Genomic DNA, 72,089 nt, shown 5'->3' with positions numbered 1-72,089 from the left:
CTTCTTAAAAATAACTTTAGATTTTGAACTAGTTTATGAATCACAAGAAGCTTCAAAAGAGAAGAGTATAGAGAGTTCCTACATACACTTTACCCAGCTTCCCCCCCAAAACATCTAGCATAAGCATAGCATATGCTCAAAACCAAGAAAAATGACATTAATATCATTGACCTAATACTACCAACTTAGATACAGATCTTATTCCATCCATTTGTTTTTATCCATCCTATTTTCATATAACTGCATATTCTAATTGCATTATTATATTATAATAATATAGCATTATCTTAGCATAACAGCATTTATACATTCTATTTAGCATCTTGCTTTTCTACTTTTAACAATATAACTTGGAAATTGTCTCATATCAATACATAAAGCACTTTTTCATTCTTTTTAAAAGACTGTAGGGTGTTACTATGTGGAAAATCAGTTTAACCAGATTTCTCTGGTACGCTTTCAGGTCGTTCTCAATCTTTTTACAATTACCAACTTTTCTATAATGAATAATCAATACATATGTTAACTGCACATGTGTGATTATATCTGTAGGAAGAGTATTCAGAAATAAGATGAGGGGATAAAAGGCTATGTGGATATGTAATTTTGATATTGCCAGATTCGTCTCCAGGAAGATTTATCCATTTACATTCTCTCCAGTTTTGTGGTAGAAAATTCCTCTTTCCTGAAATCCTCACTAAGATAGTTTACTAATCTGATAGAGGAAAAAGTATATCCCAATGTGGATGTGATTTTTACGTTTTAGGTTTAGCATATTTTTATATGTCTAAGGGCCATTTGTATTGTCTTTATTGCCAATGTATTGTATCTTTTCCCGTGTCTGCTAACTAAATGTAGAGAAATCCAGCGGATTCTCGGTAGAGGATTTTGAAGGCCTGAGGGATGCAGGGCCGCGGGTGAAAGGGGTCTGGCTCCTGAATTACCATGTGGAAGGTAACCTACCAACCAAGAACATTCTCAGTAGGCTTCATGTGTCACACTACTGAGATTTGAGAGTATTTGTTCCAGCAGCTAATGTTATGTTACTCAGTCCTGAAAGGATACAGATGTTGGTAACAGCAAGATATGGGGTAGACGTTGTGTTACCATGTGCTTCTATGTGGGTGTCTGATCCAACTGGAGGTTTGGAAGAATATTGAAACATATTTGTAACTCACAAGGTTGGGGAAACCTGGAACTGGAAGCCTGGGGACAATCCTATTGGAGTCCCTGGAGAGTTATTTCAGACTGAACAGCTTAGACCAGGGCACGTACTGCTGGAGCAGGTGAGGAAACATGGGCGAGAACAACCTGTCCATTAGGGGATGTGATTTCCAAAAGAGTGGGGAGATAGATAGTCTCTTGATGGAGGTTTGAAGAAGGAGGCATCTCAGAAATGATGGCAGACTGTGGCCAAGGAATAAGATAGGAACAGGGTGAATCCATGTAGGAGGCCCTGTGAAGAGTTTACATGGGATACTTGTCCTTTTGTCGGTGGGAAAAGTGGTATTTAGCAGACAGTTTATTTTATTTTATTATTTTTTTTAAAAATTAATTTATTTGGCTGCGTTGGGTCTTAGTTGTGGCAGGTGGGATATTTTGATGAGGCACACGGGCTTCTCTCTACTTGTACCATGTGGGCTCCAGAGCGTGTGGGCTCAGCAGCTGCGGCACGTGGGTTCTCTAGCTGTGGCGCGTGGGCTTAGTTGCCCCACAGCATGTGAGATCTTAGTTCCCTGTCCAGGGATTGAACCTGTGTCCCCTGCATTGGAAGGTGGATTATTAACCACTGGACCACTAGGGAAGTTCCAGTAGACAGTTTATTTTAAATAAAGCATTTTATTTATTATCAGCTATTTTAAATTTTTTATGCTCCCCTCTAGTAAATCCTGCTACTTTTTTCTAAGGTAGTATTGAGAAGGGAAGTAATTGATAAGGTCCTAAATGGAAGCTCCATATTTATATGCACTTCCTGGTCCCTGCAAGGGGATTGGGTTGTAGACATAGCAATCACCCACGTTTGGGAGAGAGGGGCTTGGAGTCCATGAATTGTTATCTGTGAACAGCACAAAATAAGCATGGAACCACAATGAGTGAAGGTCAGTGAGAAGACCATGAAATTTAGAGGCACAGTAATCAGGTGATCTCTCAGGAGGGGATGTAATTCAAGTCCCCCCATCCCTTCCTAAATAGATGCATAGAATAAAAGCACAGCTACATCTACACAGAACTGTTAATAGTCATTATCTCTGGCCTATGGGATTGGGAATGGGAAGAATTTAATATTCTCCTTTTGTACACTTCCAAATTGTCTTAATTTTTACAAAAAAATTAATATTTTGATATTAATGAGGTAAAAATGTGGTTTGAAAAGTAAAGGGAAGATAAACTCCTAGAGACAGAAAGTAGAGTGGTGTTGCCAGGGGCTGAGAGGGGAAATAGAGAGTTGCTGTTTGATGGGTATAGAGTTCTGCAAGATGAAAAAGTTCTGGAGATGGATTGGACAACAATGGGAATATACTCAACACGACTCAACTGTACATTTAAAAATGGTTAAGATGGTACATTTTATGTGTATTTTACCACAATTTTAAAGAAAGTAAAGGGATCTTTTAAGATTTCAAGAAGCAGAATTTAATTCGCCATTGGAATGTAGCCAAGATCCAGATAAAAAGCCTTCCAAATATTTAATGACCATGTATGGTCAGGCCCTGAGAAATTATGATCATCTGAAAAATTTAAGCCTTACATTTCTCAGTAAGGGAAAATGAGAGCCGGTGAAAATACCCATGGCCATTTTTCATGATAATGCTTTTGGATATTGACCATAGTTTTAAGATATGGAAGGAAAAAATCTAGAGTTTGTTCTGAACATTATTCTCCCTCAAAATCCTGAAATCGTGAAGTTAGATAAGCTCTGATGTGCAAAACTTCATATCAGTTTATTGTTATGGATACCCTACCAACTAGATTTCTGAGCAAAGATTATATTACCAGGGGTAAAGAAGGTTAAAGGTAATTTCATAATAATATAGATGTCAATTAATCAAAAGAACACAATAATCTTTGATGTTTTTAAGGGTCATGTGCCTATCCCTGTTATTCTAGTTGGAAGCCACCAACAAAGCCACCTCCTTGAAGTGGGGATAGGAGCAGTTCTTGCAAAGCAAGAGACCTAAGTAGAAAAAACAATAGACGTTTATTACAAAGATGTTTGGTTTGACCAGTCCAGGGATGTGGATGAGACATGATACAAAATATTTGACATTAGAATGTTCTGGGAAGTCCAGGGGGTATCTTCAGCAAATCTACACAACACCCTTTCTTTTCTGCACTCAAGGGTGTCCATTATTGGCATTTGTGGAAGAAGTGAAGAAATTTGTGAAGCTGTCAATTTCAATTCTAAAGTTGCCATTTTAATCTGTTTTTTTTTCAGGGACAAGTCAAATTATTTTATGATGGGAGAAGTATGGCTGATAAATGATGCATTTGATATAGCCTTTTAAAAAAACATTTGTTTAACAAAAGACCATATGCTTTCTACTGCTCAAGGAAAGTGACATTTTGCAAAGTAGAGTTCTTGGATCCTTGATTATGTCACATTTCTATTACTCTAAACCTATAGCTTCTAGATGTGGTTTGCATGACATGTTGAAGGGAATAAGTGAGTGTATAGTGAAACAAAAAGCATGAAAATGTTTTTCTTGGGTTCTATTTCCATTTTTATCTGATAACAGCTGCACAGCTTTATTTCTATATTAACTTCTCTGCCTTTAATGTGCTTTCACATACATTGTCTCTTGGTAATTTAATTCAAAAGGTTTTCTCCTGCTCCAGTTTGGAGGAGGCACTGAACTTACACTGTGGGGACTTGGAGGAAGCACCAGTCTTTGCATCCAATGCAATCACAGTCTCGCTGGTGAGAGTACACAGTCCATACACAAAGAGGGTATAATAAGAGATCATTCCCCTCACCATTTTGGGATTCTAGCTTGCAGGAATGTTTTGAAATTCAGCTTCATATTTATTTGAGGGCTTAATGGGTCCCTTGAGAAAAATAATAGAGACATTTGGAACTGAGGGATGGACATGGAAACATTTGCTTTCTTCTGCAAATACTTTCTCACTCTTTCTCTTTTTTATAAATAACCCTCCTTGTTCCAAAATAGACTATTTCCCCTTGAAAAATATTTGTCTGAAAAACTTGATTTGCTAAAGCGAACATTTTATTTAGAAAAAGAATTGCCTAGAAAATTGTTCCTGCCAGTGTAATTTCCATTCTATTTTAAAATTTTTTCTTTCCTTTTTTAAAATGATTTTTAATTGACGTATAATTAATTTACAATGTTGTGTTAGTTTCAGGTGTACAGCAAAGTGATTTAGATATATATTTAGATTTATAAGATATATTATCTATAAGATATATATATCTTTCAGATTCTTTTCCATTATAGGTTATTACAAGGTACTGAGTAAAGTTCCCTGTGCTATACAGTAAGTCCTTGTTGTTTATCTATTTTATATATAGTAGTGTGTATATGTTAATCCCAAACTCCCAATCCATCCCTCCCTCATTCCGCCTTCCCCTTGGCAACCACAAGTCTGTTCTTTATGTCTGAGAGTCTGTTTCTGTTTTGTAGATAAGCTCATTTGTGTCATATTTTAGACACAAGTGATATCGTATGGTATTTGTCTTTCTCTTTCTGACTTAATGTCACTTAGTATGATAACATCTAGGTCCATCCATGTTGCTGCAAATGGCATTATTTCATTCTTTTTTTATGGCTGAGTAATATTCCATTGTATATATGTACCACATCATCTTTATCCATTCCTCTGTTGATGGACATTTAGGTTGCTTCCGTGTCTTGGCTATTGTAAATAGTGCTGCAGTGAACATTGGGGTGCATGTATCTTTTCGAATTAGAGTTTTCTCTGGATATATGCCCAAGAGTGGGATTGCAGGATCATATGGTAGTTCTATTTTTGGTTTTTTAAGGAAGCTCCATACTATTCTCCATAGTGGTTGTACCAATTTACATTCCTACCAACAGTGTAGGAGGGTTCTCTTTCCTCTACACCCTCTCCAGTATTTATTATTTGTAGACTTTTTAATGATGGCCATTCTGACTGGTATGAGGTGATACCTCATTGTAGTTCTGATTTGCATTTCTCTAGTAATTAGCAACATTGAGCATCTTTTCATGTACCTGTCGGCCATCTGTATGTCTTTTTTGGAGAAATGTCTATTTAGGTCTTCTGCCCATTTTTTGATTGGGTTGTTTGTGTTTTGATACTAAGCTGTATGAACTGTTTGTGTATTTTGGAAATTAATCCCTTTTCAGTAGCATAGTTTGCAAATATTTTCTCCCAGTCTGTAGGTCGTCTTTTTGTTTTGTTTATGGTTCCCTTTGCTATGCAAAAGCTTTTAAGTTTAATTAGCTCCCATTCATTTATTTTTGTTTTTTATTTCCATTACTCTAGGAGATGGATTTCAAAAAATATTGCTGCAATTTATGTCAGACTGTTCTGCCTATGTTTTCCTCTAGGAGTCTTAATAGTATATTGTCTTCCATTTAGGTCTTTAATCTATTCTTTCTAAATGACAATAAATTTTTAGCAAAACCTTTTTTTTTTTTTTTTACTTGATCACCTGCTATCTTTGCATTATTATATAACTGTTTCAGGCTTGTATATCTTTCATCCTCTAACTCCAGGGAAGAAGGTGGATTTTAATTTCTTTGAATATCCTTCAGGGCTTAGCACATCACTCTGCATATAATACATATGCAATGAGGATTTGTTTAATTAATGAATAAATTGATGAATTAATGACTGCTAAACCTTAACAATTTTGAAGCTGTCTGTAAACTCTCTTTTCAATTTACAGTGGATTATGTTATAATTTGTTTTATAAGAAAGCAATCTGTAAGTAGGCATCTCCTATTCACATTTAAAAAATACTAATGACAGGGCTTCCCTGGTGGCGCAGTGGTTGAGAGTCCGTCTGCCGATGCAGGGGACGCAGGTTCGTGCCCCGGTCTGGGAGGATCCCACATGCTGCGGAGCGGCTGGGCCCGTGAGCCATGGCCGCTGGGCCTGCGCGTCCGGAGCCTGTGCTCCGCAGTGGGAGAGGCCACAACAGTGAGAGGCCCACGTCCCGCAAAAAAAAAAAAAAAAAAATACTAATGACAAAAAGGTAGGACAAACTTCTTGGAATAGAGAGAGATGCTTCCCAAAGTTAAAAGTGTGAAATGTGAAGACTCTTTGGAAACAAGGGTGGGAAAAAAAGAAAAGGAAGCTTTTTAGAGAAACTGATGATCAGTAGGTATGATGCTTAAATGAGGGTGAGGGAGCAAATTGAGATTCAATTTCCAACGTGTGGGTGGCGGTTTCCCTCATAGCACCAAGGAATTCTCCAGACACCAGCTGGTATCCTACAATGCAACTCAATTCTGACACTATCTACCTGGAGACAGCATCACATCAGGTTTAGGGCTCAGTCCTACAAGACTGCCCCAATGCCCTCCCCCTTTAAGGTTGTTACCTGGACTTCTGACTGATTAGCTATAAATCAGAGGTTCCCATGACTCCCACCTCAGATTTTATTAACTTGCTAGACTGGCTCACAGCACTCAGAAAAACATGTTCATTACTAGATCACTGGTTTATTATAAAAGGATAGATTTCAGGAACAGCCAGATGGAAGAGATGTATAAGATAAGGTATGCATCCAGGTTCCATGCCTTCTCCAGGAACACCCCTCTCCCAGCACCTCCAACCTGGAAGCTCTCCAAACCCTGTTCTCTGGGGTTTTATGAAGGTTTCATTACAGAAGCACAGTTGATTAAATCATTGGTCATTCGTAATTGATTCAACCTCTAGCCCCTCTTCCCTCCTTGGAGGCTGGAGGGTAGGACTGAAAATTCCAACCCTCTAATCACACGGTTGGCTCCAATGGCAACCAGCCCCCATTCTTAGGTGCTTTCCAAAAGTCACCTCTTTCACATAACAAAAGACACCTTTATCACTTTTGACTCTTAGGAAGCTCCAAGTGTTTGGGGAGCTGTGAGCGAGGAACCATGGAGGAAGACCAAATATATATGAGAAATACATTTGTCATGTGAATGACCAAATATATATATTTTTTCTTTTCCCTATACAACAGGGTGCCTTGTTGGCTTGCTAAGAAGTACATTTTATTGGATTCTGCAAATAACAGAAACCTCCATTTGGTAGCTTAAACACGTAAGTTTATTTGTTTCATGTCTGGGGGAGGCTGTGCAGAACTGGGACTGTGGCTGCAACTTGTCTCCAATGGTTCCCATATGAGGAGCATCAAAATCACTTGGGCACTGGCTAAAAGTCAGATTTCTGGGCCCATGTCACAATTTACTGAATCAAAGTTCTAGGTGTGGCCACTGGGAATCTGAATGTTGAACTGGTACCACCTGTTGTTCTGATGGAGGGTGTTGACCTAAAACAAGTAGACTGCCAGTTATTTCTCCAGCAAAAATGCTTTTTGAGGGGGATCACCAAAGAACTGCAATCCAGACCCACAACCATGGCAAGCCCTATGCAAATCCCCACACAGCAAGAAGAGGAGAACTCTTTTAAAGAGGGGGAAAGGAAGTTGGGAGGGCAATAGTAAACAGAGTCTATCGGAGGAATTGAAAATTTGAAGTATAGTGGCTTTTCAGTGGCTGAGTAGTGACAGTCTCTCATTGGCTGAGCTCTTTCCAGGCAAGAAGAGAAAGTCTTTCTACTTCCTGTTGGGCTCTACGCCTGTGGGGTGTAAGAGCTCCCCCTTCTGGCCTCCGGACTCTCTTTTAATTGAGGCTTCTGTTTATGAAATTTTACAAGGGCCTGAGTTGAGAATCTGTACCTTTCTAAATTCCTACCTGCAGGAATTTCTGTCCTGAGATTTCTTCTGCAAGCTTGCTTTGATCTCTAAATGTCTAATGGCAGAGTGTTAAGCCAAGAGTTCAGCATGGAGGAGGAAAAAGGAAAGCAAAAATGTGTTAAAGCTAGTTTCTCAAAGCTATAATCTAAAGACAAGATCCCTGTTCTTTGGCTAGTGACAAGGGAATTTTACCACTGAGGAATACTAAAGAATATTCTATTTGGTGTTGACTCAGCCTATTTCATTAGGACCTATCAAAACGATAAACGATTATAGTTCTTAATAATAACACTCAATATGTTGGACATTGACAACTAAATTTTCAGGAGGGAACTAAAGCAGTAAAAATTTTGCTTGATTTATGGATCTTTTCATTTAAGTAGGAGACACGAAGTAATTTTATGTATGGGGCGTATAAGATGGCAGATAGGAATCTACTTTCCCAGTCTCCATCCCTGTAAAAGTAGTTTTAAGGCTTTTTTCTCCTTGAGCTATAATGTTTCCACCTCCAAATTTCAATGTAAGTTGTTTGTTTATTCCCCCATCATCTATACTCCTTTGTTACTTTCTGTGTACATAGTGCTAGCGAGTGTCAACATTGCTTTGAGACCTGGTACTAACAGGATAATTAGAAGGACTTGCATCTTGAGAGAAAGTGCAATTCCTTTAATTGAGAAATTATACTAATGGACTTTTATCTCATTTTCCTAGTGCAACAGTCCCTAAAACTGGTTGATGATTAGAATGCCCTGGGAGGCTTTTAACATATTTTCCACTGTTGATTAATTAATTTCAATGACAAAAGTAGTATGTGTTTTTGGTTAAAATAACACAAAAAGTACAGAAGGGTAGAAAGTGGAAAGTAAATCCCGTCTCCTCCACTTTGTACTTCCTACAATAATCCCACTGTTAATATATCATTGTGTATTGCCTTTCAAAAACGCTGATACATGTTTACGTATATTTTTTCCCACAAATGTGACTATTCTATACCCACCTTTCTGCAGTTTGCTTTTCCAGGCCACTGTCTCCTGGACACCTTTTTAATGTAGTATATGTAGCTCCACTTCAGTCTTTCAAAAGAATATGTTTTCCATTAAAATGATTCTGATTCATTGAATCAGGGGAGGCCCGGGGATTAGTGCTTTTCAGAGAAGCTCCCCCATTATTTCTGATGTAAACTAATCCATGAACTAGCATTTAGAAACCACTGTCTTAGCTCATGTGGCAAAACATGTTTTAAGATATATCATTTCCATGTTGGGCTGAAACTTTGTTGCATCAGGATTAGAAACTATGTTTACCTTTCCACTGCCTGATAAGAATGAGAAATGCAATATACAACTGCCCCCAAAGAGATTTTTTTAAAAAGACAAACACATTCTCCAATATGCACAAGGAAGAAAAGTTTCCTAGGCAACTGGTGGCAAGTCTGGAAGATAATGAGTGGAATTTATCATAAGAATAAGGAAACGTTTCTACTGAGAGAGTGTCAGAGTGAAGTGGTCTCTAAACAAGGTACTTAACAGATCTGCATGCAGAGCCCAGAATAAACAAGTGATAGCCATAGATAAATAGATGAATCGTGGCAAAGTAGTTAAAATTAAATACTGCCCCTCCCCTTAAAGCTAAAAGTATTTTTCTTCTATCAAAATCATCTTTACCTTGAACTTGGGTCCTGGTGAATTGCCTTAAGTAATTTTTCCTGTCCAGAGATAAAGACTTCATTTTTGAAAAATGCTATCCAAAGCCTTGGGTGGAGGTTTTGAATAGTCTTCTAGGAAACAACTAGAAGTCAAAAAGCCTGCCAAGAAGCTTCTCTGGGGCTCCCTGCATGAGCAGCTTGTCATCCACTAGCAGTGAAATGTGTTTTTCTGTAGGGTGAATCTTGGCTGGTCAAATTCAGACTTGCTAAGAGCACTAATTAAAGTAATGTAAATTGGAGTCCATTTTATCCCTTAGGAAAGATTATGAACGGTGTGGGGGGGCGGAACCTGAGCCTATTGGGTCCATTAAATTCCTTAGTTTAGAGGAAAGGACCTGCCCCTTCAACCAGAACATCTCCCAGTTTGTGACAAGTGCTGGACATGATGAGTTCCCAAGGCCTGAAGATCAAGCTTTATTTTAACCACATCACAGTTTTTAAAATGAAAAAAAAAAAATCAAACAAAACTCAAAAGATTTTTTAAGCTTAAATATTTTTTTGCCAAACATATACAGGAACAATTGGAATAGAAGCTTAGCACTTTCAAAACACACAGAGATTCCAATTTGGATTTTATCAGCCATGGTACTATCCCATTTTGGAAATTACTCCTTTAAACATTCAAACTGGGGCGTCCCTGGTGGTCCAGTGGTTAAGAATCCACCTTCCAATGCAAGGGACGTGGGTTCGATCTCTGGTCGGGCAACTAAGCCTGTGCGCCACAACTACTGAGCACTCAAGCCACAACTAGAGAGCCTGCATGCTGCAGTGACGTGCCGCAACGAAGATCCTGTGTGCTGCAACTAAGACCCGACACAGCTCCCCCCAAAAAACCAAACAAAAAAAAAGAATTCAAACTGCATGAGAATGCATATTGTACCTCTGATAACTATGGAAGAGATGCACATTTTAGTTTGTACTTCTAGATTGGTTTCTGAAGAAGTACTCATCAATTTATGTATTTATTAGTCATTATATAAGTTATATTCCTTTGGTTATAGTTAGAAACCAAGTCAGGTTAACTTTTAAAAAATGGAATGTGTTAAAAGGAAATGACATAGCTTTAGAGAATCAAAGGAGGAATTTGTCACAGATAAATGACTAAAAAATAGCAAAGTAGTTAAAAGGAAATAAATGTTTTTTAAAGCTAAGAGTATTTCCTTCTATCAAAATCGTATTTACCTTGAATTTGGGCCCTGGTGAATTGCCTTAACTATGTTAGTTAACAGCAGGCCTTTGGAAAAAAGTAAACATGGAAGATCTGGAGATTCCACGAACAGGATCTTTGAGGCATTGCCTCAAAGTAGGATGACTCAGCCCCACCTACTTTCCATGCTAGTGGTACTCTGCTCAAGCTTCAGATTCCTGGGGAAGAGCTGGATTGGCCCAGCTTGGATCACAGTCCACTGTGAACCAGTTCTTCTCCTTGGTGAGCGGTCATGGCTCACAGTCCCATCAGGACCACATTGAATGGGAGATGCAGAGCTACCCAAATGGAAGTCTGGTTCTTGTGATAAGGATAAGGGTACGTCAAAACTAGAGCAGCCCAGAGGGATAAATTGGGAGATTGGGATCGACATATACACACTACTATATATAGAATAGATAACTAATAAAGACCTACTGTAGAGCGCAGGGAACTCTACTCAATACTCTGTAATGACCAATGTGGGAAAAGAGTCTAAAAAGAGTGGATACATGTATATGTATAACTGATTCACTTTGATGTACACTAGAAACTAACAACATTGTAAATCAACTATACTGCAATAAAAAAAAAAATAGAGCAGCCCACTACTGTCACCAAGTATATCACTTAAGATGATTTCAGTGGCAAGAAGCAATACCTAACAGTATTGTGGAAAGTAGAGGTTTTACTAATCTCACCACCTTAGAAGAAGTCCAGAGGCCCTAGAAGTTACTCAACAAATACTCATGATGAGTAGACAGAGAGATCTAGAAAGACAGGAGGTATGCCATAAACTGGGGAAGTGAGAACAGTTGGAAGGAACAGTAGGGGGATAGAATCAAACAGTAGAATTTATTTCTACAACTGGGAGAGACATTCTCACTCTGAAAGCCAGAGAAGAAGCAAAAGCTGATGATCTCTGTGGGAAAGAGGAAAGTGATAGAAGTGAGATGTCTTTTTCGGTAGCACAGGGGTGGGGTCTAAGACACAGGAGGGTGACCTACTTGCAGAAAAAGTACATGTGGGAGCTTTCACATGTGGTATGGGGTAGATAACGCCCATCTCAATTTTTGATGTGCATGACTGCATAATATGACTATTCCAGCAGCCCAACCCTGATAACAAGGCAAATGAGAGAGAAAACAAAGTTGCTGATTTTAAACGCCCTTGTTCTACTTTTGCTGCCATAGGCTTTCTCCGATTAGATGTAGTTCATTCCCAGTGATGTTGGTGAAGCACTTCTCAGCACCATTCAGTGAGGGGATCTGGGGGTCAAGTCCCCACTTCTAATGGCAGAGCCTGAATTGGTCTCATGTACGTCCCTGGCCAGCTATGGAGGATAAGAATTTCATTCTGTGCCAATAGGTGGGAATTACTTCCAATTTATTGCCAAGGGGAATTTTGGTCACGGTCTCTAATAACCTGTGAGAGCTCACTGGATGACAAGAGAAACTCTTATTCCAGGACTGGGCCTCATGGGATGGGAGACTCCAAAGGTGTAGTTCTTCCAACGACTTTTCTCTTATTGGATGTACATTTCAAAAGCAAGTGCTCCAAAGACTAAGGAGCAAGAAAGTCAGGAAATGCTGCTTGATTTTCCTGCATGAAATTGCTGTGGATGATCTCTGATCTGGTTGAGTGACTCCTTCTGCAACAAGTTCTCCTTGACTGACTCCATGACTTAGTGAATATTTTCCCAGCATCCACCAGAGAAATAATAGCTCAAGATTATTGAGAGGTTGCCATGTGTTTGGCTAAGCTCTGAAAATGGAAAGTTGAATAGAACCTTGACCTTTGTGGAATTTGTATTTTAGTGTTGGGGGGGGAGGGTGGTGGATAAACAAGACCTAATGACACAATGTGGTAAGGAATGCACCTACGTTATAGAGGGAGGAGGAATGATTTCTTCCTGGGAAGATAGGAGATGTTACCTTTGCTGAGAAGGTAACATTTGATGGGTCTTGAGGATTGAATATGAAAGTGTTAGATGGAGGATGGGAGAGGGAGACATGCCAGGCAGGGGCACCTCTGTGAGCAAAGGCGCTTGGAGTGCTCAGAACACAGTGCTCAGGAAGAGGAGTGGCTGGAAATGGAGCTACAAAGGAGGAAGTGTCAGATGGTACAAAGCTTTTGAATGCCAACTAGAGAGTTTAGCCTTTGTCTTCTTGGCAGTGAGGAACCAAGATGGGATGTAAAGGAGGAGAATGATATGATCAAGTGTGTTGGGACAGAAAGATGCCTTGGCAGCAGTGTGGGAGGTGGCTGCTTTCTCTCCTGAAATGAGCCCTTGTCTTCTCTATCAGGCTGGAACATTCATATTTAAAGGTTCAGCTCAAGTGTCACCCCCTTTAGAGCCTTCTCTGATCTCCTCCATCTGGGGCGCCATGGAATCCCATGCAAATGTGTACCATAGCACCCAAGACAAGCAACCAATGGCACATTTCTTTCCCTGCTAGCCTAAGAGTTGTGAGGACTGGCCTCCTATCCTTGCATCTCTGTGTGGTCATCACCTGCCACAGTCTGCAGCACTTCATAATTGCTCACTAAAAATGTTTATCGTTAAATGAATGAGAATAAGCACCCACTGCCTTTATATTTTCTGAAGCTGGAAATACAAAATACGTATTGTACTATTGATTGAATGCTTACTCTGTGAGATACTTTATGATCTCGCTTAATTCTCCACAAAACTGTTAGCAATAGTGATAATAACATTTTTTTCCTTCTTCTACTGCTACTACTACCACTACTATGACTACTAATACTGAAATCTCTTATGTGGCTCTTGCCCTGTGCCAGATACTGAAGTGATTTACGTATATTAACTCATTTAATTCTCATGGCAACCTACTGATGTAGCTGCTATTATTTTCCCTTTTTTACAAATAAGGAAGCTGAGACAGAGAGTGCCTAGATAACTTACTAGTCAGTGATGAATTAGGATTTGGACCCAGGCTGTCTGGCTCTAAGAGTCTGTGCGCTTTCCGTTGTTATATGATGTCCATACGGTAGGTCTAAAGATGTTAGGGGGTTTTAGGTTATTCAGTTATGAATGTCAGGACAGGGAACTGACCCTATGTCTGTCTGACTTCAAAGTTCTAAGGCTTCAATTTCCTGCCCTGTTTTATCTTAAACATAATATGAATGTTCACCAGGGTTATCATTAAGGCATTCAGAAAACTGAATTTCTGCAGAATTAAACAAAGCATGGTAGGGAGAAGTCTGATTCACGGAGAGGTTAGAAGCAGCCAGTTGTGGGGGAAGAAGGAGAAACTCAAGGTGAGTGGACTGAGTGTCTGTAAGTGACTGGGATTTAGAATCGCTTCAGTCAAGGAAGTTTCTGGCCTGAGCTTCTGTATCCAAGATCACATTTTAAGATCTTCAAGCTAGAAAACATCTGTAATTTAATAAATCTTTTTGGTCATCTGTTGAAGCATTTAAAATCAGAAAATGATGTCCTTATTATCTCCCTGAATCCTGAAAGATTTTCTTTACTAAAGGGGCCTGAATGTGGAAATCACTTTCTCCGGAAATCCCTTTGTGTCCAGACACAGGAGTCCAAATTTCGTGCGCTTTAGCTAATGATTAAATATCCCCCTTTCACCTTCCAGTTCCTTCCCTCTTTTCCAAGCAATTTAATCTTAACCATTCATGTATATTGTTTAGTTAGTCATGGCAACGAGGCTCTTTGATAGGCCAATTAGCAACTAAATTTAGACATGATATTGACAGTCTGGCCCTGTTAGCCAAATTTTTGATATTCTAGCATAAAGGTTTGACTGATCTCCATGGATTGCCAATTCGCTTGGAAATGATCATGTTGTATATAAAGGAAAAAGTTTCCTTAGCATGTTAGACTGTATTGCTTTGGCTTTCAAATACATTGGTAAGGCAAACCTAAGGGGTGACAATGCAGTTTGTTTGGTTTCATTCAAAGTCGTCTGTGAAAAAATAATCCAGAAGGAAGGGACTTCCTTTGGAAGAAAGGGGCTTTTCAGGAGAAATGTGGATTTGAGGATTTCAATATCAAGCTTCCTTTTATTTTCCTGTTTAGAGAAACAAATATGTAACTGTTAAAATCCCATTTTTAAATATTGAACTTCTAGAAATGACAGCCTGTTGTAAGGAAAACTTCATATATATGCATCTAAACTGTCATTCCCAGTTTTCTCTAAGGTTTGGTCGTGTTGTATAATTTAAAATACGTGATCTTAAATGTAATTCAAGTAAAAGTTTATTTACAAGTTTAACATTGTTTGTCAATGTTACTGCATGTTTTCTTAAGCCATTGAAGATTATTCAACCATGTTTCAAATCTTCAAAAATAGCATGTAAAAAGTAATTCATAAACAGGGCTTCCCTGGTGGCGCAGTGGTTGAGAGTCCGCCTGCCGATGTAGGGGACACGGGTTCGTGCCCTGGTCTGGGAAGATCCCACACGCGGCAGAGCGGCTGGGCCCGTGAGCCATGGCCGCTGGGCCTCCGCGTCCGGAGCCTGTGCTCCACAATGCGAGAAGCCACAACAGTGAGAGGCCCGCATACAGCAAAAAAAAATAAAAAAAATTTAAAAATTCATAAACAAAAAACATTTCAGGCAAATTACTTCCTGTTCTTGGTTTGAATTCTAGCTTGATCTCTCTTTAATTCATCAGGGCAAACTCATCCACTCTACACAGGCTAATAGTTGTCTTTCACATCTTGAATGTTTAGCTGCCCAAGGAAAATGCTCACAGCTCCCTGTAGGAAATGAGGACATGCTTCAGAGAAAAGGATGTGACATTATTTGTTTTACACGTTTACATGTGCATTAAACTTTCATCATGGTGCTAATTAGACCCCAAGAAGCAGGTTTGCCACTTGCCCGCTGCAACACTTTCCCAGCTTCTCTTCATTATTATAAATAGCTACTGACTCCCAATACAACTTTTTATTCTCAGTCTCACTCGGACCTATTTAGTCTGTAAATTCATGGGCGCACAAAACGATATACAAGCTTTGATAATGTAAAAATACTATGGAATAACCCCAAATTTAAACTGCGATAACATCTCCATTTATATGAAATACTCAGAATAGACAAATCCACAGAGATGGAAAGCAGATGAGTGGTTGCCAGGGGCTGGGAATAGAGGTGGGAGATGGGGAGTGAACACTTAACGGGTGCAAGGTTTCCTTTTGAGATAATGAAAATGGTTGGACGTAGATAGTGGTGATGGCTGCAAAACATTATGAGGATTAAATGCCATGAATTGTATAGTTGAAAATGCTTTATTTATGTTATGTGTACTGTAGGTCAATTTAAAAAATGTAATAACTTCAAACTGTGAGGGCTGGCAATGACGCTTGGTGAGGAAAATGGGTGATTTACAAGGAGATGGAAACCACACTATTTTTGGTCTCTGCCCCAGTCCCTTCCTTTAAAAATGGCCAAGTAATTAGACGTTAGCCCAGAGAAAAAGAAGTAGATACATCGTGTGAGCTCTAAGATGGGGTCCCCCCAGAGGCTTGATGGCAGGACATTGGACCACAATTCCTGGGGTGCTTTCTTGCTCTGAAATCCCAGGACATTTGCCCAGCACATTTTCCTCTCCACTCTTGGGGCCCCGCCTGTTCCTTGGTTCTAAGCCCCAAGTCTTGGAGTCCTGAGGTTGTCATAGCTGATGAAACACATAGCCAAGAAGCTCTAAGAGCCTAGCTCCATCCTACCCTCAGATGTCACCTTAAAAGTCACCATCACCATGTAAGGAGCTCCTCCACTTGTGTATTTGATCTCAGCCTGTTGCAAGGAATCTCTTCATTGTACTTACCTCAGCGGATGATTTGGGGGCATCTATCTGTGGGGTTTTGTTGTTGTTTTGTTTTATTTTTGTTTTTTGTCTGTCGGCTTCTCTAGGTCAGCCCTACAGTGGCATGGATAGATGCTCACATATATTCCTGCATCCCTACTGGTCTAAGCACTGAGCGTAGTGCTGGAGAAACTATGATGAAGCCAAACCAAGCCCGATCTCTGTGCTAATGAATAGATAGCCTCATAGGAGACACAGAGTTTAAGCTAAGAGCCACACAGAAACCTAAACCTGCAACTGTGACAAGTGCTTTGAGGACAAAGAGGCTCTGTAATAGGGAGACTTAACCCTTTCAGGGAGGTGAGACCAGGCTTCTCTGAAGAAGTAACACTTGAGTAAAGTTTGAAGGCTAACCAGGAATTAATTAGGCAAAGAGGAGAGAAAAAGAGCATTCCAGGCAAAAGGAACAGCTAGTGCAAACCCGTAGTGGTGGGAGGGACACGAAGAGAAACCCAAGAAGGGGGTAAGAGGAGCATAGAAGGAGGAGAGGGGGATGGAGATCAGACCAAGACTGGCCTTGGAGGCCAAGTCTAGGACTTTTGTTTTTTATCATAAGAGTAATGGGCAGCTATTGAAGATTCTAAGACGGGAAAGGGGTGATTTGATCGGATTTACATTCTGAAAAGGCACTCTGGTTTTGTTTTGTTTTTTTCTTTTTTAGGCCACGCCACGGGGCATGCAGAGATTTTAGTTCCCTGACCAGGGAAGGAACCCATGCCCCCTGCATTGGAAGGGTGGAGTCTTAACCACTGGACCACCAGAGAAGTCCCTTGAAAAGGCTCTCTTTAGTGCAAGGAATGAAAAGGGAAGGGGAGCCCACCTTGGTGCCTGACTAAGGTCTTCTCTTCCCGGCCCTCGGTCCTACTCCCTGCAGCCTGGGCAGAGTGATTTGGGTGAAGTGAGCCTGGCCAATCAAATTGCCACACCCTCTTGTCCTCAATGACTCTTTCACGGATGAGCATGTGATATAAAATGGCTCAGTCAGAGTGACAATTGGGAATTGAGCAGGAATTACCAGAAAAGATGCATGAATTTTCTCTTTGGCCTTGAACTTGAGCACACATGAGGATCTCATGCAGCTGTCTTGGCCACCATGATGTGGAGAGTCTGATCCTACCAGGGGCCACTGAGTAGGACCTGAGAATGGGACCAAGCTGAGAGATGGTGTGAAACTGAGTCCTGGTGACTTTTTGTATCTTGTCAAAGCACAGCTGAAGTAGTCTTTGCTTATGTACTTTTCAGTTCCATGAGGCAATGCTTTCCTGGTTTGCTTTTGTCAAATTTCACCCAAAGGGTGAGAGGGCTGATGGGCAGTAGGGACATGTGGAAGCAGTCTTCATCTGGGCATGCTATGTGATGCATTAGGACTGTGGAAGAGATGGGAATTTCTGTTTCAACTACTCCAGCTAAGGAGCGTGGACACCAGAGGAGGAGTGAGAGGGAAATGGACACTGGCCTGGGAAGATGTATTTCTCAATACTTGGTTATCTAGTTAGGATGAGATGTGTAAATTTACCCTTCTCTATGTTGAAAAAATTACGGTGTAGGTGCTGCTGTCTCTTGGTTTCCTGGTAAAGTTCATTTTGGAAGCTCGGGTTGGCTCTTGGCTGATCTGAGGGAGAAAGGGAGGGAATCGGGGAACCAGAGAGGTCAGAATGCCCTGGAAGCTGGGAGGCCTATGGTGTGGCAGCCACTGAGGCCAAACTTCAGCTCCAGGGAGATGTGCCTGTGGCCGGTCACCAGGGAAAGACATGACTGTCCTCTTCTACCCATGATGGGGGCTCCTGCTAAGTACCTGCCAACATTGCCTCTACAGCCAGGAACTCTGAGTTCTAACTGATGTTCTAGGTTTTCAGAGCCAAAGCCGCCTGCCAAATCTGATGGTTATTTGAGATTCAAAAGTTCACACCCCTCAATCTCTTGTCTACCAAAGGAAGAATAATATCTGCAAGGGAAGAGAACCGTCAGAGGGTTGTCAGTGGTCCAGTGTATCTTTAAGGATAAAAGAGGCAGGACATTATAGTCTGGAGATGGAGGGTGTGGGGCATCAAGTTTCTGCTCTGCTATCTAACAGAGCAATGGTGAATAGACCTCTTTGCTGAGTTTCCTCACTCTCAGATGAGAGCATCGGAATCAACGTTCTTAAGTCAAACACTGTACATGTTATAGTAGATAAATGGCTTTTAAAACTACTCAGAAAATGAGCCCTCTCTCAGGTTCGGGGGAAATCACCTACTAAGTCACGATGGGAGGCAGAGCTCCCCTTTCCCTCTCTCGATGGAAGGGAGACAACTTCTCTTTCTCTCTGACCTTACATAGCATTTCACTTTGGATTTTTCCTCCTGGGGCTTTGAATCTTGCCGCAGAGTGGCACGTAGTTAAGTGAGGGTGGGGTGGGGTTTGTGATAGCAGCAGTGGTGGATAGAGACAGAGGCAAATATAGTGCCACTGGTGGCAGGTATAGTGGCACTTGTGGACAAGCACAGCGCACCGTGGCTGCAGTGTCCCCATTGCTCAGTCTCCCTTGCCTTCTGACTGCTTCCCAGGTCTGTTCCCAATCTTCCTATTAAGTCTGTGAACCACCCAACAGAATCTACTCCTTAGGATTTTAATTTAATCCCCTTGAGGATTAAATGAGCTAATTCATGCAATGTAGTTATCATTGTGCCTGACCCACAGTCAGTGTTCAAAAATTCATTATTGTTTTCAGAACAATGATGTAAGTTCTCTGGAAAAACCAGTCCTAGATGAATAACGGCATTTGGGCTAAAAACGTTTTTACAGTGAATGATTCTCTTTCTCTCTCCCTCACCTCTGTCCATTTACACTCACACAAAGACATTTTACCTGCTCTCATAGTGCACTAAAGGAAATAAAAAATGGAAGACACATCTCTGTCCTCAAGGAACTAACGGTTTAATCAGAGAGATGTGAGATACCTATATTCAATGTTGTCTGTTAAAAAATGTCACTTATGGGCTGAATAAGCAGCACATGCCATATGAAAATGTTTTGAAAATGTCCAAATATTAAACATGGAGAATGAAAAGGGAAGTCCCAGTATATTTCAAACCATCATTTTCATAGTGATAATGCTTTCCAAGACAAATTAAAATCAGTAGTAAAAATATTAATGCATTTTAAAAAGAAATTCATTTGGAAACAAAAACGTTCTCAATGATTCATGGATTAATAGGTAATGGAAGTTACAAAATACAACTGAACAGTGGTGAAAATATGAACTATCAAAACTTTTGGGATGCAGCATAAGCAATATTTGGAAGAACTATTTAAATGAGTTTGGTGATAACTCAAGAAGTTGCACAAATAACAAAGTAAACTCAGAGATTAGAAAGAAGAAAATAATTAAGGCTGGAAATAAATGAAAGCAAAACAAAAAAAGAGATGGTAAAAAAATTAAACGTGGACTCTGAAGCTCCAATAAAATGGACAAATCTATAGCAAGACTAATCAAGAAAGAAAAGAAAGTGCAAATAAACACTGTGGGACAGCAAAAGAGAGCACACCCATGGATATAAAAGAGATCAAAATCCAAGAAAAATACTGTGGTCAATTTTATGCTCATACATTTGAACATGTATATTGTACCAAACACAGGTTTCATTGCTCTATCTGTGTTATGATACGTTATGAAATGCTATGCTCTGTTTTGATATGATATGGTATGTTATGATATACCTACTGGTGTATTATGATAATCTTAACATCTCAGCGGCTTAAACACAGCAGAAGTGTCTTTCTTGCTCATGCTGCAGGTCCCGTGGGGGTTTGGGTGGGAACCTGCCAGATGCAGCGACTTAGGGTTCCAGGCTGTTGGAGGATGAAACTCCTCCACATGCGCCTCTAGGGTCCTCACAGCTGGAGAATCTAGCACTTGCAATCCAGATTCATGCGCGGCACGTGCGACAGGCTTGGAGATGTGCTGCTCAGATTTCCCTTCAAGAGAGAACCAGCTGTGAGGGGTGAAGCTGGCTGACAGTCCCCAGCTATTGGCATCTTCGGGATCTGCTGCTGTAGTCAAGCTGAGGTCAAGATCTCTCTAGGCAGCTTGCAGCCTGGCTGGGATACTAGGGCCTGGCCATCTCTGCCCAGCATGGAACCACCCTTACAGGCAATCTGCACTTGAAGTTCTGCTGCCTTGGCTAAGACTTTCTCAAAGCTGCACCACAGTCTGAGCTTCTTCCTACACAGTCCTCCTTATAGACCTCCCTTCTTAGTCTCCCTGTGGGTGACAGACCTGCAATGCAGCCTGAAAGACTTTCCCTGCCTCCTTCTGATCCCTCCTCCCTGTATCTTTCAGGTGTTTCCTGTAATAAATCTCTTACTCTGCTAACTCCTAACTCCCAGGAGACCAGAACTCACGGAGCCTCTAAGTCACATTTTACTTTTACTCATATTTCATTGGCTAAATCTAATAACATGTCTGTGCCCATCTTCAAGGGGGGGTGGGACACCTAATCCAGAAGACAACTAGATATTGGGGCACATTTGTAATATCTATCACAACTACTGATTTAAGCAGCTATTAATTATTCTTCCTTTTATTTTTTTGGCCAGCAGAGCCCCAATTTTGTTCAGGTGTCTATCCTGCACTTCCTGTCATGACCGGGGCCAACTGTAACTTACCAGAGCCAATTATAAGTGTCCTATTTACCTTCCCAGTGGCTGGATCAGGAAGGGGCATGTGATCTGATCCTGGCCAATGAAATGGGAGAGGAAGTTCTCTGGGTGCCTCCTGGCTTTAGAAAGGAATATGAAGGGGGGAAATCTCCCTCTTTGTTGCTGAGTATTGTCATGTGTGGTTGAGCTACTCAGAGCTGAGACAGCTGTCTTGCAACCTGTCAACAGGGAAAAATAGAAAAACAAAAATAAAACTCAGGTTGTCCAACATTTTGTGGAGAGTCCTTTACAGAAGACAAACTGTGAAAACTGAGACTGACTGAGCTCCATGTTCTCCTGCACCTTGTTTACTCTTTCTTGTCGGATCCTTTTCAGTCACATGCCTTTTCTCTCTCTTTCACACCACATCAGTTCTTGTTTGAAGAATGAAAACAACAGCTAAATGGTGTGATTTAAAACTGGCACAGAGAGAGAAGCTAAAATTGCCCAGTCAGGAAATGAGGCATGCATTAATGATTTTCTTTTGATTCATTGTTTTTCGAAAACATCCAAATGCAGTTAGCCATTGTCCATGAAATAAAATAAGTTCTTAAAAAGGAAAAAGGAGACACTAGACTTATTCTTTCACTCCATGTTAGGGAGAGGACTGACTAACATGGGGCACTTACTGTATGCCTGACATTTTATTAGGAACTTATCATCAAATGATTTTGCATTACCCTTCGAATAAAATCTTAACTTCTTCCAAAGCCCATCCTACCCAGTGCAATTTGGCCTACTTCTTCAGTGAACCCCCTCCATTTCTGCCTTAGCTTAGCCATCCTGGCCTTTTTTTCATTTATGAAACATACCCAGCTTGTTCCTGCCTCAGGACTCTTGCACGTCACATTCCTTCTACCTGGAATGCTCTTTCTTTGGTCTTCACATGTCTAATTTCTTCTCATCAATCAGACCTCAGCTAAAATAGCCCTTCCTCAGAGGGGCCTTCCTTGACCATCCAACCTAACACAGACCTCCCTCTTAGGAACCTATTCCAGTATGCTGCTTTATTTTTTTTTCCCATTGCACTTATAGTATCTGAAATTATTGTTTTTTGATTTTGATCTGTCTCCTTGCATTAGATTTTTCCTCTATGCCTTGTTCACTGCTGTATGTCAAGCATTTAGAAGAGTGGCTGGCACAAATGAGACACACAATAGTGTTTGTCCAAAGAATAGGCAGATAGCACACTCTATAACCTTATAAGGCAGAATACGTATGATTTACAAGGGCCAATGTCCTCCAGTCAAAGAATTCCAACATCCTGGTAGTTGAACAAGTTGGGTTTATTGCTCATCATAGTGACAGAGAATGCACACCATGGGGAACCATGAAGCATCTCAGTAACAGAGTGTTAGAAAAGGACTTAAAAGATCTGGGTTCAAGTTAGGTGATTTTGGTTGGGATTTAAGGCAGCAGCACTTTTATTTCTGGATTGGATGTTGTCGGGAAGCATGGACAGTTCTATGACAGGATATCCTTAATGAATCTCACTTACAAGGCAGGAAGACTGGAATAGTGCTAAAATTATAACTGGTAAAAAAAAAAAGTAGCAATCATTTGTATTAGTCAGGATTGGGTGGTGTTTTTTGGTTTGCCAGTGACTTTGTTTTTGTCATATTCAGACAAGATAACTGAGTGGTCTTACTTTTGGTCTACCTCCTCAGAGTTATTGAGCCACCATCTCTGATATTGGTGTTCTGTGCAATTATCTTTAATAGGAGAACATGAAGACCTAGCTGTGAATGTCAGACCATTTTCTGGATGTCAGGGTCTGTTTTTCTCTTTCTTATGAGTGTTCTAGGGCTCCAGTGTCATACAGTGAAGAAATAAGCAAGAGTGTTTCTTTTGGCTGTTTGATAATTCCCCTCTTTCTCCCTCACCAATTCTGTATTTGTAAGGGGGTAGCCACTGAACCAAGATGGTGGAGGCCAAGGTAGAGAAGCAGCGCTTCTAAGACGGCATACAACTCAAAAATGCCCTATTTGCCCAAGAGTTAATTACCATCTCAGCATGAGCCCAGCTATACCTAATTTTCAAACGGAGCATGGTGTATCTTTTGTATCCTGAATGATAGGACTACCCACTCCTCACCATTGTCTCAAAGATCATGTTCAACCATCCACCAGGGCCTTGGTTCTAGTTCAAGGTTTCATCTAAACACAGCTGTATGCCTTTAGGAAAGTCTTTGTACCAGTATCCCAGCATCCCCTGGGTTCCCTGTATTCCTCTGTTAGCATCCCTGCTATATTGTAATTAATTTGTTTATAATCTGTCTGCCTGGTTAGACTCTCTCCCACATGTTAGTATCCCTGGAACTTAATTTTAACAAAGGTCTTGGCCCAGGCTATATTCTCTATAAATATTAAATGGATTTAAAATGGAGATTTAATTCCTGGCTTGAATTCATCTCACACAACATCTATTGAGTCTGTCTGATGAGCCAGGAGGACATTTTGATAAACCAGACAGTCCTTACTTTCAGGGAAATAGTGCTCATTTCTAATAGGTTTAAAAAAAAAAAAGAGCCGGCATTTATTTAGGGTCAAGCACTGTGTTAGACTTATTGCATGTATCAGAATTATTATTGCCATTTTACAGGTAAAACAACTGATAAGTTGTGAGTTAAGTAATTTTGCTGAATAACACAGCTATTAAGTGGCAGAGCAGGGATTTTAACTCAGACAGTCTGACTCCAGTAATACGTGCCCAACTATTAGGTTGAAAGATGCCACATAAATTCACAGTTCTGTCATTAAATCAGAGTTCAGGTTGATCTCGGGTGGACTTGGCCTGCAGTGGCTTGAAACAGGATCTCAGTTCCCTGGTCACAGATTGAAGCCAAGCCATGGCAGTGAGAGCCCCAAATCCTAGCCACTAGACCATGAGGGCCAGTGGCTAGTGACAAGGCCCTGGATCGTCTGCTTTGGAGAAAGGAATTTCAACCAAGAGATGGAAAGTAGTGAAACAAGTAAAGCATTTATTAGGAGGAAAAAAGTACATGTGCATAGACACACATGGGTGGGCTCAGAGAAAGTGTAGTTGACTATGGTCTAGTGCCCTCTCCCTTCTCTGACCTCTGAGGAAACTTTTTGCTGTGTGTAGTTTAGGAGGTCTCCTCGACCTCAAGAATGAGAAATAGACCAGAGGGCAGACAGCAGAAACAAGAAGAATTACAATCCTGCAGCCTGTGGAACAAAAACCACATTCACAGAAAGATAGACAAGATGAAAAGACAGAGGGCTATGTACCAGATGAAGGAACAAGATAAAACCCCAGAAAAACAACTAAATGAAGTGGAGATAGGCAACCTTCCAGAAAAAGAATTCAGAATAATGATAGTGAAGATGATCCAGGACCTCAGAAAAAGAATGGAGACAGAAATTGAGAAGATGCAAGAAATGTTTTAAAAAGACCTAGAAGAATTAAAGAACAAACAAACAGAAATGAGCAATAGAATAACTGAATTGAAAACTACACTAGAAGGAATCAATAGCAGAATAACTGAGGCAGAAGAACGGATAAGTGACCTGGAAGAGAGAATGGTGGAATTCACTGCTACAGAACAGAATAAAGAAAAAAGAATGAAAAGAAATGAAGACAGCCTAAGAGACCTCTGGGACAACATTAAATGCAACAACATTCGCATTACATGGGTCCCAGAAGGAGAAGAGAGAGAAAGGACCTGGGAAAATATTTGAAGAGATTATAGCTGAAAACTTCCCTAATATGGGAAAGGAAATAGCCACCCAAGTCCAGGAAGCACAGAGAGTCCCATACAGGATAAATGCAAGGAGAAACATGCCTAGACACATAGTAATCAAATTGGCAAAAATTAAAGAAAAATTATTGAAAACAGCAGGGAAAAACAACAAATAACATACAAGGGAACTCCCAGAAGGCTGACAGCTGATTTCTCAGAAGAAACTCTGCAAACTAGAAGGGAGTGGCATGACATATTTAAAGTGATGAAAGGGAAGAAACTACAACCAAGATTACCCATAAGCACTGAAATTGAAACTGTGATTTAAAATCTCCCAACAAACAAAAGTCCAGGACTTCACAGGTGAATTCCATCAAACATTTAGAGAAGAGCTAACACCCATCCTTCTCAAACTGTCCGAAAAAATTGCAGAGGAAGGAACACTCCCAAACCCATTCTATGAGGTCACCATCACCCTGATACCAAAACCAGACAAAGATACTACAAAAAAAGAAAATTACAGACCAATATCACTGATGAATATAGATGCAAAAATCCTCAACACAATACTAGCAAACAGAATGCAGATACACATTAAAAGGATCATACACCATGATCAAGTGGGATTTATCCCAGGATGCAAGGGTTCTTCAATATATGCAAATCAATCAATGTGATATACCATATTAACAAATTGAAGAATAAAAACCATATGATCATCTTAATAGATGCAGAAAAAGCTTTTGACAAAATTCAACACCCATTTATGATAAAAACTCTCCAGAAAGTGGGCACAGAGGGAACCTAACTCAACATAATAAAGGCCATATATGAGAAACCCACAGCAAACATCATTCTCAATGGTGAAAAACTGAAAGCATTTCCTGAAAGATCAGGAATAAGACAAGGATGTCCACTCTCACCACTATTATCAACATAGTTTTGGAAGTCCTAGTCACAGCAATCAGAGAAGAAAAAGATATAAAAGAATACAACTTGGAAAATAAGAAGTAAAACTGTCACTGTTTGCAGATGACATACTATAGAGATTAGACAACCCTCAGAATGGGAGAAAACATTTGCAAACAAATCAACGGACAAAGGATTAATCTCCAAAATATATAAACAGCTCATGCAGCTCAATATTAAAAGAAAAAACAACCCAATCCAACAATGGGAAGAAGACCTAAATAGACATTTCTCCAAAGAAGACACACAGATGGCCAAGAAGCACATGAAAAGCTGCTCAGCATCACTAATTATTAGAGAAATGCAAATCAAAACTACAATGAGGTATCACCTCACACCAATTAGAATGGGCTTCATCAGAAAATCTACAAGCAACAAATGCTGGAGAGGGTGTGGAGAAAAAGGAACCCTCTTGCACTGTTGGTGGGAATGTAAACTGATATAGCCACTATGGAGAACAGTATGGAGGTTCCTTAAAAAACTAAAAATAGAATTACCATATGACCCAGGAATCCCACTACTGGGCATATACCCAGAGAAAACCATAATTCAAAAAGACACATGCACCCCAATGTTCATTGCAGCACTATTTACAATAGCCAGGTCATGGAAGCAACCTAAATGCGCATCGACAGATGAATGGATAAAGAAGTGGTGATACATATATTCAATGGTATATGACTCAGCCAGAAAAAGGAACGAAATTGGGTCATTTGCTGAGACGTGGATGGATCTAGACTGTCATACAGAGTGAGGTAAGTGAGAAAGAGAAAAACAAATATCGTATATTAACGCATATATATGGAACCTAGAAAAATGGTACAGATGAACCGGTTTGCAGGGCAGAAATTGAGACACAAATGTAGAGAACAAACGTATGGACACCAAGGGGGGAAAACGGCGGGGGCCGGGGGTGGTGGTGTGATGAATTGGGAGATTGGGATTGACATATATATACTAATATGTATAAAATGGATAACTAATAAGAACCTGCTGTATAAAAAGTATATAAAATAAAATTCAAAAAAAAAAAAGAATGAGAAATATGTGGTCTCTTTATCTTCTATCCAAGCAGGACTCAGCTCCTCTTTGCTCCTGCCATTATCTTTATCTTGGAGTATCTGTCCACAGGGGACAGATTCCAGCTGCTCAGCCTGGGGCCCATCTATCTCCTGCCTCAAGGTTCTGGATCCAGATCATCACAATTGTGGCAGATATCCATTTTAAAGTCGAGTAGGTTAATATGACCAACATGGGGAAGACTTATGTTGCAACTGTGGATGGGGGAACAGAGTTGCATTGGTTTTCTGTTAGAGCAGAAATGGATTTCAGTGTTGGCTTCAGTCTGTAACATATTTTGGGCGCCCACCGTGCTCAAAACATCTGTTTCCTGACACTTCTCCTCCCCACATCCTGGAGCAGGGAGGGGAAGTGGCGAAAAGGAAGAAAAGGCAAAGAGGATGTGGAAGGCAAGCAGGTGGGCATCCTCTGCCGCCCAGCCTCACCCTCCAGCCTGCACCGGCAACGCCCCTCGGCCCCGCCCTCGCCCCAACCTACTTTAAACTCCCGCCCCCTCTTAACGACGACCAATGCCCAGCCGGGAGCCCGCAGGAGGCTGCGGATTGGCCGGCGCCGCGGTTGCCCAGGTGACGGGTGGGTCCTGCTGGGTCCCAGAGCCGGGCGCGGCGGGGGCGAGGGTTGCCCGGTGGTTTCCGTCCCGGCCCGCCCAAGCCTGCGGCGCCCAGGTTTGCGCCCGTCGGTAGCTGGAGGGGGCTGTCCCCGCGCGCCCCTCCGCCCAGTGTGTTTCCTGCCGGCCTCCCGCTAGGGGCGCGACGCCCTCCGCCTCCGTCTCCGCCCCCAGGATCTGCGGCTGCCAGCTTCCGAGCGCGGCTTCCCTGGACGGCGGCGCGATGGGCTGCGGGAACTCCACCGCCACCAGCGCGGGCGCGGGCCAAGGTGAGCGCGGCGGGCGGCTGGGGGCGCGGTGACGGCGACTCGGGGGCTGTGGGGAGCTCTGCAGGGCGGGCCGCCTCTGCGGGAGAGGCCAGGAGAGAGGCGGCGAGAAGGAAGGATGCAGGGACCTCGGGCAGGGCGGGCGAGCAGCCCCCTCTCCCCGTCCCCATTTTCGGGACAGGAGCAGACTGTCCGATTTTGGAAAGACCGAAAGCAGGGCATGTCTCCCCTGTGCGGGGGGCGGTCGCGCCGGGACGAGGCGAGCCTGCAGAGCGATCCTGCGGAGGGAGCGCGGCGAGTCCTACTCGTGGCCGGCGTCCGCACCCCCTCGTCCCGCAGTCGCTCCCGCAGGCCTCGCCCCCAGCCCCTCGGAACCCAGAGGCTGCACCTGGAAAAGTGCAGCAGAACAATTCAGGACTTTTTTGGGGGGAGGGGGGTGCTAGTGCGTTGGGAAGAACTGCAAACAGGGCTCTAAAAATTCATCCGAGTCTGTCTTGATGCTTAAGACCCGCTGGGCTGCTAGTACGATTTCTCTGAGAACCTGCAGTATTGAGGATGCTTTAGAATATGTGTAACAGAGCTTTAATATTAGCAGTGATCTGTTCGTATATTTTTCATTTAAAAAATAAAAAAGTATTGAAACTTTTGTTTACACCTCTTCATTTTGTTGATTGGCAGGGGAAGTCTTTTACAGATTTACGCAGTCAGCCAGGCTTTGTATCGAGTGACTTATTCCAAAACTCAACCGTTCTCTTTGACCCAGCTAGTGTCTACTGATTTACGAGTCTGGATCTGTTTTGAGTAATATATGCTGACCTATTTTGGTGTCTTTTGGATAAAGAACTCATATCTCATCCAGTTGAGATCAATCAGATGCCACATTCCATCCTAGCCAGCAAATGGGAACAGCACTCTGATGCTGCAGTATTTCCTAGGCGGGCATGGATGTCCTGTCAATGACTTTGTGACCTTGGGTCTGTCACTTCCCTTAACCTAGACCTCCTGGAAGATGTAGTTTAAAATTTAAGCCTTTTTCATTTATTTAAAGTTTATTTTGATGTTCACGTATGGGATCAGATATGGAAATCTGCTCATTTAATTGGCCAAGTTTGTTATTCCTCTTTGGCTGTCAGTGACCACACAAATGGAATATTTTAAGAAACGGTGCTACAATATGTGGGATTCTAGTCCTAGAGCTTTGAATGAACCCAGGTAATAATTCATTGAAAAGTTTATCTCTTGCAGGTAACATTTACCATCGCGAATTAACTTCTCAATCTTGTGATAGGCAGAGAGCCACTGGGGAACACATTTTTCAATTCCTGTAACAGTGACGTAGGTTAGTTAGCTTAGTTAGCGCCTTAAGGCAAGGACAGGATTCTAACTTGAGAGTGGCCAGAGAGCTCTGCGTGGAAACCTGGAACAGTGTCAAGGCCATATCCTGCACCAGGAATTACAATTGACTCTTGAGCAACCTGAGGTTGAACTGTACAGGTCCACTGATACACGGATAGTTTTCAATAGTAAATACTATAGTACTACACGCTCTTTGGTCGTTTGAATCCGAGGATGTGGAACTGCGGATATAGAGGGCTGACCATAAGTTATACTCGGATTTTCAACTCTGTGGAGAGTTGAGGCCCCTAACCCCTGCGTTGTTCAAGTGTCAAGTGTATATCTCTCAATCTAACATGCACTGTGGCCCTATGCCTTCCACTGCATGTTCACCCTACTTTTAAAAAGGTTAAGAACCATTAACCACAATACACAAAAAAGGAAATCATAGGAAGGATTTGTAACAGATTTCCTTTAAAGTGGAGCTAGTTTACTTCATTTACATTTTTGTTTATTAATGAACTGCTTGTCAGGTTTGGGGATAGAGGGAGGAGTTCCACTGCTAAACCAGAATGATGATAAGGGAGCTCTGCAATGGTAATGTAACAAACAGAGAAAATATAATCCTCTTTACAAATATTTGGTTGACCTTTCCCCCCCCACCCCAGGAGCACATCCCTTATTATGTAAAGGGAAATACAGTTATATTGAAAAAAACCACTCCAAGTGCATGTCTTCTTGATGAGTAGCCTCACTTTTGTTTACGAAGGACAGCTCCTGTAAGAGCATGCTGTTCTCTCCTCAAGCTCGCTCTTTGCTAAAAATTACTGTATGTTCAGAGAAGAGCAAGATGCCGAGGGCAGACTGTAAAACATGAAGGAGGAGAAAACATTTGAGTTGGGAGTTGTTGCATCACTTCTTTGATGGCTCTGCCCTTGTCTCTGAGAAGTCACCCCCGAAACATTTCTCTGCTAGTGAGTCCAGCTGGCTAGCTTGGGGATTTGTTCATTGTTATTTTGAAATTTTCTATCAGCTGGTGGTAGGACTTCTGTTTCAGAAAGGAGGAGAGATGGAAGGTTAAGAAAAAAGTTCAGAGAAAGATGGTGGGCAGGTGCTGAACTTGAGTCTGGAGAGTGAGGCTCAAGCTTGACATTGGCACTGTGCTGGCTGTGTTACTGTGGGCATTTCATTTTACTTTTTTGTACTGTAATTACTATATAGTAGTAGAAACTACAACGTTGAAGGTGAAATGGTTTTCCTTGAATATTTTTGTATAAGAACATGGCAAATCTACTTTCAGAGGATGCGTTTGCACTTTATAATGATGCCTCCGACCTGAAATCTCCATTGTAAGCCCTGTTTTACTACCTAAGTAGTTCAGGTAAAACCAGATAATTGCTTCTCTTTTCCCTGAGCTATTTGGACCACTGCTTTTCTTGGCTTTTGTCTGGTGAAATTGGTTTCTATGACAAATTGACATTTAGTGGTGTACTTGAGTCAATTTGATTCTGTATGTCCAACATGTGGAAAAACTAAAGTGCAGTACAATGGTCAAATGGCCAGAAGGAATCATCATTCAGTCCCTAGATAATTCAGGTTAGATTTCCTTTATAGTAGATTTCTAACTCTAAGCTTGTACAGAGTCCACCTCTATGTGCAAAGCTTTGTACTCTTTTAGGAAATTTTAGGGCAAGGGTAGGGGCAGCCAGTAAGGGATGATTGTAGAATGAAATCAAACTTTCCCCCTCTTAAGAAGCTGATTGTCTAGGTAGGAAGGTTAACCATTTGAGAACAGTTGCAAAGCAAGGTGTAGTAGAATATACATCGAACGTCCAAATGCCCAGGAGATGTTGAATAAGATGCTAGTTTAATCAGAGAAGTCTTTGGGGAGGAGTCAAGCTATCAGTGCTTCGGTGTAGATGGGATCATGAGAACCATTCTGCTTACACAAGCGCTCTCTCCATTCTAATGTTTTAATAAGATTACCCTCTCAATGTAGGAATTTGATTTTTCCCAACTTAGAATTATACAAGGACTTCTTGTATTTTCCATTAATTGAAGATTCAGTACATTTTTCCTGCATTGTGTAGAGTCTAGACCCTAAACTGTAGAGAAACATCTGGGTTAAAGAGTCCATTTTTAAAAATTGAAGTATAGTAGATTTATAACATTTTGTTAATTTCTGCTGTACAGCAAAGTGATTCAGTTATACATATATATACTTTTTATATTCTTTTCCATTATGGTTTATCTCAGGATATTGAATATAGTTCTTCGTGCTATACAGTAGGACCTTGTTATTTATCCATCCTATATATAATAGTTTGCATCTGCTAACCCCAAATGCCCACTCTATCCCTCTCTCACCCTCCCTCTGCCTTGGCAACCACAAGTCTGTTCTCTATGTCTGTGAGTCTGTTTCTGTTTCATAGGTAGGTTCATCTGTGTCATATTTTAGATTCCACATATAAGTGATATCGTATGGTATTTATCTTTCTCTTTCTGACATAAAGAGTCCGTTTTTAAGGAGTTGCATTTGCCATAGGGCAGGGAGCTTTTGCTTTCTGTGTGTTTTTCTCTGCTCTCCGTCCCCACCACTCTCTCACTCAGCAATCAGATTCTCCATCCGTTTGTTTTTCCTTGAATGTATTCTCTAATTAGGCCGAGACATGAACACACTCGCATTTGAACTGATGATCCACAACAGGTCAGTCGTTTCCTGTATACAGTCATACGTGTAGATTGTTGAGCAAGTCTGTAATGTAAGCCAGAAAATCCTATTTTATGTGAACCAGAAAATCCCTTCAGAGTTTGGACGGTTCCAGATATCTACAAGAGCCTATCTCGATGCAGGCTATTTTGCAGGCTGTAGAAGCTTTTTGCAGGGCAGAGTCATTTCAGAAGTGTTCTGCTCATGGTAGTTGATTGAATTGGTGAGTTGTAGGTTTTCTACCAGAGATGTGTAACTGGCAGCTATCTGACCATAGCTTACTACTAGAATGTTTCTATAATGGTTCTTCTGTTATTTATATACTAATAGTCTGAGGAGGCGTGGAGGAGGAATTTAACAGTTCTTTATCCTATTTTATCAGTGTACCCAGGGAGTTACTCTAATTCTTTTGGGTCCAATTACTTAGGTTAGTTATCTCCTTATCCTCAATTAGATAGGTAATTGCATTCTCTTCTTTTGCTGTAGCTGTATGGTCTGGCCTTAATCTACATCTGTAAATGGTTTGGTAGTATTAAAATTCTTCCACCATGCTCAGCATTAGTCCGGGCCATGTCTTGGGGGAAGTAATATAAAATTTTGCTGATATCATCAAAGATGTCATTAATATCTTGTGTTACTTCCCCCCAGCTCACTTAGGTCCCAGCCCCACCATCCTTCTTTCTGTTCTTTATGCTGAACTCATTCTTGTTTTCTATCTGTTTGAAACACTCTTTGCTGGAGAACTGATATTTTGTTAATTTATTTATTGTCTTTTTTGTTCCCCTTCCCCAAAGGTAGGCCTCATGAGAGCCTGCACATCTTGTTCACAGCTGGACCCTCAGCTTCTAGACCAATATCCAAACTTTCAATGGAATTTTTAGGGTCTTAAAATTTTTTCTTTTGTTGAATGAATAACTGTATTGGGGAAACAAAGAAGTTGTAAAATTGAGTCCTAAATTTTCATCATGTACCCTGTGACTGATGTAACACTGGAGGGAATGAAATAAAACCTTAAGCAATCAGGGAAGCCTGCTTGGAGGAGGTGGGAATCGATTTGACTTTGAAGAATAGGTAGGATTTGAATAAGCAGAAAACAGAAGGGAGGGCACTTTTAGAGCAGTATGAAAACATAGGGACAGAAATGGGTTCGGTGCATTTCAGGGCAGTGAGAAGTCAGGCCTGACTGGGTTAGTAGTTCATGTTGGTTGCAGGGTGTTGGAAGTAAGAACAGTTAGGATGGGGGTGAGGAGGACAGAGAGGCAGGAAGGCCTCAGAATTGAGAGGAGGCACTGGAGCCAAAAAATCCTAGTTTGAATCCTGCTTTCATCATTTATCAGCTGCATGACCTTGGGCCACTTGCTTAATCTGTCTGTACCTTAGTTTCCTCAGCTGTAAAATGGGAGAGTAGTTATAGAACCTACTCAAGATTAAATGAGTTAATATATGTAAAGTGCTTAGAGCAGTGCCTCATGTAAGTACTCAGTATGCTATTTATTATTAATATAGGGAAAGACATTCATGACTGGTATAGAAGGAAAGAGCGAGCATGTAGAGTGACATAATTTAACGCTGTTGTCAGGAGTGAGTGAAGTGAGAGGGCCGTTGGTGAGTGATGTCAGGGACCCCTGGAAGCCAGCTAGGCTGAGGATGGGCTACATGTGAGGGAAGAAGGGAAAGGGAGAAGGAAAAATGAACCCAAACTGTTAAAGCCTGGGCGACTGGGAGATGTTACTTCCTCTAAAGGAAGGTAAGAGGATGCAGGCGATCCATGTACTCTTGGGTGTACCGCGTTTGACGTGATGTGAATGATGAGGGGTGTGGAAACGCCTCTGCTCAGACAGTTACCACTGATGCAGCAGAATCAGGAGGTTCACTTGTTCCAACTTCCCAGAATTGATGTTGCAACCATGTGAATGGTTCACGAAGGTGACCCAAGTCAATTATCCAAGTTCTGCCATGAGCCACTTACAACTCAATCTAGACATGGCTTAAATTATAGCAGCTAACTGTCAATGTGTTACTTTATGTCTGTACTTATATGGCTACCTTTATTTATTAATTTTTACCTGCTGAAAACATAGCTACTCAGCAAGGACAACCTGTAAGCAAAGAGATTTTCTGTAAGAGCTTCCACATTCATTAACATAATTGTATTTGCAGTAACATGGATGGACCTAGAGGGTATTAGGCTAAGTAAAATAAGTCAGACAGAAAATGACAAATACTCTATGTTATCACTTACATGTTGAATCTAAAAAATGAAACAAATGAATAACTATAACAAAACAGAAACAGATTCACAGATACAGAAAACAAACTAGTGGCTGCCAGGGGTTGGGGGTGGAGTTACGGGTGAAATAGATGAAGGGGATTAAGAGGTACAAACTACCAATTATAAAATAAGTAAGTCACAGGGATGTAAGGTACAGCACAAGGAATATAGTCAATAATATTTTAATAAGTTTGGTGCATAATCTATAAAAATATTGAATCCTATGTTCTACACCTGAAATATAATATTGTAAAGCAACTGTACTTAAAAAAATTATATTTTTAGGGCACGTTGATCTGAATTTTTTTCTGCATTACTGAAGAAATGACTAATGAATCTGTATCTCTTATTGGCTTATTAAAAAATAACCACTGCTTTAGATGAACTAAAGAGCTGTTGTTCTCCTTCTTTGGGCCAAATTGAGACTATGACATAGTTTTAGAACTATTATGGGTCAGAGGAGACGTAGCAAGCTGTGAAAATTAGAGGGAACTCTGTTTATTTTTCTGTAGTTATGTTTATACAGTTCTCAGAGGGACGTTTTTCTTTTATAAAACAAATAAAGAGCAAAATGTTTCTGCATACTTTTATTATTTCCCATGAGAGCCATAATCATTTATATTTCTGATGATTTATGCTGAAAGAAGAGTGATTTGTAAATCTTTAGTACCTTTTAGAAATTCTTCATATACATAATTTTATTTTTTGGTGTGTGTGTTTAAATTATCACTACTCAGTCTGAACAAAGAGACATGATTTAATATGTAATTTAGCAATTCATTTACTTGTGAATATTTCCAATATGTTACATGAAAGCTATAAAGTGCATAGAGAACAGTGATGAAAAAGGCATTAATAGACTATATTCTCTAATGTACAGATGTATGCGACCTTTTAAAAGAGAGAAATATTTTCTTTGTATTAGAATTTGGCACATGTAAGGAAACTCATAATAGTAAATGTATGACTCTGAACAATATTGAAAACATACTGGGCAGTACAGCTCAATCTTTTTAACTTATAAGACTGATTAGATTACAAAGGAACATCTGTCTATAGGAACCAAGATGTTATAAATATCTACTTAATATCACTGAACTGATGTAGTATCTTGCAGCTGGCTTTCTCATGCATAAGGAATAAAATTTTGTCTGTGTTTGCAGAATGTATGATATGTCATATTAAACTTCATTCTCCCCCAAGATTAATTTTGCTATGTATTTCTTTTCAAAAGGGAATTTCTGTTTTTGGAGAGGTGGAGGAGGCCAGGGATGAGAAGGTGTAGTGGGTTGAATGGTGACCTCTAAAAAGATATGTTCACATCCTAATCCCTGGAATGTGTGAATGCTATCTTGTTTGGAAAAAGGGTCTTTGCAGGTATAATTAAATGAAGAATTTTGAGATGAAGACATCATCCTAGATTGTCTGGGTAGGCCCTAAATCCAGTGATAAGTTTCCTTGGAAGAGACAGATGAGGAGAAGACAGAGATTCAGAGAGAAGGTGGTGTGAGGACAGGTGTAGAACAGAAAACGCACTATGTGGCCACAAGCCAAAGAATGCCAAGGAGGGCCTATTGCCACCAGATGCTAGGAGGCCTAGAACGGATTCTTCCCCAGAGCCTCTGTAGGTAGTTGGGAACTCCTTGATTTTGTACTTCTGGCCTCCAGAATTCTGAGAGCACGTATTTCTTTTGATTTAAGCCACCCAACTAGTGGTGATTTGTTACAGCAGCCCTGTGGAACTAATACACAAGGCTTTTTCTGCACCTGTTCTGGGAATGGGATAAAATAAGAAAATATAGTTTACAAACTATACCTGGAGTGTAAATAATTATTTGCTGAAGCACATACAGCGCAACTTAATCTTGGTGTGATTCATAAAGCATTTCAAGGTTGTTCAGGGGGTACCCGATTTTTATGGGGGTACCTGATTTTTATAAAACATGAAGAATATCTGAGAGGTTTATTCCCTCCAGATGCTATCCACTTCTCCAGTTCTCGTACACCAACTAGGCTGTCCTACCATCCAGTTCAATTCTGATGCTCCTACCCAGAGTTAGTGTCTGTCACCACAGGTTTGAGGGCTCAGTCCCCCGAGATGGTCTCACCTCAGATGCCAGTAGCAAGGATCAGGTCCCCAGCTTACTTGCATTGCCATCTGACTTGGCAGCAAATTTGGGAGTTCTCACAGCCCCCCTCCTCAGATTTGACAATTTGCTAGAATGCCTCACAGAGTTCAGGAAGGCACTTTTCTTACTGGTTTAAACATACCAGTTTCTTATAAAGGACACAAATGAACAGCCAGATGAAGAGATACAGAGGACATGTTAAGGGTCTCAGGGGCAGGGGTCTCTGTCTCCATGGAGTTGGGGGCTGCCCCCTCCTGGCACATGGATGTGTTCAGCTCAGAAGCTCTCTGAACCCTGTCCTTATAGGGTTTTTTTTTGTTTGTTTGTTTGTTTTTGTGGTACGCTGGCCTCTCACTGTTGTGGCCTCTCCCGTTGCGGAGCACAGGCTCCGGATGCACAGGCTCAGCGGCCATGGCTCACGGGCCCAGCCGCTCCGCCGCATGTGGGATCTTCCCGGACCGGGGCACTAACCCGCATCCCCTGCATCGGCAGGCGGACTGTCAACCACTGCGCCACCAGGGAAGCCCCTTATAGGGGTTTTTATGGAGGTTTCACTACATAGGCATGACTGTTCAAATCATTGGCCATTGCTGATTAACTTAATCTCCAGCCCCTCTCTTTTCCCAGGAGGACAGGGAATGGGGCTGAAAGTTCCAAGCTTCTAATCAAGCCTTGCCTTTTCTGGTGACCAGCTCCCGTCCTGAAGCTGTGTAGGGGCTGCCAAGAGTCTCCTCATTGGAATGAAAGAGGTTCCTATCACCCCTATCTCTCAGGAAATTCCAAGGGTTCTAGAAACTCTGTGCCAGGAATGGGGAACAAAGATCAAATATCTTTCTATGACTCCTTAATATCAGATTAAGTTTTTTAAATGTTTAAAATAAATTGAATTTGCTATGCATTTTTAAGTGACTGAGGCTTTTGACTTGGAGAATCATGAATACAATTTTAAAATCTTTTGATGAAAGTATTGATAAAAGGTATAGACTTCCCTGGCGGTCCAGTGGTTAAGACTCCACGCTCCCACTGCGGGGAGCACAGGTTCTATCCCTAGTTGGCGAATCCCACGTGCCATGCAGAGCGGCCAAAAAAGAAAAACCCACCGGTGTACATAATAACGTGAAGTGAAGTGATATTGTGAACAAGCAATAATCTTTAAGTGTTAAAGAAACAGTTACATTCAGAAGGAAATATTCTTCTTTACATACCCTAACCATTTACAATATTTGTCATTGGAACTGTATATGATACTTTTCTGAGAGCAGACCTTCCCCCCTTCTACTTTTTAGGAAGATATCTAAAATTATAATTATCAGTACTACAATTTAGGAAAATAGTCATTAAATCTTTTGACTGACAAAAATTCTAATGCTCTATATATTTTGTGGTGCTTTTATCCCACAAGAAACTTTTTTACCTTGCCTCCCTTATATTAAGGTACCACGGCTATGTTCAAACAGTAAAGAGTCATTTTGGCAGGAAATGAAGTGGTACTAACAGGAACAAATGTTCTATCCCAGACGGCTTGAAAGAAGTAGCTACACCACTATAAATATTTGTTCAATAAATGATGAATCACATGAACTATAAACATAACTTAAAGCAAATGGGATTTTGGCACTATCTGAATAGTTGTAGTCAAAGGATCTTTTGCATGAATTATCTAGAGAAGAACTCTCCGTCTGGTTAATTATAATCAATACATAGGTGAAGTGTGAATAAAATGTTGCACTGAGGGTAATCAGAATTTTGCTTCTATTTCTAATAATTTTATGATTTTATACTTTTGCAGAACAAAGAGATATTTCACATTTTATATGCCTAGATATTCTGATAGTTTTGCTGAGGGTTTCAACAATTACAGTCGTCTTTTTTTTTCCTTTTCCTCTGTGAAGCTGTGTGTCGGGAGTCGTGTTCTACCTGCCCTGGTTATAACCTTATCGTTAACCCCCTGCTACCTTGCTCCTAAGAAGATGCACATCTTCTTCCCTTTTATAAAGACGGAGTGTACATTACAATCATATGTATATACTGGATTTAGTGTTTTTGACTTCTTGGCCTCCTTCACTTTGCAGTTATTAAATAGATGTTGCCCTTTAAATGAGGGACATTTGAGAACAGAAGAAATGGCCTGCTGACTTCCTTCTGGAAGGTAGTACCTGGCATCTGCCTTGAGCCTGCTGGGATGTTAGGTGGTGAACCCAGCAGGGAAGAGGCCATAAGGGTGCCTGGAGCCTGGTGCAGTCAAGGTGAAGTGGATGCAGGGTTGCTGGTGGCTGATTAAAATAGGTACTGAGGAGGCAACGTGTGGCTGTTTTGAAGCGAATTTCACAGCCATTTATTGTACTTTGTCTTCTCGGCTGCCTTTGTCGGCCCAGTATTAGAATCTGAAGCTGGGTGAACTAGTGACTGTCAAACAAATACTGGAGCAGGAATTTTACTTGGGTCTTCTGCCTTCCCGTTCCACGCTGTTCTTTCCCTACCACCCTGCTGCCATTCCCTGAGACACAGTGGGGCAGCTTCTGTCTGCTGTGCCCTCCCCGTGGATTGTGCCCGATGGCCCTTCATCTCTAAAGGCCCAGCACTCATGACCCATCATGATCGCTTTCTTCTCTCTGTAAGACATCACAGAATTAGTTCCCAACACCTCTGGCTCTCCCTTTCCCTGAGTGCAGCAACCCCCCAATCATTCCCTGTCCTTTTCCATGAAAATGAAAATAAGAAAATGAGGATATTTATTTTCTTTTTAGACTTTCTTCCAGATTCTCATGCTTGTTTTGACTCTGAAATAAAACGTTAATTTTTATGGGTTTTTGGTGGCACTAATCCTTTATTTTTACCTATCAAAACACTCCACTGTTCTTACGTTAAGGTTTTAAAAATTTTACTTTTTTTTTTTTGGTTTTATGATCTCAGATTCCAAAGCAGTTTTTATTTATATAATTTTAATGAGAATTGTGGGAACAGAAATGTTACTCTTCCCTGAGTAAAGACTCAAGTTTGTTACAAAGTTCAGGTTTGGTCAAAGCCTTAAAAGAATTTATTTGAGACATAGTCTTGACTACCTTTATGCTCTGCTTTGAATTTGCAGAATTATAGATCCTAGATTAATATCACTGGGGTACAGTTTTTACAATTTTGGCAATAACTTTTTTGCAGACTTGTTTATTTTGTAGCACATTTTCCTTTATTTTCACACCTCTGTGACTTGTGCAGAAGTTAATTTAATTCCCATTTCATAGATATGGAAATTGAGATATTAAGGAAAATGTGACTGCTAATATTAACAACTTAGTGAGCTATTTTTATGTGCCAGACTTTGTGCTGTTTACATCTTTTTAAAATTTTCAAAATTTATTAAATTTTTTTTACTGAGGTGTCATTGACATATAACATTGTATTGGTTTCAGGTGTACAATGAAATGATTCTGTATTTGTATACACAGTGAGATCATCACCACAATAAGTCTAGTTACCATCTGTCACCATGCATAGTTAACTTTTAGGATTTACTGTCTCGGCAACTTTAAAGTATGCTCTACAGTATTATTGACTGTAGTCACTGTGCTGTATATGACATCCCCATGACTTATTTATTTTAGAACTGGAAGTTTATATCTCTTGACCCCTGTCACTTGTTTTGCCCATTCCCTAACCCACCTCCCCTCTGGCAACCACCATTCCTTTCTCTGTATCTTTGACTTTTGTTTTGTTTTGTTTTCATTTGTTTTGCTTTTTAGATTCCACATATTAGTGAAACCACATGGTATGTGTCTTTCTCTGACTTATTTTGCTTAGCATAATTCTCTCAAGGTCCGTCCATGTTTTCGCAAATGGCAAGATTTCCTTCTTTTTTTAATGGCTGAGTAGAACTCTATTATTCTAGCCTCTTATATATATAGGTATATCTATATATATTTCACATCTCCTTTATCCATTTATCCAGCAATGGACACTTGTTTTCAATCTTGGCTATTGTGGATAATGCTGCAATGAACATAGGGATGTATATATCTTTTTGAATTAGTGTTTTTGTTTTCTTTGGATAAATACCCAGGAGTAGAATTGCTGGATTGTATGGTACTTCTGTTTTTAATTTTTTGAGGAACTTCCATACTGTTTTCTGTAGTGGCTGCACCAATTTACATTCCCACCAACAGTATGCACTGGTGTCCCCTTTTTTCCAGATCACTTACCAATACTTGTTATTTGTTGTCTTTTTGATAGTAGCCATTCTAATAGGTGTGAGGTGATATCTTATGGTTTTGATTTGCATTTCTCTGATGATTAGTGACATTGAGCATCTTTTCATGTGCCTGTTGACCATCTATCTGTATATCTTCTTTGGAAAAATGTCTATTCAGATGTTTGTGCATTTTAAAATCAGGTTGGTTTCTCTCTCTCTCTTTTTTGCTATTGAGTTTCATGAGTTCTTTATATATTTAGAATATTAACCCCAATCAGATATGTGATTTAGAAATATTTTTTCCCATTCAGTAGGTTGTCTTTTCATTTTGTTGATGGTTTCCTTTGCTGTGCAGAAGTTTTAAAATTTGATGTAGTCCCACTTGTTTACTTTTACTTCTGTTGCCTTTGCTTTTGGAGCCAGATCCAAGCATTAATTTCCAAGACTGGTGTCAAGTAGCTTACCACCTGTGTTTTCCTCCAGGAGTTTTTATGGTATCAGGTCTTACATTTAAGTCTTTAGTCCATTTTGTGTTAATTTTTGCGTATGATGTAAGATAATAGTTTAGTTTCATTCTTTTGCATATGACTGTCCAGTTTTCCTGACACCATTATTGAAGAGACTGTCCTTTCCCTATTGTATATTCTTGCCTCATTTGTCATAAATTAATTGACCATGTATGCATGGGTTTATTTTTGGTTTCTCTAGTCTGTTCCATTGATCTGTGTACCTGTTTTTTTGCCAGTACCATACTGTTTTGATTACTATAGCTTTGTCATATAGTTTGAAATCAGGGAGCATGATGCCTCCAGGTTTGTTCTTTCTCAAGATTGCTTTGGCGATTCAGGGTCTCTTGTGGTTCCATAAAAATTTTAGGATTATTTGTTCTATTTCTTTGAAAAATGTCATTAGTATTTTGATAGGGATATACATCTTTTAAAGAACTTCAATAACCTTTGAGAAAGGTATTCTTATTTTCCTCATTTGACACAAGAGGGAAGTGAGGTTTTAAGAGATTAAAGTATACTTAATGCCATGTGGCTTGTGAAGTTGGAACCAAGTTCTGTATTGTTCAGGTAAGGATATTAGGGGGAAGAGTGCAGATGGAGCTGTGCTGTGGGCAGAGAATCTGTGTTAAGTGATAGGACTGGGGTCCAAAAGAGGTGGGTTGTTTTTGGCACGTGAGTGGGAAGCAGAAACGAGAGGGTTAAGTAGCAAATAGAAGCAGAGTTAGAAATGTATGTTACTCCTTTTGGAGCTGGGCTGGCATCCTTGAGTCTTGCTAATTTATTTAGGATATCACCTCCATTTTGTCTTGTGACTTTGCTTTACTTTATGTTTAGTACATAGCGTGACTTATAACAGTTCCATGTAGGTACTAGCTTAGAAAAGAAAATATTTCTCAAATCTGTCAGTTTCCTAATCTGCTCATCTGTAAAATGAGCAGATTAGTTTGGGTGGTCTGTAAAATCCCTTTCAGAAACAACACCTTATAATTTATAGGAATTGTTAAAAATGGGCAGAATAAATTCTAAACTGAAGATTTGGGTTTTATGATTTTCCTGCTCTCCTTTTCTTTTTTTAAGATGATCTTTCAAAAAATCATATTCTCAACTCATCTCTTATAAAATATTATTTTAGTTGGGTATTGGGCTTAAGATTTTTGTAGCAATACTATCAAGATAATGGAAAGCTATCTTTTTCTTTTTTTCTAGGCCCTGCAGGAGCAGCTAAAGATGTGTAAGTACCTAATATTATGATTTTCTAAACTCTTTCTGAGGAAGACACTGTTTTCATGGTTATGACCTTTAGATATGTAGGTTTGGCTGAAAAGACATGGAAGTACTTTCTGTACTGAGCACAAATTAAGATTATTGTTTGGTTTATAACTAAAGGGCTATTTGAAGAATGGGTTTATTTGTGACTTTTCATTTTAGCATTTCAGTTGCCCTAGCATTTTAACTCAGAGCTTTAAGAAAGGGAAATGTTTAACTCTGTTTCTATACCAGCTTGTGTAGAGATTTCTTCTAATTGCAAGCAAGTGATTATGGGAGAATTAAGCACCTAGCTCCTATGACTATGCAACATCTTAGAGTTTAGCCCGTGAGGAGGGCCTGGAGCCAAGCATTTACCAAATGCACACTGAATCGTTTTAAAGTCGATAATTAGACGTTTGAGTGAATGTATATGACCATTCAAGGTAATCAATATTGAGTTGAACTTCAGACCACAGGACCCTTTCAGTGTTTCCATCATGCCCCTTCTTTGCATCTTTGTACCTCAAATCTAGGTATAGTAAGGACATTGCAGTAGTTCACTATTTAAGTGTGTTTGTGGCACAGGAAACTATTCAATATTCTGTAATAAACCATAATGGAAAAGAATATGAAGAAAATATATAACTCAATCACTTTGCTGTATACCACAAACTAGCACAACATTGTAAATCAACTATACTTCAGTGAAAAAAATAAATAAAAATAAAAATCAGCAGTTCTGGAAAAAAATAATAAAGTGCCATTAGGGAGCTGGACATTGGGATTGGGGGAGGGAGAAGGTGGGGATGGAGAACCCCAAGAACGACAACAACAAAAAGAGTGTTTGCGGTCACTCCATGGATTGTGGAATCAACCTCTGCCCAAGCCACCCCAGCTGGTTTGGATGTCAAGACCGATGGTGCCACACACACACCAAGAGGGTAGGAAAAGATGTATTGCTCACATAAAGAGGCTTTCTGGGGAGAGCAGGGTGGCTCCCGAACTGGTCCATTCAGTCTGAGTGAAGGAAGGGGTGAGCAGCTTTGGTTTTTATTGGGAGTGGGGCTGGGGTGAGGGCTCCGGCGCATGGGCAGAGGAGCGCCTGGCTGTATCTTCCCCGCCAGCACACATGTACGAGTTCCCAGCTTTCTTAAAGGCTTTCACAGCTGGGGCAAACGGAGTGGTGGGCCTTAAAAGCTTTCGTCAAAAGCAGAGTTGGACTTTTTTTTTAAATTATAAAAAGGAATCTGGAGAAGATTAGAATAGGGTTGTAAAGTTTTTTGGGAATTAAATAAGCTTTTTATATGGGACTTTCGGTACAAAGGAGGCAGTATAGAATGCTTCAGTGTCCTGGTTGCAGTGGTTGAGTTTATTACCAAAACGTTTAGCAACAATGTGTTTAGCATCCTTACCTGTTCCTGTTATTGCAGTATCTGGGTCTCTCTTCAGTCTCTCCCTCCCCTTTCTATATGTTGTTGCCAGATTAATCCCCTGCCCTTTTAGGCCCTCCACTCCCAACTTTTGATTAGTCTCCACTGCCCACGGGATTGAGCCCAGAATCCTTTGGGAATAGGAAGGCCCTTTAGGTTTCAGCCTTTAGGGGGAAGGAAACCCTGCAGTTAGAGAGTGAATGAGGCCAAGGACCCAGAGGTGAGCTGAAGTCCTGCTCTGAGACCACTCTCATGGTCTCAAACTGACCTCCTGTTTCCTGTCTTGGCTCCTTGTTTTTTTTTGCTGTTCCCTCTGCCTGGAATGGCATTTTCCCCAATTCTGTCTGTGAAAATTCTATCTGTTCTCCTGGGTTTATATCTTATCCTTTACGAGAAGAACTTCCTGGATCTCTCTACTGGATATGTCTTCCTCTTCTGAACTTTTACAGCAGCTTGGACCTGTCTTATGATATGTCATATTGGGCTTATAGTGTTATTTATCTCCTTGTCTTTTCTCCCTTGGGATTTGAGAGAAGTCCCCTCTAGTTAATAGTATCGTGCTGTGGACATAGTGTTTAATAAATGAATTCCGTCATTTCTCTTTAAGGAGAGATTGATTTCATGACTTCCTCTTTCTTTCAGAAGCATGGAAATTTCTAAGAAGATTTAGTGATACCTTTGTGGACATTCTGTCAACATTAACTACTGCAGGACATGAGATGCCATTTAACTACTTTCTAAAATCCTGAATTCTCTAGAATTCAAACTTTCTGTGACTTTGTGTACCTCATAGTTTCTATAACTAAAAAGATGTAATTTTACTCAATAAATGACCCTTTAAAAATAAATGTGGTAAATTTAATTGGAAAAAATTGAAGAATATTATAGTATTATTTTTCCTTGCACAAAAGGTATATTCAAACCCTTTTTAAAGAAAAAATCAGAAGCTGTAGATTTATAAGTCTTGACCATAACATTAGGGGGGTGCTATGAAATTAGGGGGTGCCATGAAAGGAGCTAAGAAATTAAGACAATTTAAACTTATATTATAAAGATTAAAATTTTTTTTTGTTTTAAATCTGAAGACACTGATTTCAAGGCAAAAGAAGTGGCCAAACTCACGTAATAGATGCTAAGAGTACAGAACTTCAAATAGGGCAACAACCATAGTGCACAGACCATGTAAAAGTCTTTGGGGGGGAATTACGATTGTTTTTTAGAAGTCAGAAACGTTATGATTACTCCCTTAATATATAATAAAAATCAGTTCTCTAGGGAAGGTTTGGGATTTTTACTATATCTCCACTTACCTGTTTATTTGCTGTTTTCTATAGGCAAGAAGCCAGGATTTAATAACAAATAAAATGATATTTCTGCCCTAAAGTAGGTCAGTGGCTACTGGGGACCAAAATACAGTGTGATTTTAAGTGTTAATTATTAAAATAGTTAATTATTAAATAGTCAAAATTTAATGCTTGTCTGGGTCTTGAAGGGTGAGTAGGAGTTTGTGTAGGAAGGAGAAGGATGGCAACCCAGGGCAGGAGAAAGAGCACAAAAGGAGGCACGTGGGTGCAGGAGAGCCCCAGCTCTTCTGGGAAGTCAACCAGTCTGCCCTGAGCCTGTGGTGTAGGCTCAGCAGAGGTGGAAGATGAGGCTGGTGGGCTGGAGCCGGCTTGTGGAGGGCCTTTGGTGCCAGGCTGGTCATTGTACTTGGTTTTTATATGCATTCAAGAGCCATTCAGAATTTTAAGGTGGGGAATTACATGACTGTGTTTGATCTTTAGGGTGATGACTCCCAAGGCAGTGGGATATGTGAGATGGGGGAGGGGTGGAGGCACAGGGGATTAATGGCGCTGAGGCCACGAGAGGGTTAGACAGCAGACAGGACACTGGAAAGGAGCAGAGGTGGTGTGTTCAAGGCGCACTCGGAAATACGATTGATAAGACCCGTTGAATGACTGAATGGGGAAGTAAAGGAAAGGAAAATCTGAGGCGAAGATGACCCTGTGGTTTCAAACTTGAGCCAAGGGAAGGGATGGCTGATGGTCCAAAGAGATCACATGGGCTAAAGGGAGAAGAGAAGCCAGTGCATGTAGAGTGACAGCCACACTGGTCACTTGGTTTCAGTTGGGTGATGTGAGTTCTCTGATGGAGTCAGGGTGAAAGCGAACTTAGGAGTGAGGAAGGGATGCCTGGTCTTTTGTTTTACAACAAAAAGGCAGTAAGGGATAGAAAGATGTTAGTAGCTTAAAGAGGAAGCATATTTTAAGAAATACATTTCTTTTTTTTTTTTGGCCACGCCGTGTGGCTTGTGGGATCTTAGTTCTCCAACCAGGGATTGAAACCCGTGCCCCCTGCAGTGGAAGCACAGAGTCTTAACCACTGGACCACCAGGGAAGTCCCAAGAAATATATTTGTTATAAAAGGAATACTAAGGAAGTTCAGAAAGTATGGAAAAGCATTTTTTTTAAAAAAATTAAAAATCAGCTATTATCCTCCCACCAGAGACAATCATCATTAATATTTTACACTGTTTTCTTCCGTTTCTTTGTGATTATTTCTGCCTAGTTATGTGTATGGATGATTTTGTATATTGAAGTCTGTTTTTCTTTTTCTGTTTATTTTTTACATGGAGGAGAGGTAGGTGTGCCCATAGGCAAAAGGGTAGGAGCAAGTTGAGTACAAAGAGCTGAGGGTAGTTTGGGGAGGTGTTTTCTGTGTGGCTGAGGGAGTTATCAATGTACATAGATTCTACAACATGCAAGAAGGATTAAAAACATAGAAGGGTCCCCTTAGCAACTTGAGATAAGGAGGAAAGCATGGGTGAAGATATATAGAAATTTAATCATCATAAGACAGACCCACATGTATATCAGGGAGTGAGATTTTTTTCCTCTCACTGTTGTGGCCTCTCTCGTTGGGGAGCACAGGCTCCGGACGCGCAGGCTTAGCGGCCATGGCTCACGGGCCCAGCCGCTCCGCGGCATGTGGGATCTTCCCGGACCGGGGCACGAATTCGTGTCCCCTGCATCGGCAGGCGGACTCTCAACCACTGCGCCACCAGGGAAGCCCGAGACTTTCTTTTTTCTCTCCCTCTCTTTTCAAAAATAAATCACAGTACACTAACATGCAGAAAAAAACAGAAGTAAATTCAACGTGATGACATTTGGCTATTTTCACAAACCTGCAAATCAACCATGCTTTTATTTTTTATTTTTTTAACATCTTTATTGGAGTATAATTGCTTTACCATGGTGTGTTAGTTTCTGCTTTATAACAAAGTGAATCAGTTATACATATACATATGTTCCCATATCTCTTCCCTCTTGCGTCTCCCTCCCTCCCAGCCTCCCTTTCCCACCCCTCCAGGTGGTCACAAAGCACCGAGCTGATCTTCCTGTGCTATGACTAGCTATCTATTTTACGTTTGGTAGTGTATATATGTCCATGCCACTCTCTCACTTTGTCATAGCTTGCCCTTCCCCCTCCCCATATCCTCAAGTCCATTCTCTAGTAGGTCTGTGTCTTTATTCCCATCTTACCCCTAGCCATGCTTTTATTTTATTTCAGTGAATTATCTTAGCTATTTGGCACAAATAGGTCGTGTTGGGATATTTTTGGTTGGAAATGGCAGAAGCCCAGCTTAAACTGGCCTAAACAAACAAACATAAAGGAATTTATTGGCATGTGTAATGGAAAACTTCCAAGGGTTAAGCCTTAGTCACAGCTGGATCCAGGTGATTGAATGACAGGAAGAAACTCTCTCATCTCTACTTTCCTGTGTTTGGCTCCATGCTAAGGCAGCTTTCCCCCAGTGGTGATGGAGATGGCCAGTTTCTATCTCATCAGCTTAATAATTCCTGTAGAAAAAGAGCTTCTCTTTCCCCGTAGTTTGATCAAAAGTCCTAGGGCTAGGCTTTCCCTGGCTAGGACGTGGGGTCAGGTGCCTCTCCCTGAACCAGTCAGTGGACCAGGGGAACGTGGGCTCTCATTGGCCAGGCCTGGGTCACGTGCCCACTGCTGCAGCCAATCGGTGTCATTAACCTCAGCTAACCATATGGCTAAACAGTGGGAGAGAGGTGATGCTGTTACCAGAATGGGAGACAATTATAACTGGGCAGGCAGAAGAGAAGCAGCTTCTCCATGTAGGTCACCTTCCATGTTATTTCAAAAAAATCTCTTGATTTTTAAGAATACATATATATTCTATATATATGACTTTTCCAAATATATGTTGAATAACAAGTTGACTCAAATTTAATGTCTGCTGTTGAACATGAAAGCTTGCGGCCACTCAACTTAAACAAGGTTATTCAAATACTTCTTTCACTTAAAACTTGTAAAGTGATATTTCATTAAGATTTTTTTCTGGGTAAAGTAATTTTATTGTTATGGAAGGTGACAGCTATAGAGAAAAGTATCTTGGAATGAGTTATCATAAAACATGCCGAAGGGACTTCCCTGGCAGTCCAGTGGTTGAGACTTTGCCTTCCAAGGCAGGGGGTGCGGGTTCAATCCCTGGTCGGGGAGCTGAGATCCCGCATGCCCCGAGGCCAAAAAAAACCCCAAAATAAAGCAGAAGCAATATGGTAACAAATTCAATAAAGACTTTAAAATTGGCCCACATCACAAAAAAAATCTAAAAAAACAACAACAAAAACATGCTGAAGCTCTTTTTTTTTTTTTTGCGGTACGCGGGCCTCTCACTGTTGTGGCCTCTCCCGTTGCAGAGCACAGGCTCCGGACGCACAGGCTCAGCGGCCATGGCTCATGGGCCCAGCCCGTGGGATCTTCCCGGACGGGGGCACGAACCCGCGTACCCTGCATCGGCAGGCGGACTCTCAACCGCTGCGCCACCAGGAAAGCCCAGCTCTGTCTTTTTTAAAACATGAAATTATGTATCTCTAATCTTGAGTTTCCTTGGAATTCTTAATAAATTTCTCGCGTCATATACACCCGTGTCAGCTGAGCCCTCTCCTAATTACAAGCCTGAGGGTATCTGATAGCCTTGTTTCTCCTCTGTGACATGGCAGGCAAGGCTGTCTTCTGAAGTGAGGTAGCATTGAAAAATTCTACCCGTCTTCTGGGGTGGAAGTAGCATTGAAAAAGCGTGCATTTTGGAAGCAGACAGACCTCTGTTTAAACTGCTCTCCATCCTTTACTAGCTGTGTGATATTGTGTCTTTAATCTTCTTATCCGTAAAACTGGGATAATAATAACCGTTCAGGGTAACCGTCTTCATCATTATCCTCATCATTCTCAATGGTAATAGCTCATCTTTACTGAGAACTGCATACCATAGAGTGATTTCCGGCACTTAAAGTACATTATCTCATTCAGTACCCCCAACAGGCTGATGAAGACAGCAGTGCTCTTTCATTTTACAAATGAGGAGATGGGACACAGAGAGGTTAAGTAACTGCTTAATGGTTATGATGGTTATCAGTACAGTATATTCAGCTCCTAGGATAATACTTGGTATTATGTGTTGCTATCCTGCTCCCCCATCCTGTCCCCCCGCCCCCTGCCCGTAGATGGTAGCTAGAATTATTAGGTGGTTTAAGGGTTGTTGAAAAGATTTGGCAGTGCCTCTGTTATGAATCCCTGATGGCAGAACACCCAGTGCATTGAGGGCCTTGCTGTGGTTAGAAATCTCACATTCCCATTGGTTGCTCATCAATACATGGTCAGATTTTCCTTGGTGGGACCCAGTGGAATAAAAGGCAGAGAAGCAATTGAGTGGGTTCATTCAGGGACAGAGAGGGGTTGGTGGTGACCGGCAAGTATGGTTGAAATGCTTGACTGCAAGGCACATGCTAGAGAGAGGGGGAGGGGAAGCCCTAAGGGGCTGATGAACAGGGAGAGCTGGGACTGGAGGCTTCTTGGGAATTGTGGGGAGGGGAGAAAGAAGGATTTTTTTTTTTCCCTAAGGAGTGGGATTGTCTACTCTAAAATATCAGAGGTGAAATAGTTGCAGGAACTAAGCTCCATGGAGCACTCCTGGGATTAAGTTCTTAGAGCAGCAGTAAAAGTTGCTGGGATAGAGGAAGCCAGCAAAATGTGAAGCAAGAGGTCGTTTAGGTGGTTTTCATGGGATTTAAAATTGTCCAAGGTAATGGCGGTTAGGAGGAAAACCTTTGCGTCAGGGCCAAAATGTTTAGTGCGTCCGGGGCTGTTATGGCAGGGCTGATGCCAACGAGGAGAGTTTTTGAGTGAAAATGAAATTGGCCCCATCTAAAAGAGTGCTTTGGGGAGGTTGGGAGCATTCTGGCTCTGTCTCCTGTTTGGAGACCCTGGGACGAGGGAAAACAAGCTGCTTATTCCCAAGGTTTTGAGAAAAGTGATACATCTGGGAAAAGCAAGGTTTCTTAAAGGGGAGAGAACACTCCTGCCTGCTTTGTAGCAAAGGATACTTCTGCAGCCAATGTTGAAATAATCCAGCCCTGTGTGCTTCTTAGAAGGAGCACAGAAGAGGGGTAGGGAAATTGCAATTTAATTCTTGATCCATTACCCCATACAAAGAGCAAATGTCACTCATGTTCTCCGGTAGTACATTCTGGAAGAAAGAAAGGGGCCCATCCAAGGAGAGAGACTTAAAGCTAACTGTCCTAAGAAGTTTTGAAATTGTGAAGACATGAATGAGATTACATATAGGCCCTAACAGCCAATGATAAAATGTTAATTCTGTCCAATATCATATGTAATTAAATGCTTGGTAGAATCGATTGGAACCTCCATGAAAAGGAGGGGTCATCATAAAAACATATTATAGAGAAAATTAAATGATTCCACTTTATCTAGAGGATGGTAGTGTCAAATGGAAGTAGACATTGTCAATTAATAAGCTTATTCCAAAAGATGATCATGAATGCTAACTAAAAATAGATCATTGGAGCTACACGCATGATCTCCTGAGGCCTCCGTGTTGAAATTGTACCGTTTACAAATCAAAATAAGTTTGGCCTCTGTAGTGACACTGCAAATATGGAAAAAGAAAAGGCTGCAGCCTGTTTTTCTGCTTTTTAGATCATCGCTAATAAGAATAGCTCTGTATTTAGAACATTTTTGTTGATGAATAAGTGAAAAATAAATCCTTTCTTTGCCACAGAACTATGTCGTTCTGGAAGTCTAGGGCAGTGAGAATGTTCTGAATTTTAAGGCACCTGTAGCCACCATGCGTGAGGAGATACTAATTGGAGTGGCTGACGGCTGCCTGATGTTTATCATCTGTGTTTGTTCCAGAGAATGCACATAATGTGTCCATGCCGTGGTTCCATTATTTTACCTTTGAAACCCTTTTTGTAGGTCACTTGGGACAGCTATTTTATACAACCCAGAAACTAAGCAAATATTGTGACGAAAATATTTTGATTACCATGTGCTACTGAGGAAGAAAAAAGTAGTGGTTTATATTTACTATAGTAACTGAATAAGGTCTCGCTTCACTGAAGTGATCGTTATTGATAGGATGGTAACCAGAGCGGTATAAATGGATTGAAAGGTTTATGTGTTTTGTGTGGAGAGTTAGCTTTAAATAGGTATATGCACGAAATACATTAATGAAGAAAGGACAGGCAGAGGAAAGCCAGCCCGCCCCAAAGAGCAACCACAGACATGGAGCTGGTTTGGAAGTGTCTCACCTTCTGGAACCTTGACTTAAAAGAAGTCAGAGCTTTATGGTTAGAGAGAAATTCAGTGTCTCTGGTTCATTTAGGAGAAGGTCTGCAAAGCTAGTAGGAAGCAGGTGGGTGTGCAGTGACCTAGAGAATCTGGATCAGTATAGATACTCGATCTGAGAAGTGTGAGGAGAGTGCCACGCTGGCTTCAAAAGAAGTAGGCTAGAAGTATTTGGTGGAAACTCTGAGATATAAGAGAGCAGTTTTGAAACCAACGGTTGCTTTTTTTTTTTTTTCTTTTTATGACATCGCCCCAAATAGGGGCAACTTTGGTAAGATAGCGATCACTAAACACTATATCGCTCTGCAAAGCCGTGTCTTTTTTTTTTTTAACATCTTTATTGGAGTATAATTGCTTTACAATGGTGTGTTAGTTTCTGCTTTATAACAAGATGTGTCATTTTTAAACTATCAACTGAGGATTTAGCTTTTCAGCAATCCCCAAAGTGGGGGGAAATGATGGACTGGTGGTCTACCCTCAATCACACTTGGCTCTGCAAACATTTTTATGAATGCAGTGGCTGAAAATCTGCGTCAGACACTGGGAGCATGTGATCTCACTCTAGGAGATTATCACGAGACTCAGTGGATGGCTTTAACTTGGACACATGCTTTCTCCCGCAACACCTGTCCTTTGATAAAAGAAGCTAAATCTTTGTTAACAAAGAGAGACCCGATGGTAATTAAATGTCCAGTGTATTTTTTAAACCTGGTCCCAAATTGTTAACATATGCTCCATGGTTCTTAGGAAATGTTCTTGCGGTTTAAAAGTTTTTTTTCAAAAGATGTGACGTGACCTTTTGATTAAACAAATCGCACTATTACATTTTCTTTCTAAATGTGACATCACTTTCCACAAATTTTCAGATGCTGTATATGCCCAGAAATGAGACACTGTCTTGAGACCAGAGAAAGCAATTTACCAAGAGGCTTTCGGTCATGCTCCCTCTGGAAAAAAACAAGTTTATTACACAAGTTTACTCTGTAGAGTAGTGGCTCATAGGGATTTAAAAATGGAGGAACTAGGCTTCCCTGGTGGCGCAGTGGTTGAGAGTCCGCCTGCCGATGCAGGGGACGCGGGTTCGTGCCCCGGTCTGGGAAGATCCCACATGCCGCAGAGCGGCTGGGCCCGTGGGCCAAGGCCGCTGAGCCTGCGAGTCCGGAGCCTGTGCTCCACAACGGGAGAGGCCACAGCAGTGAGAGGCCCGCGTACTGGAAAAAAAAAAATGGAGACACTACTTGCTAAACTTAATCTAGGTCTTTTAGTACCTCTTCGCTCCTTTACTCTTTGGACCCAAGAAGTAAGTCTTCCTTCTAAAATGTGTCCTGGGCACAACTGTGAAACGGACCCTGTTTATACCCGAACCCCAGCTCTTAGTTCCAGCCCCTCCCCTGGGGCCCGGCCCCCTCTTTCACGTGCCTCTCCCTTCATTGACACTGAGGCACACGTGATGGATAATAGAGAACTTGAATTTGTAACTTAAGCCAACAGGTAAGATTAAACTATATTTAAATCTTAGCCTTTCCAGATCCTCAAAATTATTCAAATGGGTGGTTGCTGACACCACTGAATAAAAAAATCCAGCCTACCTGCCTCTTTACACTCCACCCCCGCTTCACTTATTTGGGGACGCCAGAAATCGAGGGGGGCCGTGACCTTCTCATCTCGTTGCATTTGCCGCGATATTAAGGCATTAAGACTGTGTTAAGTGGCCGGGCTTTCTCTGTTAGCTGTTTTAGATTCAGTTACACATTGCAGGGGGTAGTCTGTGGCCATTTAGTCCCTGGTTAGATTAGAGACAGCTGTTGTAGCCTCGTCTATTTCCCGTTTCCTCTCTCAAGAGCACTAGACTGGGCTAAATTAAAATTGAGGTGAAGCTAATGATGAAGAGCTGACTTTCTCTCCCCATCTTTGCCAGCCAGAAACTTTCTATTTTCCTGGCAGGGCCTTTGAGAATGGGGTAGACCAGCTGGGTAAGAGGCATGGAATTGGGTCCCCTCGCCTGAGTGATTGCCTTGTTAGGGGGTGGTTGTCCCCCTCAGGACCTACTGCAACCACCCCTTATTGCTACGGGACCCACAAATAGAATCAGATCTCAGGATGCTCCCACGGGACAAGCACAATGTCTGACCTGGGAAGAAAGAGCTTATACTGCAAGGTAATTGCAGGCTTGTGCATTTTCTTCTACCAGAATCCTCAGGAATATGTATGGAATTGGCTTCTTTTTTTTTTTTTTTTTTGCGGTACGCGGGCCTCTCACTGTTGTGGCCTCTCCCGTTGCGGAGCACAGGCTCCGGACGCGCAGGCTCAGCGGCCATGGCTCACGGGCCTAGCCGCTCCGCGGCATGTGGGATCTTCCCGGACTGGGGCACGAACCCGTGTCCCCTGCATCGGCAGGCGGACTCCCAACCACTGCGCCACCGGGGAAGCCCTGGAGTTGGCTTCTAAGGGTGTGAGACCAAGCGTATGCTGAGACTGAATTTATTGATACTGTTGTATTTAACAGAGATTCCAGATTTAATTCAGGTGCATGGCTAGGACTCTTAACAGTTCAGTCAACTTGGTTGATGAAACTAAACTGAAGGAGCTTATGCTCTCACCAGGGGAGGAGTATGTCAGAACTTCTCTGGTGTGATGGAGAGGAAGGAATCCAAAGGCGTGAAGAGATAGGAAAGCTGGTGTGAATTTCTCAAGTGTGAGCTGCTCCCCACTGCGGAGGAGACCCCCCTCCCTAGGAGACTGAGCAAATTGAGAGACACATAGTGAAGGGAGTACCAAGATGACTGTCCTCTATAACATGGCTATGACAGTTGGGAGATGCTGCCCTTGAGATGGGTTCTTTGTTTCCTTGGGTGTGACGGGATCCCAGAGAAGCAGAGGCCAAGAACTGAACCACCTAAGACAAGGTGGGCACACTCGCCATAACAGACAGCAGGGATGAAGAGGCAGAATGTTTCATCCTGGAAGGAATTTTGATGAGAGCTAGTTGATCACAATCTCCCTAGGGATAGATGAGAAGGATGGCCACCTAAGGGTTCATTTTCTCCCTCTGTATATTTTATAAGAGGAAGACTTCTGGTCTGTGAGCCAGAAAGCTGAGTCATCACAATGGAAAGCCATAGCCTCTTAACCCAGTTTTCAAACCCCAGTCAGACTCAGAGTAATTAAGGCCACATTCCCTTGAGGGAATTTTAAACACGGCCACATGAATGTACGGTAGATATTTTTTCACATCTTCCCCAAAGGATTTGTGTTCATTTACTAGAGCAACTGTGTGCAGAACAAAAGGAAGTACCTGGACCTTTTAGAGATTTCTAGGCACTGGCTCTGAGTTGCTGTTAACACCTGAGGACCCAAAATGCCATTATGGGTGATCAGTCCATGTGTGGGCTTATAGTGGTCAGGTAAAAAATGGAATTTTGGCTAACCTAAAAATTGCAGTGAGTCCGGTAGTCTGCAGATCCCATACTCTGGTTGTTTCCTCAGTTTGTGAGTTCATAATCAGAGTAGATGTATTTGGCAACTGGAAGAATCCCCACATTGGCTCTCTGACCTGTGAAGGAAGGGCTATCTTGGTAGGAAGGGTCAAGTAGAAGCCTATGGAATTTCCCTTCTATACCAGAATAATATACAAAAAGGAATACTGCATTCCTGGTGGAGTTACAGAAATTGGTGCCCTCACCAAAGACTTGAAAAAATGAAGACGCTTCTCATGTCTCCTTTTAACTTGCCTCTTTGGCCCATGTGGAAGGCAGATTTATTTTAGAGAGTGACTTTGGATTCTTGTAAACTTGATGAAATGGTGATTCCAATTTCAGCTGCTGTTCAAGGTGTGGTATCTTTATTGAAAACACTCAACATAGCCCCTAGCTCCTGTTTTGCAACCTTTGGCGAATACTTTACCTCTGAACTGGTTTGCGAGGATAACAGAAGCAGTTTGCTTTTACCTGGCAAGGCCAACAGTATACCATCACAGTGTTGCCGTTCATCCTCTATTCGGCAGTATCTTGATGTTACTGATGTCCCACAGCACGTCATACTGGTCCAATACACTGATGACATAGTAATTGGGCCTGATAAACAGGAAATAACAGGTACTTTAAATGCTTTAGTGAGACACGTTCAATGCAGGGCTGGGAGATAAACCCTACTCTTGCTACCAAGTAATGTGTCAGTTCGTGTCCAGTCAGGGTAAAGGAAACCACATTAAATATTTTAGCAGAGAGAAATTACTATTAGGAATTGGTTAAACAGGTCATGGAGGATTGAGGATGTAAGAAGGGAAGGCTGAGGTCGTAGGGAGAGTTATAACAGGAAGTGGCTACTGTTCCTAGGGCAGGAGTGACAAAGGAAGGAAGTTGGGGTTATTGGAATCTAGGACCTGGAAGAGGAGCATTTCTCTGGGGCTGGGACACTGACTTCTGGAGAGAGGGCACTGCCAGGCTGGTGTAATCGCAGCTGAATGTTGTAATCCAGCAGTAACCACAGCTGGAGGCCACATAGTAGCCACTGCCCACCCACTTGCGCTGTAGTGACCCGAAAAGGAGTGTTAACAGGGCCTGTCCTGGAAACTGGAACCAGCTGCTGGCGTGCTGTAGGCTGGAGCAGCACGCAGAGCTAGAAGGAGCAGCCCTTTCCCTTCTTTTTGCATTTTATGTCTCTTGAGCATCCCATTTGGTAGAACCTAGCAGGGAGCCGGGCGGCAAAGGAGGATGTTTCTCAGAGTCCTCACCCCTGCGTTGCAGAACGTGGGAGGGTGGGTCCAGCACAGTTTCCCTGGCCAGAGCAGATTTTGTGTTGCTAGGCCACGTAATTGTTTCCAGTTGTCGACCCCTTGGTAATCTGTGCTGGCTTTCCTTCCCCTTATTGACATCAGCCTCCATGGTGGTGCCACTGGGACCGGAGCGGGGGGAGCGGGGAGGGAAACTGGTGAAAGTTACCTTTCACTTTTTGTTTTTAGGTGATTTGATTGATGGTATCTGGTCCCTTGCCTCCTATAACCCCGTGTTTTGGTTCCCTTGGTAGAAGCCTTATTCTCAAGGTTTCTTCCCTATTCATAGTAGATTCAGGGGTGTTCTAGTCCCTGAATCCCTTCATTCACACTTCCCATTTTCAGTGCCTCTGCCTGTAGGCACCTGGGCATTGACTCCTGCGCTGTGCTTCAGAACTATTATTTAGAAGTGGATTGCTACACTAGGAGATTTCTCCTGGTTGAGGTATGTCCACTTGCTTCTTGTCTAAAGCAGCAAGTGTACGGGTAGGCTGAGCTTGTGGAGATATTTGGACCAATTAACTCCCGAGCAGTGTGGTCTGGCCTTTTCCAGCTCATCTGATGTGAATCGGCCTCTTTTTCACTTCGTCGTTTCCAGCATGGACTAACTCAATCTTCAGTCTCTGTTTCCTAAGGGAAGACTCCAGGGTGAAGTCATCTCATTCTTTGTCTTTAGTACCAGCAGAAAATAGGGCCATGATGTCCGTGATCGAGGGTCCTCCAGACTCTGTCAGCGGCTGCTGTTCTCGCCAAGGCGGAGTCCGTGTGGCTTTCTGTCCTGTGCTTCCTCCCCACTTCCTTCCCTGCTTTAGGAACAAGTCTTGTGATCCGTCAGCAATCACAGCTGCAGGCTGCACAATGGCCACTGCCCTTCCACTAAAGCTGTCGTGACCAGAAAAGAAAAATAATCAAGTTCCTCGTGAAAAACAGTGGCTCATCCAAGGGCTCCATGGTGGGGGGTGATCTGGCCCGAGCGCAATTCCTAGCCCGATGCTCTGGATTGGCAGCATCGAAGAAGGACCACAGGCTATGTTCATTACTTTAGAAACTGAACGGAAGTCTGCATGTGCCTACAACAAGGCTGCACAGGCTCTACATTAGCAAAATACAAGATTTATTTGCCTTGGATTCGAATTACACAAACACTCTGTGGGAACAATCCCATGCACATCAGAGGCTCCCTTTGGCACTTGTGTGTCTAAGAAAATTATCAGCAAGTGAGATAGTAAGGCCAGTTGATAACAAAATCTTTCAAAATATGTTCTGTGAGGGGAAACAAGTACAGTGATTTAAAGTGGTGCGCAGGTGAGGCAGCCCAGGTGTTCGGACAGCCAGGCCATTACTCAAGACCTAAAACAGTTGGGTTTTAGGGCATTGAATAATTTATGAGAGATAATAGATTAAAAATAATTCACTATTTTTTTACATTAGGGGAAGTTAAATATATTTTAAAACACTGAATAAATCCTTAAGATGGATTAGGCAAAAGGGGAAAGATTTAAAATACACAGATATGTCATTGGATATGAAAAGAATATCTGTGAGAAAAAACGAGACATTGTATATGTCCAAATCTGCCAGTTTCAGCTTCACAAACAATTTCATTATAATGTTGGCCATTCAGAACCAGAGTAAACAGTTCTGATAATCTTGAACGAGTTTGTCACCATCATTTTTCCTAGTATCTGTACTAACGGGTTATAAATCCATTTTAATTAAAACTGGTAAACAGCACCTGAAAGTGTTATACCACTTCAATAAGCATAGCACCAGTTCTAATACAGTATGACTTTGACACCTTTGAATTAAAAAACGATCCAACTTTAGCAAGAGATAAATGAAGTTGATAATTAAAAGTGGGTTATGGGCTCAATTTGGACAAATTAGATTGCAAGGGTGGCTTTTGCCCTCTATTGGAGTATTTTCTGTGTGCATGGCCAGTGTTTAACAGATAATTTCCAAATCTCCACTTCCTTTCTCTATAGACTTCTGATTTACGGGCTGTTGCAATGAAGCAAAATCTCATGTACATATATACATTCACAGCTTTTAAATGTGTGAAACCATGATATGACAATCCCAGCAATTAAAAGATTCAGTGAAGCTGTTTAGATGTTTTCAGTCTGCTTTCTTCTTAACTGAAGCCCCTTATAATTACAAGTTGAGTTCAGCGAGATACATTTGAACCTTGTTTTTTTTTGTTTTCTTTCAGAAAAATAACTAATGTATGCTAGCTAGTACTTCAAGGTAAACTTCCTGATCTAAAAATACGCCAATGAATTCTAGTAGAATATGGATTCCTCTTATTCAAGGAAAGACACTGTGCATTTTAAAGTAGTGATTCCTTCTAGAAATTTCCTTTGAACATTTCCCTCTTTGCAGTAGATCATGTATAAAATGGCTGTTTTTTTTAGATAAAAGAAAGTTAAATTGACTTTAACTCTTTTTGCACTAAGGAAATCTTTCATACCTAGAACTGTGCTGCTGAACTGGCATAAGAGACACAAACTCATAGTGTGTTAGGACTAGAAGGGACCTTGGGCGTCATCTGGTCGACCCCGTTATTTTACAGATGAGATACAGGCTGGCAACTTGCCCACAGCCTGTCACACAGGGAGCGGGTGGCACAGCCAGACAAGAACCCAGGCTTCCTGACACCCAATTTATGTGCTCTCTCCAGTATTGGCTGCCCTCAGGTTTTTTGTTTTTGTCCCTCGAATTAGTGTTTTCTGGTTTTTTAATTAAAATTTTTTTAATTGAAGTATAGTTGATTTACAGTCTTGTGCCTATCTCTGCTGTACAGCAAAGTGACTCAGTTATGCACATATGGACATTCTTTTCTTTATATTCTTTTCCATTATGGTTACCTCAGTGTTTGATCTTGTTCAGCAATTGGACTTATTGGCATTTGATGGATTTGAGCTTTTTGGTAAGTAGAAAACTGCCAATTTCTTAGTGTATAAATGATTGAGGTGAAGAGAATCCTGTGTTACAGAAATACTCGATGGAAGAACTTGAAATAAACAAAATTGGCTTTAACTCGTCAGTCCCTCTTTTCTCAGAGCCAAAAATGAAGTCTCTGACTGTGTAACCAAACAGCTCATAGCAAACGTTTTTGACCTTTTAGAACAGAAGAATCAATAACAGAAGATGACAAGAGGAGGTATGTTTGGTGTTGAAGCTACCTTTAATTTGAATAATTTTGGTCCCACCTCATGGATTTAATTTAACATGAATTAATTTAACTCATGCATTTAATCGACCACTGTAGCACATTGCCAGTAATACAGATTCCACCAGGAAAACTTTTGGCACAGAGAATACAGGTAGGAGCATGCAGTGTGATAAATATCTTGCCCAGGGACCATAATCTTTGCGTCTTCCAAACAAGCTTGGTTTGTCCTGTGCACACGGCTTGTGCTAGTTTCCATCTTGTGGCCTTTGGATGTGCTGTTCTCTAAAATTGGATGATATCTCTTCCTTCCTTCCGCCTTCTCCGTCCTTCCATCCTCTGATTAGCAGAACTCCACTCTCATTACTCCTTATCTCTCTCTCTTCCTCCTCACTTTATACCTACCTACAGGTAAAGTGTTTTTGTGTGTCCATAGCACCTCATACCACATTGACCACTCTGAATTCTTGATAAATGTTGACTGATTAACTGTAACATGTCACGCTACTGATGTTTATTACTCTACTAAATTGTAAAAATCCTAACTTCTCTTCTTTCTCATTGCAAGTAAAATATCTAAAAATTCTACTACACAGCTTTCCTTTTTTTATATATAGCTTCTTTTTTTTAACATAGAAAAACAATGATCTCTCCAAGGGCAATAATATTCTGAATTCTACTTTTGAAAAGTCATGAGTTATTTTAATAATTCTATAATTGTTTGAAGGGCCCCATGCTCTCATCATTTTCTGCAGATGTTTAGTAACCATGTAGTTTGGTCTGATTTTTCTCTCTCTGCTTCTTTTCATCAAGAAACTATGGAGGGGTGTATGTTGGTCTACCATCTGAAGCTGTCAATATGGTGTCCAATCAAACAAAGACTGTGCGAAAAAGTAAGTAAAACCATGTGATGTTTACTCTCTCTACATGTTTATTTTTTTTTGTTTTGTGACAAACGTATGAAATGTATATTTCAGCTTGCCTGACTCACCCTACATATTTCTGACTTACAGTGAACTGTGTATAAGAGCCATAGCTGGGACTTCCCTGGCAGTCCAGTGGTTAAGACCCTGTGCTTCCACTGCAGGGGGCGTAGGTTTGACCCCTGGTCGGGGAACTAAGATTCCGCATGCTGCTCGGTGCGGCCTTAAAAATAAAACCCTAAAAATCCGTATCTGCTCATTGTAATCATTTGTTGAAATTGCCACCCACATGATGAGAGTAATTCCAGAGCAAAATGTAGCTTCTGTTTGTCGTTATGCTCTGTGGATATTTTAAATTTCTTGTTAATTTCAGCGATGATCAGTGTGAAAATGAAAGCAAACATTTCAGTAAGTTTATGGAGTTTTTGTAGAACATAAAGGTACATTCCTATAATATATTATAAATGTGACTGATAAGTAGTCTGGTGATTAGAAGAAAATTAACTGTCTTTTGTATAATGAAATGAAGTGGAGGCTCCTTTTTCTGAGTTTTAGTAGTTAGTAATTGCAGGGCTAATGAAGTTCTTTTGATAAGAGGTACGATTGCAGCCTTGTAGATAGCTTCTTGCTTAAGTAAATTTTTTTAAAATAATTTTTTAAAATTTATATTATTTATTTTTGGCTGTGTTGGGTCCTCTTTGCTGTGCACGGGCCTTCTCTAGTTGCGGCGAGCAGGGGCTACTCTTCATTGCAGTGCCCGGGCTTCTCGTTGCTGTGGCTTCTCTTGTTGCGGAGCACGGGCTCTAGGTGCATGGGCTTCAGTAGTTGTGGCACATGGGCTCAGTAGTTGTAGCCCTTGGGTTCTAGAGCACAGGCTCAGTAGTTGTGGCGCACGGGCTTGGTTGCTCCGTGGCATGTGGGATCTTCCTGAACCAGGGCTTGAACCTGTGTCCCCTGCATTGGCAGGCGGATTCCTAACCACTCCGCCACCAGGGAAGTCCCTTAAGTAAATTTTTAAGTGTGGCTCGTGGTGAAGAATGCTGATTTACTAATCACTGTACAGTTGTCTGATAATATGGTTTTAAAGAACTATTAATATGTACACATAAAATTACATATATGTAATATTTGATTTAATTTGTACACAAGCCTTTATTATTTCTTAATGTACTATGGTTATTTGTTCCTCATTGTTTTTTCTCTACTCGATGATTTAGACTAGCAAATACATATATGTCACAACTATTTGTAGTTTTGTAGGAAACTGGAATATATTCTTTATAACTGAACATTTCTTAATTTTCTCTTTTTTTAAGATTAGAAGAAAGTAATATCATGACAATAATCAAGAGGTACTGTATATTTTTCTAAATAATTCTATATATTTAGCCTGGATGAATGAACTGTAGATATTAATGCTCTATATTTCTAAGAACTCTCGAGCTTGAGTATGAGGAGGGGTCTCATCTTGTGGTTAAATCTGTGGAACCCAATATATTTTATTGTAAAGAGGTCTTTAATGACTAGATCAATTTTCTTTGCAGTTACTTTTTTTTCATTAATATTTTTTCAAATGTAACTTAATTCATTTAATAAGAACAAGCTGTTTGCCTATACTACCAGGGTTTTACTCTTCATTGCCAAAATCTTTGAGGGGCTAGGACCTTGGAAGTGACAGACAAGGAGAGACTAGAGAGGTTGGGAATTAGATTAGGATCAATATTAAATGTTTGGCAATAGTCAGGGGTAGTTGATATACAGAGAGAAGATGTACCAGTACCAAAACTCCAGTGGAGATAGGCAATTGTCAGTGTGCAAAGATGCAGTTTTTCAGGAAGGAATAGTAAAATCATAGACCAAGTTTAAAAGATGAAGCACTGTGGACCTGGTGAAGAGCTTGGAGTTAGAATTATAAGACAAACAAGAACAAGGACAGAAGAAAAATAGCTTTCATTTATTAACTACTGTCTGGGTACTAGTCTCTAGAAGCTACTGAGCAGCATTTCCAATGAGGAGAAGAGTTTCTGTTTACCTGGACCAAAATGCATGCAATGCTTAGGTCCCCACTGTCTTTCAGTCTTGCTGAATGACATCCCACTTCTTTTGAACATCCAGTGATCAGGAATGCTCTGTCTCCTGAGATAGCCCATTCTCTTTTGGGTGTCAAACAACCCTGGATTTGAATTCAGGCTCTTTCACTTTCTAGCCGGGCAAGTTCCTTCGCCTGATGCTTATTGAAGGGTTTGTGTTAGGATTAAATGTGAAGTAAATGGTAGCTTCTGCTATAATTGTCATTGTCATCATCACCATCAATATCATCATCACTGTACCATCATCCTTTTTTGTAACCAGAATCCAGCCATTGGTAGATCAGAAGCAAGACTGATCTGATATTGAACCAGCTTCTGGCTGAGGGCCAGTACTGATGCTGGTGTCTGGGATGGGATGGGTTGCAGAATAAGCTCACAGGTGGAGACAAGTAAGCTTTCCTACTGGAGAAAAGGGACATGGAAGCTGTAACTGGTTTCTTCTGGACAAGAAATACAACAATATTGGGCAACTGCTTTTTCAAAGACCCTCTCATCAAGGCTGCAGCATTATGGAGCATTATTCCCTAGTGCCCATAACCGCGTTAGGGTGTTGAGCTTCTCTTTAGGAACTTGCTGGAGATTTTCTATTTCTAGTATTTTTAACAGAGTTCTAACTCTCATGTAGATTTCTAAGTTCCCTGCTAGTTTTCCCTGATGCAGCAGTAGTTTTACTATTTGCATCAAATAGAAAAGATAATCTAGTTGAAAGTAAACATATATTAGTGTTTACCCTCCTGAAAACAGGGTGTATTTCAAAAAGCATCTGAATAGCGTGGGAAGAAGTGCTGTGTAGATAGATATCTGGAGACTCGGTAGCTCTGCTGTTAACACAGGACCTTAGATGAATCCCTTACCTTCCCCCAGCTTCACCCAGTTTCAGTTTTTACATGACAGAGTTACACAAGATGATTGTCCAGCTTTGTATATGGATCTAAAATTTCCTGATAACAGTTGAGCACTATTGCTGGTTAGTCAGTCCACATAACATTAGACAGCTAGGTAGAATATTTCCCTACTGCTCGTGGCTATCAATATAAAAATAAAAACTATTTTATTGCCATCCCTCTCTCTCAATCCCCGCCATTCTTTACCTCTATTGCTAAACAATCCATTTGCCTCTTTTGAATTATCTGAAAAGTTTTCTAAGTTGATAGGCTGTCCATTTACTCAATTGCTAAGCGCCCATTGTGGTACTTATCTGTGAGGCATCTGGATGCATGGCATCTGAGCTTAAATTATTGGGCAGAAACCCTGATGAGAAGAGACATTTTATGGAAAAGATTGGAGACACTTTTTTTTTTTTGACCTAACATATAAAACCTCTCTAGAAATAAAGCCACGGAACTCACTCAGTGACCCAACTTCAAAGTTGATTTGGTAAGTTTTTTTTTTTGTTTTTTTTTTTTCGTGGTACGCGGGCCTCTCACTGTTGTGGCCTCTCCCGTTGCGGAGCACAGGCTCTGGACGCGCAGGCTCAGCAGCCATGGCTCACGGGCCCAGCCACTCTGTGGCATGTGGGATCCTCCCGGACCGGGGCACGAACCCGTGTCCGCTGCATCGGCAGGCGGACTCTCAACCACTGCGCCACCAGGGAAGCCCTGATTTGGTTACTTTTTGAAGCAAATTGAGGAATGATTTCAGAATCAAAGTTACTTATATCACGATACAAATGTGTAGTTTCTTCCCTAGATGACCCCAGGGTGAAAGTTATGCCCATTTAGGTATACGGAGTGCTGCCAGCACAGTGATGCTTCTCAAATGCCAGTGGATGGGCTCGCTGCATCAGATCCCCTGGGGGAGCTCGAGGTGAAGTGGATGGCTCGCCCCTCTTCCCAAGAGGGTCTGACCAAACAAGGAAGGGATAGACTGTGGCTGAGCAGTTGGTATCTCTGTGAGGTTGCCGTGCAGCTTGGTTCAGGCATCCCCCTGTTGTATTTTGGTTATAAGTTTAGAAGTCTCTCTCTCCACCTGACTTGGTCTCTTCATATAAGTGTCATCAGTGCTTCACACTGTGCTGGCCACATATTCAGTCTCAAATCAGTACCGGACAGATGTTGAACATGTGTTTTACTGAAAAGAAAATCAGTAAATAATTTGCAGGCTTAACGCTGATATGTTTTTATCTAAGTGGTGCCTTTTCGCGCTTGCTAACTCTTTTCCCTTTTTTGTTTCTTGCCTTCATAGCCTGCTCATCAAGATCTGGATGGAATTTTTGCTTTGTGGGATTTTGTAACGTGCACAGACATTTCCAAGGAAATTCTAAGCAGTCGCCCCCCACCGCCCCAAATTCTTAGTTTATAGTTAAAACCATGGTACATATTGAATGTTGTGGTACTAGAAAGGAATTGGTTAAACAACACATGTATATGGAACTATATTTGATCCACCTGCGGAAGACAAGCTTACAAAGGGTTCTTGCCCAGCTGGCTGCTGTGTCCCAGCTGCGTTCTCACCCTGGCCATCCCCACAGCTCATGAAGATCATGTCTTTTCACTGATACGTTTTTGATAGTTTTTATATAACAAAATCCTTCATCTATTTATAACTTACAATAATAAGGCACTATCGATGAACTACCCAAAGTAATATATTTGTCTGTTATCTTTCACTATTTCTACTTCATGTTAATTTTTAGCTGTAAAATTGATTCTTACTGTTATCTCTTTCCTTTTTTACTATTTGGTTTTCAGCTTTATTTAAATATCAGAGGAGTTTCTTTATTGAGAACAGTGTACTACATGGCAGTACTTAAACTGTTGAGGTTTGCATGCCGTATGTACATTTTGATTAATTTCCTATTTTCTTTAGTCAAAGGCTTAGGTAACTACAAATACTTCATAGCCATTGAGTCTCCCATTCTACCTGTGTGTGATCAGAGCATCTCATCATGTTAATTCTACACTGTTTTCAAGGACTTGTCACTGATGTTAGTTGGATATTTGATAGTGATCATGTGTATCCACTTAGTACTGAAATGTAAATCACTCTATTTACCAGTGTATTTCAACAATTAAAACATTTGTATCCCTCTTTACCTGGATTTCTTCATTATTTTTCAAAAGAGCACTTTCAAATAAGTCACACATTGTGATGTATAGATATAATATATCAGTATAAAAATAAAAATGTATAAATAGATTACTATGAAAAACCAAAATTTTTCACAAGAAGAAAAGCATTATTTTATATATTTGGTCCATACAACTATCATAGGGCCATCATATATATTTTTTAAAATATCTTTACTGGAGTATAATTGCTTTACAATGTTGTGTTCGTTTCTGCTGTACAACCAAGTGAATCAGCTATATGTATACATATATCCCCATAGCCCCTCCCTCTTGAGCCTCCCTCCCACCCTCCCTCTCCCACCCCTCTAGAGGGACATCCGATTGATCTGAAAAATAAAGCTGAAGATTAGAGTCACTGAGAAATGATTATGATACACCTACTTCTGTCCCATATCCATGTGTCCATAATGGAATTTTGGTGAAACATCAGCAGTTTATCCCATTAGAGATTCACTTTTTGAAAACTTTTAATTTTGAAATAACTTTAGATTTACAGAGGAGTATAAGGATGGTACAGAGAGTTCCTATATGCCTTCATTTTTTAAAACATTAATTTTTATTGGAGTATAGTTGATTTACAATGTTGTGTTAGTTTCTGCTGTACAGCAAAGTGAATCAGTTCTACGTATACATGTATATCCACTCGTTTTTAGATTCTGTTCCCATATAGGTCATTACAGAGTATTGAGTAGAGTTCCCCTGTGCTATACAGCAGGTTCTTATTAGTTATCTGTTTTATATATAGTCGTGTGTATATGTGAACCCCAATTTCCCAATTTATCCCTCTCTCTTCTTCCCCCGTGGTATCCATAAGTTTGTTTTCTACGTCTGTGACTCTATTTCTGTTTTGTAAATAGGTTCATTTGTACCATTTTTTTTTAGATTCCACATATAAGCAATATCATATGATATTTGTCCTTCTTTGTCTTTCTATGTCTGACCAGCTTCCCCTAATGTTAAATAACATCTTACAAAACATAGCACATTTGTCAAAACTGAGAAATTGAACTTTGGTACAATGCTATAAACTAAACTGCAGCCTCTCATTGGGTTCCATTAGTTTTTCTATTACTATCCTTTTTCTGTTCCGGGATCCAACCCAAGATTGCATTGCATTCTGTTGCATTTAGTCATCCTGTCTCCTGAGCCTCCTCTTCCTGGCATTCTTCTCAGTCTTTGTTTTTCACCACAGAGGTGAAGTGCCCCTCTCATCACATCATATCATAATATCTCATGATTTCAACATAACTTGTTATTGGTGATATTAACCACAATCACTTGGATAGGGGCGTCTGTCAGGTTTCTCCACTGTAAAGTTTCTCGTTTACTGTTTCCATCCTCTGTTCCTTATAAGTGAATCATAAGTTTAGACCACACTCAAAGGAGAGGGGAATTAACCTCAACCTCCTGGAGGAAAGAGTATCAAGAAATTTCTGGAATTTTTTTTTTTAATTTACTATCTTAGCCATTTTTTAAAAATATTTATTTATTTATTTTTGGCTGCGTTGGGTCTTCGTTGCTGTGCTCGGACGTTCTCTAGTTGTGGCCAGTGGGAGCTACTCTTTGTTGCACGGGCTTCTCATTGCGGTGGCTTCTCTTGTTGCGGAGCACAGGCTCTAGGCGAGCGGGCTTCAGTAGTTGTGACACACGGGCTGAATAGTTGCGGCTTGTGGACTCTAGGGCGCAGGCTCCGTAGTTGTAGCGCATGGGCTTAGTTGCTCTGTGTCGTGTGGGATTGTCCCGGACCAGGGCTCGAACCCATGTCCCCTGCATTGGCAGGCGGATTCTTAACCACTGTGCCACCAGGGAAGTCCCTGGAATTCGTTAAAAGCATTTTTAATATATGTGTGTGTGTGTGTGTATGTGTGCGTGCACTTTTATATATAAGCATTATATATTATGTATATAATGAAATATTATTCAGCCATAAAAAAGAATGAAAATCTTGCCATTTGTGACAACATGGATAGACTTAGAGGGTATCATGCTTAACGAAATAAGTCATACAAAGAAAGACAAATACTGTATGATTTCACTTATATGTGGAATCTAAAAAACAAAACAAATGAACAAGCATTACAAAACAGAAACAGAGTCATAGACATAAACAGCTGTTTGCCAGAGGGGAGGGGCTGGGGGGAAGAGTGAAATCGCTGAAGGAGATTAAGAAGTACAAACTTCCAGTTACAAAAAAAAAGGAGTCGCAGGGATGAAATGTACATTGTGGAGAATATAGTCAGTAATAATGTAGCATCTTTGTATGGTGACAGATGGTAACTAGACTCGTGATCATTTCGAAATGTATAGAAATATCAAGTCACTATGCTGTGCACCTGGAATTAACAAAATGTTGTAGGTCAATTATACTTCAAATCAAGAGGGAAAGGGGAAAAACCAAGCACCACAGTAATTATTAATTATTTTGGGGGAGATACTTTGAGACTCTGCACATGTCCTGTTTCTCCTTAAAGATTTGTCCGCTAATTTTAGCATTCAGCTTTGGACCTTGCCTGTAGCATATACTGTGGTGTTCCAATGCTGGTTTTCTGCTCCCCTTGTTCCTTCACATGTGTTACTTGGAATTCTTCTCTAAGGAATATTTTGTCTTATCTCCCAAATTTACTTTTTATTCAATCATTTATTTATATCCATATGGGCTCATAGATATTAATTTCTTTAGGTTATAATCCAACACTATAGTCACGATTTTATTGCTCAAATTGTTCAAGCTTTGCCCATTGGTAGTGTTTTCATGTTGGTTCTTGACAAACCCCAACCTTTTTTTCTTCTTAGGTTGACTTTTAATAGCAAGCAGAATAAAAATCCAATTCAAAAGTTAGTTAAAACGCATTCCTAAAACTTCATCAAATTTAATTATAAATGAACAGTGTTTTCCATATTATGACAAGTCTTACCATTTTCCTTCAACTAGACATTATTTAAATTTAGAAGCTCGTGATTCTTACCAGTTAATAATACTTACCACCCACTTACCTATGTCTTAAGGTTAATGATTATAATTTTTATTAAGTATTGCAAAGATCTTGAGTGAAAGTCTTAGAGAAGAATAATTACTAACATTAGGAGCTTTGAAAAGAAAAGTGAGAGATTAGAGAAGCCTTTAAAATGCCTGAAATTTAAGAGTTAATAGCTTTTCAAACTATATTCTGGTTCTTTGTAAGATTGTTATTGAAATGTATGTGTATTGGAGAGAGGAGTTTCAGAGAATTTCTGATTAATAAAATTGTTTGTTTTGATTAGAAGAGGTTTTCTTAAGAAACCTTCTAAGTCAGGAGACATTTATTCCTAGACTTGGTTAAAGGAGACTGCTAGAATTTAGTTTTGGAAGAACTGTTTCAGTCTCTGGAATGTAGAAATCTGGTTTGGCAAGTACAACTAACTTCTGGGAGTTTATGGAAAAGTGGCTGGCTTGATGAACTGAGTTCTCAAAAGTGATCTGGAGGGCTTCCCTGGTGGCACAGTGGTTGAGAGTCCGCCTGCCGATGCAGGGGACACGGGTTCGTGTCCCGGTCCGGGAAGATCCCACATGCCGCGGAGCGGCTGGGCCCGTGAGCCATGGCCGCTGAGCCTGCACGTCCGGAGCCTGTGCTCCGCAATTCCCAAAAAAAAAAAAAAAAAAAAAAGAAAAGTGAGCTGGACTAGGCTTTGGGGAGAGGAACAGAATGACGGAAGGGGCTAAGTTAGTACAACTGGGAAGTTATCTCTCTGGGCTTTTGAATTGAGAAGAGCTTGAAGAGAAGAAAACAGGTTCCGTTTTGCAAATGGGAGCTTTATGTAGTCATGTTATATCTATGCCCAAAGTTGTGAAGAATTTCAGGAGGGAAAAGTTATGTAAGGAACTCATTCTTCCATTTCATTTTACATTTTCTTTACATTACTTTTACTTAATGCACATGATAAATCCCAGCAGTACAAAATGATGTGCTTTTCCATAGATTGGGTTCTGATACCCCATTCTGAATTTTAGTTGTTTATCAATCGTCACCACTTGAGTTCTTGCTGTGCCCCACTTGGGGCACACTACTTACCAAGGGTACTGCTGGAAGACCCACCCCCTGCATTCGGGGCTCTTTAGAATAGTGGGGTTACACTGGTTAACCTGTAATAAACACAGAGCAACGCCCAGGGGACCATGATGACTTCGGGAGCACAGCGTAGGGGCACCCATGTCAGACTCATGGCTTAAGGGAAGACTCCCCACAGAGCAGTCCCCTGCAGAGCCACAAGGGGGAGCACCAGGTAGCCAACTCTAGGCAGGAAAAGAAGAAAAGTTTGGGCAGAGAGCCACAGGTGCAAAGGCGCAGAGCCCTGAGGACCCTCAGCGTGGTCTGGGAACTGCTGGGGGTTCATCCTGGGTGGGTGGGAGGAGGTGGGAATGGGGTCAGAGAGGTGGGCGAGGTGAGCTGCGGGGAGCATCATGGGCCACGCTGGAGCTTCTCCTGAAGCCTGTGCGAAACCACAGTGGAGAGAAGCAATTGTGAGGTTTACCTGCTGGGTCCCCCCATTCACCTGTCACCTGGGGGCCATCAGAAGGCTTTGTCTTATGGTCTCTTCCAGCTCCTGGTTTGTGAGTCTCTCTCTGTAGGAAGCATGATCAATACTTGCAGTTGTGTTTTGTGAAGGTGGGCCTTTCCCATTTAATCCATAATACAAAAGACTTGGAGTTTTCAGACACAGTGCAATTTGTAGAAACGTTTGTTAGACAAACAATAAGGTCCATCTCCTATACGAGACGCTCCTTCCAGACTGGAGAGGTGGCTGGCTGTTTAATCTAATGCATAGAAACCAACACAGAGAGTCAAGGAAAATGAAGAAACAGAAGTGTATATTCCAAACAAAACATTCCATTAGGAAGGTCAGAAACATTCCATAGGGCAGGGCCATGCCTATCCTAGCAGCAGGTACAGCCAGGTGCTTAGTAATTGGGTTTTTGATGATGTTGAAGCCATGCTATCGCTTCACATTGCTCTCCCACTTCTCTCTCCACTAAAGCAATCTCTTAAATGAAGACAAACTTCTTTCTCCACCAGTAGAGTCTGTAACACTTAGATAATTTAGCACTCGATTACCTATTTTGCTTATCCTCTAAATGTTTAATAGCAGAATACTGCAGACTCCCTAGAATGCAGGTGGCTTGTATATTCTTTTCCATTCTTCTTAGAATTGGGTCCCAGGAACGTATTATGAAGAAATGGCCTTGGGTTGGTGTGAAAGCAAGATAATTTGTGACTCTCAGACAGGGACAGACTGTGGTGTCTTCTCTAGAGCAGTAGTATCTTTGGAACAGATTTAAGGCCTTTGGTAAATCATTTGGCTTTTCTGTGCCTTGGAAATTTTCAATGAAGGGGACAAAATCTATTCTAATTTTCCTCTAGGATTATTAGCAGAATTCATTCATTCATTGATTCATTCATCAAACTATTATTTTCTGAGCGTCTACTCTAGGCCTGGAATTGTGTTAGGTATTGGAGATGCAGTGGTGAACAAATCAGACAAAGGTCCCTGATATCATGTGTTTTAGGTTTTACAGAGGGGAGATGCACTAAGTGAATAAATATGATATATGTAGTTGTCAGAGTAATAAGTTCTATGGGGAAAACTAAACCAGAGAAGGGGGAATAAAGAGCTAGTTGGAAAGGTGGATATTGCAATTTTAATCTTAAATAGGACAATCAGGGAATTACTCACCGAAAAGATGACATTTGAAGGCAAAGAACTGACAGAGAAGTAACTACCCGTCTGGGTTCCAGCAGAAGAACATTTTAAGGAGAATTGACAAGTTAAAATGCCCCATGCAAAAGTGTGTCTGGCGTATTTGAAGAAGAGTAAAGAACTCAGTGTGGCTGGAAAAGGATGGCAAATGGGAGAGTCACAGTAGAGGTTGGAGGGCTGCTGGGAAGGGGGATTTTGGAGGAAGATCAGGACTATTACAGACCATTTGCTTTCTAACTTTTTAAAATGTATTTTAAAATAAAATTTGTATATATTTATGGTGTTCAACATGATTTGATATACATAGTGAAATGAGTACTACTGTCAAACTAACACATTATCTCCCATACATTTTTTTGTGTGTGATGAGATCACTTGAAATCTACTTTCGTAACGTATTTCAGGTATTCAACACAGTATTATTAACTATAGTCATCATTGCTGTACATGAGATGTCTAGACTTATTCATCCTCCATAATGGCAACTTTTAACCCTTTAACCAGCATCTCCCCATTTCCCTCACTCTCCCAGACCCTGGTACCCACTGTTCTACTCTCTGTTTTTGGCAGGCAGATTCTCAACCACTGCGCCACCAGGGAAGCCCTACGCTCTGTTTTTATGAGTTCATTTTTTTGTTGTTGTTGTAAGATTCCACTTACAAGTGAGATCAGACAGTATTTCTCTTTGGTTTATTTTACTTAGCATAATGTCCTCCAGGTTCATCTATGTTGTTGCAAATGGCAGGATTTCCTTCTTTTTATGGCTGAGTAACATTCCATTGTATATGTACATCACATTTCTTTATCCATTCCTCCATCAACAGACACCGAGATTGTTTCCATGTCTTGACTATTGTGAATAATACTGCAGTAAATATGGGGGTGCAGA

General features: G+C 40.9%; 1 protein-coding gene across 1 annotated transcript; it reads left to right on the top strand.

Moving 5' to 3' along the window:
• Positions 1-27,666: 27,666 nt before the first annotated feature.
• On the top strand, positions 27,667-65,430 carry CUNH12orf75 (chromosome unknown C12orf75 homolog). The gene is made up of 6 exons (XM_024732083.1): positions 27,667-27,950; positions 42,292-42,316; positions 59,339-59,374; positions 60,197-60,276; positions 61,623-61,658; positions 64,581-65,430. The coding sequence occupies exons 1-5, from the start codon at positions 27,905-27,907 to the stop codon at positions 61,625-61,627; spliced, it is 192 nt and encodes a 63-aa protein (XP_024587851.1). The 5' UTR covers positions 27,667-27,904; the 3' UTR covers positions 61,628-61,658; positions 64,581-65,430.
• Positions 65,431-72,089: the final 6,659 nt, after the last annotated feature.

This window comes from Neophocaena asiaeorientalis, unplaced genomic scaffold (assembly GCF_003031525.2).
Source record: "Neophocaena asiaeorientalis asiaeorientalis breed wild unplaced genomic scaffold, Neophocaena_asiaeorientalis_V1.1 scaffold418, whole genome shotgun sequence".
NCBI classification, from domain to species: Eukaryota; Metazoa; Chordata; class Mammalia; order Artiodactyla; family Phocoenidae; genus Neophocaena; species Neophocaena asiaeorientalis.
Note: the sequence above shows the minus strand (reverse complement) of the source record. Positions and strands in the feature narration are given on the sequence as shown.

Coding starts and splice junctions, on each gene's coding strand:
- CUNH12orf75 (XM_024732083.1), top strand. CDS start 27,905: ATGGGCTGCGGGAACTCCACCGCCACCAGCGCGGGCGCGGGCCAAG. Junction 27,951..42,291: donor CAGCGCGGGCGCGGGCCAAG/GTGAGCGCGGCG, acceptor CTTTTTTTCTAG/GCCCTGCAGGAGCAGCTAAA. Junction 42,317..59,338: donor GCAGGAGCAGCTAAAGATGT/GTAAGTACCTAA, acceptor TTGACCTTTTAG/AACAGAAGAATCAATAACAG.